The sequence below is a fragment of the Leucopleurus acutus genome (genome assembly GCF_964270905.1).
Source record: "Leucopleurus acutus genome assembly, chromosome: 3".
NCBI classification, from domain to species: Eukaryota; Metazoa; Chordata; class Mammalia; order Artiodactyla; family Delphinidae; genus Leucopleurus; species Leucopleurus acutus.
This window is the reverse complement of record NC_139145.1, coordinates 46,374,751-46,446,839: the sequence shown is the minus strand read 5'-3', so window position 1 is coordinate 46,446,839 and position 72,089 is coordinate 46,374,751. Positions and strand designations below refer to the sequence as shown.

General features: G+C 44.5%; 1 long non-coding RNA gene across 1 annotated transcript; it reads left to right on the top strand.

Moving 5' to 3' along the window:
• The first annotated feature begins 61,790 nt into the window (after positions 1 to 61,790).
• On the top strand, positions 61,791 to 68,395 carry LOC309960191. The gene is made up of 3 exons (XR_014326125.1): positions 61,791 to 62,061; positions 62,743 to 62,844; positions 68,303 to 68,395. It is a non-coding gene; the product is annotated as an uncharacterized lncRNA (long non-coding RNA).
• The last annotated feature ends 3,694 nt before the right edge of the window (positions 68,396 to 72,089 follow it).

The following is a 72,089-nucleotide window of genomic DNA, read 5'->3' as shown; positions in this document are numbered from 1 at the left end:
CCGTGTGCCACAACTACTGAGCCTGCGGTCTAGAGCCCATGCTCTGCAACAAGAGAAGCCACCGCAATGAGATGCCTGCGCCCCGTAGAAGAGCAGCCCCTACTCGCCGCAACAAGAGAAAGCCTGCGCACAGCAGTGAAGACCCAACGCAGCCAAAATATACATTAATTAATTTTAAATTAATTAAATTAATTTTAATTTAATTAATTTTTTTAAAAGACTTGCATGAGCATTTCTTTTTAAAAAAGAGCATATGCTAGGACGGCATTTTTATGACTCAGCCTTAGAAGTCACAGACCATCACTTGCTCTGTATTCTATTTGTCTAGCAGTCACAAAGACCCATTTATGTTCAAGGGGAGGGGACATACACTCTACCCCTTGATAGAGAATTTTAAGATTCTAGAAAAACAGGTAACAATCTACCACACCTCCCAGTTGCCACTTCAGGGAAGACAGTTTTCCCTGATTCTCCGACAGAAGGAGATAGAGCCCCTCCCTTTGTGTCCAAATTTCTTGTGGCAACCACATTACCCTGAACCTCTCAGCACTTTTTGTTTGTTTGTTTGTTTTTATTTTTGGCTGCGTTGGGTCTTCATTGCTGCACGTGGGCTTTCTCTAGTTGCGGAGGCTACTCTTCCTTGTAGTGTGTGTGTTTCTCATTGCGCTGGCTTCTCTTGTTGCGGAGCACGGGCTCTAGGCGCACGGGCTCAGTAGTTGGGGCATTGTGGGCTCAGTAGTTGTGGCTCGTGGGCTCTAGAGTGCAGGCTCAGTAGTTGTGGCGCATGGGCTTAGTTGCTCCGCGGCATATGGGATCTTCCCGGACCAGGGCTTGAACCCGTGTCCCCTGCATTAGCAGGCAGGTTCTTAACCACTGTGCCACCAAGGAAGCCCTGGTTTTTTTTTTTAATATGCAGAATAAATAGCACAGATGATGACAGAAGGGATAAATAGAGATGCTTCACAATTTGATCCTGCTGTCACTATTTGAGCAGACAGCTCTGAAACATAACCTCATTCATTTAGTACTTTTCAAACCCTCAATTTCTTCATCTGTGAAATCGGGAGTAATAATAACTACACCTCAATGAATTTTTTGAGAAGATTAAATTAAACAAGTCTAACTTCATGAAGCACTTAACACATATTAGTAATCCTGGCTTCTAAGTGTTAGCACAAAAATGTTAGCTATTATAATGATGCCACAAAGTTGGAGTTTGCAACAATTCATAATGAAAATAGATTTAAGAATACACTTGTGGGCTTCCCTGGTGGCGCAGTGGTTGAGAGTCCGCCTGCCAATGCAGGTGACATGGGTTCATGCCCCGGTCCGGGAAGATCCCACATGCCGCAGAGTGGCTGGGCCCGTGAGCCATGGCTGCTGAGCCTGCGCGTCCGGAGCCTGTGCTCCACAATGGGAGAGGCCACAGCAGTGAGAGGCCCGCGTACCGCAAAAAAAAAAAAAAAAGAATACACTTGTATTATAACCAGGGAAAGTTAAAGGTAGAGAAAAAAGGGTGGAGTAGAAGAGGAAAGATATTTTAATTGTTTATGGCACAACGTTTTTAAGCCTTTGGCATAGCGGAGATGGGGGCTGTAAGGTAGCTCAAAAGTTGAGTCATTTGGGAGGGGTAGGGGGGAGGGGGTGGTTGTCACAGATGGTGGGGAAGGGCATAAGTGAGACTATAGTCTGCGGGCATGAAGGATCCTCTTAGGGCAGAGAAGGCCCTGCCAGGTTCAGCCAGGTCACACGGTGAGGCAGACGACATTCCAGGCCCCTTCCAGCTCTGAAAGTCTCTCCTCCTTCACTAGCAGAGGTTCTTTTGATTACCGACAACAGAATCTGACTTTGGCATCTTAAAACATAAAGGAAACTTAGTGAAAAGATATCGGAGTATCAAGAAAGGCGGCGGGGGTGGGGGGGGGCGGCTTCCCTGGGGGGCTTCCCTGATGGCGCAGTGGTTGAGAGTCCGCCTGCCGATGCAGGAGACACGGGTTCGTGCCCCGGTCCGGGAGGATCCCACGTGCCGCGGAGCGGCTGGGCCCGTGAGCCATGGCCGCTGGGCCTGCGCGTCCGGAGCCTGTGCGCCGCAATGGGAGAGGCCGCAACAGTGAGAGGCCCGCGTACCGCAAAAAAAGGAAAAAAAAAAGAAAGGCGGGGGCTCGGGTGGCCCTTCTTACCAGAGTGCTGTCATTATGGGAACTCAGCTCCAAGGGCCACCAGGTCTGTCTCCCCATTTCCAGCTTCCACTCCGCCGTGTCTTGCCCACGACTCGTTAGCTTCCGCTGGGGGAGCGGGGTCCCGTGCTGTGGGAGTGGCTGCTGTTAGCTCCGCCCACGTGAAGGGGCAGCTGTGGTGAGTCAGGCACCTGAACCACACAGGTACTCAATCCCAGCCTTGGGCCTGGCTCTGAATGTCTCCGTCTCCTCACCTGAGTACTGCGTGCCATGCTCAGCTAAGACCCACTCACGGAACTATAGGAAGCAGAGCCTTGGTGTGGGGCGAGCCTCAGCAGTTTTGGCCTTTGAATAAAAAGTGAATGAGGCGAAAAGCATCAGAAATGGGGGGCGAGGTCAAAGAAACTTACCACGACACAGAAGAGCTTTCTTCTCCTCCCTCTCCATTGTCACAAAAACTGCCCTGCACCGGGTGGGGAGCTGGGGGACCCGGAGGAGAATTTGATCACCAAGGTATGTTTCTTATTCGTCTACCACGTGCCAGAGAGTGTTTTGGTGCTGAAGATACAGAGATGAATAGACTTTGTTTCACAGCAGACAGTATGCTCAGTGGTTAAGACCCTAACTGGGAAAGATAGAGACCAGGGTTCAAATTCCAGTTCTACCCCTTTTGTACTCTGTAACCTTGGCTCTGCCTCCTCAAGCTGCAGTGAAATGTGGCCAATAATTGGGCCCACCTTATGGGTAATTTCAAGGCATAAATGAGAGCAGGTAAGTAGAGCCCCTGCGCACTGCCTTACACCTAGTGAGCCCTGGGTCTTCTGTTACTCTTACTGTAACAAAAGAAAAGAGGACCTCCTTGTCACTTTTACCTGTCAGTGCTAGAGGAGACCATAGAGACCACTATTCCAAGGTAAAGACCGATTTCCTGCCCAGTGTGTTCCAGAACCAGGAACATCAAAATCACCTGGGGAAACCTGTTAACGATGCAGCCCTGAGCCTTACTCCCAGATCATGTGATTCAGGAGATCATGAAAAAGGTCTGGGATCTACATTTTAAGCTGCATCTAAGTGATTTTGATGCACAATTAATATGTGTACCAGTGTTCTAGACTAGAAAATTCTCTTACTTAAAGGCAAGAAAAATGACAACCATAGAAAGGAAATAACTCAGGTTCAGATCTCACAATGAGAAAGGCTGGGCATATTTGCTGCATAACAAATTACCACAAACTTAGTGGCTTAAAACAACAAATGTATTCTCTCACAGATTCTGTAGGTAAAACGTCTAAGCACGCCATGGCTGAACTCTGTGCTCAAGATTTCATTAGCTTGAGATTAAGGAGTTGTCTGGGCTGGGCTTGGCTGCCATCCTTTCTATAGCCTGGGGTCCTCTTTCAAGCTCACATGGCAGTAGGCAGAATTCAGTTCCTTGAAGTTATAGGACTGTGGTCCCCATTTCTTTCTGGCCATTGTCCAGGGGTTACCCTCAGTTTCTAGAGGCAGTCTCCCATCCTTGCCACGTGGCCCTCTCCATCCCTGAAGCCAGCAATGGATAATCTAATCTTCCTCAGGCTTTGAATCTCTTACTTCCTCCATATCTAATCTCTATACCCAGATTTAAAGGATTCATATGGTTAGATGAGGCCCATCTTTTTATTAACTCAAATTCAACTAATTAGTAACCTTAATTACATCTGCAAAATCCCATTCGCCATGTAACAAAGCATAATCATGAGAGTGATAGCTTATCACCTTCACAAGTTTCACCCATACTCACAGGAAGAAAGCTGTGACAAAGCGAGAGAGAGGCATGGACATATATACGCTACCAAACGTAAGGTAGATAGCTAGTGGGAAGCAACCGCATAGCACAGGGAGATCAGCTCCGTGCTTTGTGACCGCCTGGAGGGGTGGGATAGGGAGGGTGGGAGGGAGGGAGACGCAAGAGGGAAGAGATATCGGAACATATGTATATATATAGCTGATTCATTTTGTTGTAAAGCAGAGACTAACACACCATTGTAAAGCAATTATACTCCAATAAAGATATTTTTTAAAAAATAATAATAAATAAAAGAGTGAGGGTCACTTTAGAACTCTGCCTACCACACTGGGATTATAATCCAAGATTCTGACAAAACAGAACCTCATCAGTCATGCTGAAGTCACTATCCCCTCAGTTTACAGCAATAGTTTCCTAACTAACTCCTCTCCCTAAATCAACATTTGTCCCTCCAAACCAAATAGTACAAGAAAAAGTTGTCAGTGTAAGAAGTAGTTTATAATAAACTTCTAATTCAAGCCGTTCTAAGCACACAGGTTGTTGATTCCTTGAACAAACACTTTCCTGGGTGTACTTATGTGACAAATTAACAACCTAGCCCATTCACCATTCCCAGCCTACATCCAGTAAGCACCCCTAAGATGGATCTTAAACTCACCATCCAAGCCAACTACACACAAAATCATGTGCTCAAACAGAATCAGGTGGGAAGACAAAGGAACCTGACCTATTGTCCCATCTACGTAAAATCTTCTATGTAAAATCTCAGGCCTTCTGTGAACATTATCCCATTTAAGAGTCAAAGCAACCTTATGAAATAAACATTCTTATTCCTATTTTATAAATAAAGAACTTGAGACTTTGGTTACGTAACTTACTCAAGAAAAACATATGTTTCAAGAGGCAGCACCAGGATTCAAACCTAGATCACTCCAATTTCAAACCACATATTCTATCCACAGATCCAATATCAATAAATGTTGGTTCTCACTCTGTGACTTCAGCCATACAATGTCATTTAAAAACGAAACAAAACAAAACTTCAATCAGCAAAACAGGGCAGTGTCCTTCATGCAGCCTTAAAAAAGAATAAAGTACTGCGTTTTGTTCTCACCCTAAGTAAAACTAAATCTCTCCAACAGTGTCAGGTGTATTACTAATTACACAATTACATTAGGCAGTCATGCTGGTAATAAAATTCTTGGAGTGCTTTCAGCAAATTCAAGTTTGCAGAAAATAATGGCTTGCTTTAAAATTATTTACTAAATTAAGCAATTCTTTACTCAACATTGTTTTTAATAATTCAAGAACAGGATGATTTATTATGAACGTTTCCCAAAAACAAGTTTAAAAATAATTTTATTCTTATTAGTATGCACATGGTTGCTCCAGTAAGGTATATTTTAAAAAATATTTAATATTCCTGCTTTGCCAGGCAGTGGAGAGTTTTTAACCCTTTTGATTCTTTCAACTGAGATTAAGTTGTGTCTCCCTCCTGCCCCGAGAACTGGCAGAGCTGGGAAGACAAGGCCACAATTTCATTTACTTCCCTCAGCGGGGACCACAGATGTTTGCAAATCCTTGGGTGGGAGGGAAAAAAAAAAGATGCCGTGGCAGAAATTTTGACTCCTTTTCAAAGATAACTGCAACATCTCCCATCCCACAGGCTCTCAGCAATGTGACTTTGCCACCCCATCGTCAAGAAGTGGAATCTTCTTGATCTCCGTGAATCTTCGTGGGCCTGTGACCGCATGGACCAGTAGAATATGGTGAAAGTGAAGTGGGCTCAGCCCTTAGCTGGCCTGGCGGCTTCTGCTTCCTTCCTCTTGAAACACTCCCTCTTGAGATGCTCCCTCTCAGGACCCAGCCGCCATGCTGTGAGACACCCAAGCCACCTGCAGAGACCAGGCGCAGGCACTCTAGTTGACAACCAGCCCTACCCGCCAACATGCGAGAGAGCCATCTTGGATATCCAGCCCACTCCAGCTTTCAGATGCCTGCAGCCTCAGCTGCCATCTGAGCGTGAGCAGCCCCAAGCAAGACCCACCCAGCTGAGCCCATTCAACCCGAAGAAACGTGAAAGATGATAAATGGTTGTTTTAAGCCATTGGACTTCGGGGAGGTTTGTTATGTGGCAATAGATAACCACATACCCCCCTCTTCCAAGTAGTCATATGTATGAACCAAAGTGAGATTTGGCCATTAAGTGAGTGTCTGGGTCTCCATGAAGGCGCAATTAGAAGTTTCTTTTTCTTCTTTGGGTCTCTGTTTTCCCATCTATGAAACACAGATGTAGGGCTAGATCAGGGTCATGGCCTAGAGGTCATCACTGGTAGTCACTGTTTAGAGACAATAATTCTAAAAACTTGATGCAAGCTGCACACTTACCTGTAATAAAGCCACACTAGATATAACCAAAAAACAAATTTCTCCTGTTTTTGGCTGACATGATACAACCTGGTGTGTCAACACTGTTCCCTTCTGCTAGCCAGAAGTTGGTTAGCAGTCACATATGGGCCTTGATAGCTAAAAATGAAATAAAGAATTAAATGCTGCTTAATTCAGACAGTTTGTTCAGCATAAAAAAAAAAATGTCAAAACGTGAGCTTCCGGGCTGAAAAGGAGTCCTCAAGGATGAAAGAAATGGTAATGACTAGGCAGTGCCACCTGTAATAATGCTAATAACTACCATGTACTGACCACTTACAATGGGCCAGGGCACACGGTATGCTACCTGTGTTATAAGTATTAGCTCATCTAATCCTTCACATAACATGTGAGGTGAGTCCCATGCCTTCTTTCAATCAAAAGATGCTATTTACTTTGAGCTTAAAATGCAAACAATCCTGAGATGGTTTGCATTTTAAAAGAAGAGCCTAATAAGGGCTTTCAAGACCTGAAGACGGAACATTATGATGGTGGAATGATTCTCATTGGATCCTGCTAAATCTCTGCTCAAATCATATTCAGTCATTTTAGAAATATTTACTGAGCACCTACTAAGTTCCAGGGATCAGAGGCTGCCACATTGCACATCTCCAGGGAAAGTGATGGGTGCCCCTGCACTCATGATCTGCAGGCCCTGGGCCCAAGATCTGAGGGATACTACAGTGACAAGGCATGAAAGGGGCATGCCTTACTCACACAGGTGACCACCCCAAATGGAGTAAGAGTATATTCAGTCATGGATGATCTCTGTTGTCCAACTGCTTCAATTTACCCAGTAGGGGAACAGAGGCCTATAGACAGAGCTGGAGTTGGACTTGAACTAGTCACTTTTTCTCCCTGAACTTCTATTCTTCATCTATAACAAAGTGGCTGTATAAAGAATGGAAGATCAGTTTTATATCATGAGCTTCCTCCACTCATTTGCTAATGGCTGTCTGCAAGTGCAATGCTAAGAAGGATTATGAGGCCAACTCTGAACTCAGTATAAAAGCCTGTCAAGATCGATTGGTGATGTCTGCCATGGGCATAAGAAGGGTGAGAGGCAACCCCCCTGCTATGTTGAGGCCATCCATGGACTAAATGAGACCTGAGGTTCTTCTGCTCTGACAGTTCATCATTTCTCTTCTTTTATATCCAAAGTATGAGGAGTACTTTCAGTCAAATTTTCTCAAATTTTTCCAACAAAGTATCCCAAATGTCAGAAGTGAATTAACTAATACATACTTTCAGCAGACGAATAGAATGAAGATATAAACAAAAGTATAATGAAGGAGCCTTTACCAGGTCAGCCCCTGCAAAACCAGATGGATTATGTTTCCCATCTTTGGTTGCCTTGAGATTGCCTGCTATATTCTTCAATAAACCTTCCTTTATCTGAGTTAGACTGAGTTGATCGCTGTTGCTTGCAACCAGATTAACACTGCCCTTACCAAGAGCCTATCATAGTCACCACTTATTGAGCCCTTACATGTACAGGCATTGTGCTAAGAGCTAGACTTCATTTCATTTAGTCTCCATTGTCATCCTATGAAGTAGGTATTAATACCTCCATTCCACACATGGTGAAATTGAGATTCAGAGAGGTTAAGTCACTTGCTCAAGCTCACAAGTGCCAGAGCCAGGATTTGGTGCAGTTTTGCCTAAATACAAGGCCTGTGTTCCCAACCTCCACATTTGCAAAACAGCTTCCAAATTATATCCCTGTTAATTTTAACCTTTAAAGGAGGAGGGGGCGTTCCGAGACCAACCACTACCATAGAACATGCCATGTCTATTCTACGACCTCACATGCTTTTAGGGCACAGTGCCATAGACTCCTGAGGATGCCCTGGTGCCAGGTGGAAACACAGAATATCAAATAGATCAATCAAAACTTATTCATGAAGGGCTATACTGACATCCTTTCAGAGAGCAATTGGGTACTTTTCTGAAATTGCCAGCTCCCCCAGGCTGGTGACCTCACTCACCTACTCCATCTCAGGAGTCCACACGCAGCTACGGCAACCTGACTGCACTCGCTGCAGAAGCAACCTCTGGCTTCAAGTCCTCTACTCCTGTCCTCTTTCTCAGAAAACCTTTCATCTTCCAAAAAGGCGTCCAAAAGTATTTCATAGCTTATTTACTGGGGAGTGATTTAGAAGTAAAAATATTTAATTCCCTTGACCATTTTTTTTTTTTAAGGGAACGCTATTTATTTATTTGACTGTGTTGGGGCTTCGTTTCTGTGCGAGGGCTTTCTCTAGTTGCGGCGAGCAGGGGCCACTCTTCATCGCGGTGCGCGGGCCTCTCACTATTGCGGCCTCTCTTGTTGCAGAGCACAAGCTCCAGATGCGCAGGCTCAGTAGTTGTGGCTCACGGGCCCAGGTGCTCCACAGCATGTGGGATCTTCCCAGACCAGGGCTCGAACCCGTGTCCCCTGCATTGGCAGGCAGATTCTCAACCACTGCGCCACCAGGGAAGCCCCCCCTCCCATTTTTAAATCAAGGGTTTGATTTTAAGATATCAAGTTGGTGAGCTGAGCAATAATAACATGCCCAAGAGTGGAGAAATACTATCCTATTAATGAGTACCTTCAAATTAATCTGAGCATATTTCCAACATGGAAATACACTTCTTAACACCCTTATCTTTTTGGGCTCACGCACCTGGCTGTGGAAGAGATTTACACTAGCAAATTCTAAGCTCTAAGAGAGTAATAGTTCTGCTTCAAACAAGCTTCAAGCTGTTCTTAAAAAAAAAGAAAGAAAAAGAAAGAAAAGACTTTGTTGTACTTGGCATTGAGATTTATTTGGTGCAAGGAGGTGGTATTTGCAGGGATGAAGGAAGAAGGCATATTTAAGGACCGGCATAAAAAGCTGGAAGGGTTGATCTCTCAGGGGCTTTCAGAACAGACCCCCTGGGAAGAAAGACTTTTCTATTTCTGCAAATTTCATTCATTTTTATTATTTTGTTTGGTAAGGCTGTGTTTGGGTTTGACCAAAGAAGTCTGCTGGTTCCCTCCAGGTAAAAGTAGGGAAGCAAATAAGAACTACAGAACAATTACAGATGTTTATTAAAGATGCACCATATGTCGGGCACTGTGTTAAACTGTCTACTCTGTATTATTTCATTTAGCTCTAATCCTCTCAGCAACCCAGGAGGAAAGTCCTATTATTACCACTATTTTACAACTGATGCAAATGAGAGACGGATAGACTCAAAAACTTACCCAAAGTCACGCAGGGAGTAAGTGGCAGAGCTGGGGCATTCTGAGCCCAGAGGCTGCCCTCCCGGTCACCGCATAATGTGCCATTATGGAAAGGTCCCCCAGACGCCAGAAGCTACAGTCCTGACCAAGGTCACCTTTGCCAGCCCTGGAAAGGAGCCTCTGGACTCCAGGGTGAGGACGCCAGCTCTGCAGTATTCTCTATCCCCCAAGGACCCCACAAACTTGGGGTCCTTTATGGCTCAAAGAGATCTGAAAGATAACCGAGTCCCTTTCCCCACTCCATTTTACCATGAGGTCACTGAGGTCCAGGAAGTCAAAAATAGCTTATCCAATGTCAAAAGCAAGAACAGTGCCTCCAGGACCATTCTTTCCTCACTGCCACATCTCTACTGCCACCCCCACCACCCTCTTCCACCTGGGACTGCCAATCACAGCCCATCTTCATTGAATGGTACTTCTCCTACACCCACCTCTGTCATCAAATCATCCATCCAGCATCCCAACACCACAGGTTTCTGCTAGTTGAATCCCATTATGTTGAAAAATTGAAAGAATCCTAGAGTGTCCAAGTAGAAAAACCTCAAACATGTTATCTTGTCCATTTCCCTCATTTAAACATGGGAAACAGTGTCCTGGAGAAGAGAAGGTACTTCACAGTGTCCATGAACCTCAAGAAGCATGCAGGCTTGGAGTACAGGAAGAAAACAAATCAGAACCTCTTCTTATATTCATTTTTATGTTGAAATTGAGAAGGAAATCAAGCTTTGCTACTACGTAATGTGCAGGCTGGCACTAGTTCCCTCTGTCTGAGGTCAGGAGGTCACTTATTATCCAAAGTATGTAACAGATCCAGAAAGAAGGATGGAATTACATGGCCCAGAGGAGTCAAAAGTGGACCCCTTCTTGCTTACGTGGTTTTAGAGTATTTCAGTGTATTTAAATTTGCATGCTCCAGAATGTCACTAAGGTTGTTAATTTATAAAAGAAATAAGACTGCTAAATAGTGGAATATTTATACAACTTTCTAAAGAGGTACGAAGTAATCATGAAAATCTTGAGTGCCCAACTAAGATTAGCTGATTATTTTATGGGAAAATAAGAGCTGTTGAAATTAAAGTTAAGCTACTCATTTTTTTACTTAAAAAATTAGAAATTTGCAAGTTTGCTTTAAAAAACAACTTTTTTAAAAAATAAATTTATTTATATATTTTTGGCTGCGTTGAGTCTTCATTGCTGTGCGTGGGCTTTCTCTAGTTGCAGCAAGTGGGGGCCACTCTTCGCCGCAGTGCGCGGGCTTTGCTCTGCGGTGGGCTCTCTTGTGGTGGAGCACGAGCTCCAGGTGCGCAGGCTTCAGTAGTAACAACAATTTTTGCTATGGAGAGATCATTTTGGAAACAGATGCTGGAAATGTTTCCCCACTGTATATTCTAAAATGGTGTCCTATATAAAAACTCTACTTCGTAACCTGTTTGGAAGTCTTTCAAATGAAGAATTTCAGTGGTTTTAACCCAGCTTTAAAAATAAACCAACTAACTGACATCTAAGGAGATAGACATTTACTGGCTGAATTTCAACCAAAACCTTTACATAAAGGGATGGATAGAATTTTAAAATGAACATCATGATTTACAAACTGCATCCAATTATACCCTTCTTCTATGTGGATCAACATATCTCTGAGCAGTATCTTTGTGATTTTGATAGTCAGTAAAAATTAAGTATCAAAATAAACTGAACTTGGACAAGAATTCATAAATATCAAAGTCTTAAAACAATTTTTTTAAAAAGCCTAGTGAAGCATATTCAACCACATTGATCTCCCTAAAATATTAATAATACACAACTATTTTACATGCTGTATGAATTATAATATTTAACTGAGAGAAAAATGGATTTTTTTATTTTTAAATATTTTATTTCCACTTATACTTTTAAATTTTCTATTTGTTGTATGTCTTATAATGTACCGAATATCTAGTACAGTAGAGTTTGAATGTAATTTTAAAGTAAATGTAACAATATTTTACTGAGAAGGGAACTGATCCAGAAAGTTTGATGGCTTCTGGTCTTAAAGCTGACAGCTAGAAGTTTGGAAACCCAGGGCCCAGCAGCACTCCTGGCCTCCAGTCTTTCTTGCCAGAGTCAGAGCTGCTCAGATTCAGGTGCCAAGTTCTTGCCGCGGCAGCAGACAGATAAGAACAACTAAGACATGTGAGTTCCCTGAATCCAGAGAAAACCCCAAGGGTCACCCTCCAGCCCTATCTCAAGCCTAACAGGCTACAAGCTATTCGAAAAGCTTCACAGGGTTTGAAATTTTGTGCCAAGCTGGTATCTATTCATGTTAATCCTCTCCTTGAAAACCTTCAAAATTTCCCCTTGTCCAAAGTTTACAGATCAGGGACTTTTCCCTCATTTTCCACTAGGTCTCCCCTACAAAATATGGAATAAATCTTACAAGAGGAAATTGGTTCAAGACTTTGGTGTACCTCAACCCAATAGAAGTATAGGTAACCATTAAAATAATTAGGGAGATATATAATTATTGATATGATGTAGAATTATGTCCATGATCTATCATAAAGCAAAAAAGCATATGTACAGGATATGTACAAGGCATATATGCCGAACAGCTCCCCTATACACACATGTACACACACACACCCACACAATTCATCTACAGTTATCTCTGAGTGATGGGTTTAGGGGTAATTTATTTTTCTTATTACTCATCTGTATATTTTTTCTATTGCAAACTTGCATCATTTGTGTAAAAAAAAAGTTGCTTTTTTTAATTGAATTGATCCAAATAGACATTTCCACTACACAGCCCCTAGTCAGGGTTTTACTTACAACAATGAGATTGACAGCAACTACCCCTTACCATAGGAGAGCAGTTTTGTTTCAAAAGCCCTTAAAAAATATTATACATAGTACTTCACTCTTTATGTTAAAGAAAAAAGCCATTTTTAGTCCATATCTCCTTCAACCTTTACAACACAGTGATATTCTCAAAGCACCGTCTGAAATTCTCTCTCCCCTCCTCAAAACACTTTCTAAGCCTATCCACTATTTCAGGAAAAAATTCCAAAATCACTTGTATGACATTTAGACCTTTTGTAATCGGGCCTCATCCAACCACCACAGCTTCATTTCCTGATACTTCTCACCACCACACACAACACTCTGTTCCTGAATTCACCACGTACTTTCCTGCCTCTTATATGTTTTTCTCTCTAGAATGCCCTTTCTGTATGTTCTTATTTCTAAACTCCTGTCAGCTCTTTAAAACACAGATCAAATGTTTCTCTACTGAGAAATCATGACTTAGGCATTTTATACTCTCTATCCTCATAGCCCGTTCTTTCATTTTTCTTTTAAAACATGCTTTCCTGACTGGACAGCAAACCCCTCAAGTGTAAAGGCCCTGCTTATTTAATTCTGAATTCCCCAAAACAAGCACAATTCCTGGCACAGAGGAGGCACTCAATAACTAGCAGCTGCCTTAAGGAAAAGAAAGGCACCCCCTGCATAAGACATAAAGAAAAATTGGATTAAGGTAGTCTTCCTAAGAGACCTAGCCAGACTTTTTTTATTAATTCACTTTTTTATACAGCAGCTTCTTATTAGTTATCCATTTTATATATATTAGTGTATTTATGTCAATCCCAACCTCCCAATTCATTACACCACCACCGCCCCCTTCCGCCACTTTCCCCCACTGGTGTCTATACATTTGTTCTCTACATCTGTGTCTCTATTTCTGCCCTGCAAACTGGTTCATCTGTACCATTTTTCTAGGTTCCACATATATGCATTAATATACGATATTTGTTTTTCTCTTTCTGACTTACTTCACTCTGTATGACAGGCCCTATCTAGATCCATCCACATCTCTACAAATGACCTAGTTTCGTTCCTTTTTATAGCTGAGTAATATTTGATTGTATATATGTACCACATCTTATTTATCCATTCATCTGTCAATGGGCATTTAGGTTGCTTCCATGACCTGGCTATTGTAAATAATGCTGCAATGAACACTGTGGCACATGACTCTCTGAATTATGGTTTTCTCTGGGTATATGCCCAGTAATGGGATTGCTGGGTCATATGGTAATTCTATTTTTAGTTTTTTAAGGAAACTCAATACTGTTCTGCATAGTGGCTGTATCAATTTACATTCCCACCAACAGTGCAAGAGGGTTCCCTTTTCTCTACACCTTCTCCAGCATTTGTTGTTTGTAGATTTTCTGATGGTGCCCATTCTAACTGGTGTGAGGTGATACCTCATTGTAGTTTTGATTTGCATTTCTCTAACAATTAGTGATGTTGAGCAGCTTTTCATGTGCTTCTTGGCCATGTGTATGTCTTCTTTGGAGAAATGTCTATTTAGGTCTTCTGCCCAGTTTTGGATTGGGTTCTTTGTTTCTTTAATATTGAGCTGCATGAGCTGTTTATATATTTTGGAGATTAATCCTTTGTCCATTGATTCGTTTGCAAATATTTTCTCCCATTCTGAGGGTTGTCTTTTCGTCTTGTTTATGGTTTCCTAGTTTCATTAGGTCCCATTTATTTATTTTTATTTCCATTATTCTAGAAGGTGTATCAAAAAAGATCTTGCTGTGATATATGTCAAAGAATGTTCTTCCTATGTTTTCCTCTAAGAGTTTTATAGTGTCCAGTCTTACATTTAAGTCTCTAATCCATTTTGAGTTTATTTTTGTGTATGGTGTTAGGGAGTGTTCTAATTTCATTCTTCTACATGTAGCTGTCCAGTTTTCCCAGCACCACTTATTGAAGAGACTGTCTTTTCTCCATTGTATATCCTTGCCTCCTTTGTCATAGATTAGTTGACCATAAGTGCATGGGTTTATCTCTGGGCTTTCAATCCTGTTCCATTGATCTATATTTCTGTTTTCGTGCCAGTACCATATTGTCTTGATTACTGTAGCTTTGTAGTATAGTCTGGAGTCAGGGAGTCTAATTCCTCCAGCTCCATTTTTTTCCCTCAAGACTGCTTTGGCTATATGGGGTCTTTTGTGTCTCCATACAAATTTTAAGATTTTTTTGCTCTAGCTCTGTAAAATATGCCATTGGTAATTTGATAGGGATTGCATTGAAGCTGTAGATTGCTTTGGGTAGTATAGTCATTTTCACAGTATTGATTTTTCCCATCCAAAAACATGGTATATCTCGGCATCTATTTGTATCATCTTTAATTTCTTTCAGCAGTCTCTTATAGTTTTCTGCATAAAGGTCTTTTGTCTCCCTAGGTAAGGTTATTCCTACGTATTTTATTCTTTTTGTTGCAGTGGTAAATGGGAGTATTTCCATAATTTCTCTTTCAGATTTTCTATCATTTGTGTATAGGAATGCAAGAGATTTTGTGCATTAATTTTGTATCCTGCAACTTTACCAAATTCATTGATTAGCTCTAGTAGTTTTCTGATGGCATCTTCAGGATTCTCTATGTATAGTATCATGTCATCTGCAAACAGTGACAATTTTACTTCTTCTTTTCCAATTTGTATTCCTTTTATTTCTTTTTCTTCTCTGATTGCCATGGCTAGGACTTCCAAAACTATGTTGAATAATAGTGGCGAGAGTGGACATCCTTGTCTTGTTCCTGATCGTAGAGGAAATGCTTCCAGCTCTTCACCATTGAGAATGATGTTTGCTGCAGGTTTGTCATATATGGCCTTTATTATGTTGAGGTAGATTCCCTCTATGCCCACTTTCTGGAGAGTTTTTATCATAAATGGGTGTTGAATTTTGTCAAAAGATTTTTCTGCATCTATTGAGATGACCATGTGGCTTTTATTTTTCAATTTGTTAATATGGTGTGTCACACCGATTGATTTGCATATATTGAAGAATACTTGCAGCCCTGGGATAAATCCCACTTGATCATGCTGTATGATCCTTTTAATGTGCTGTTGGATTCTGTTTGCTAGTATTTTGTTGAGGATTTTTGCATCTATATCCATCAGTGATATTGGTCTGTAATTTCCTTGTTTTGTAGTATCTTTGTCTGGTTTTGGTATCAGGGTGATGGTGGCCTCATAGAATGAGTTTGGGAGTGTTCCTTCCTCTGCAAACTTTTCGAAGACTTTGAGAAGGATGGGTGTTATCTCTTCTCTAAATGTTTGATAGAATTCACCTGTGAAGCCATCTGGTCCTGGACTTTTGTTTTTTGGAAGATTTTTAATCACAGTTTCAATTTCATTACTTGTGATTGGTCTGTTCATATTTTCTACTTCCTCCTGGTTCAGTCTTGGAAGGTTATACCTTTCTAAGAAGTTGTCCATTTCTTCCAGGTTGTCTATTTTATTGGCATAGAGCTGCTTGTAGTAGTCTCTTAGGGTGCTTTGTATTTCTGCGGTGTCTGTTGTAACTTCTCCTTTTTCATTTCTAAGTTTATTGATTTGAGTCCTGTCCTTATTTTTCTTGATGAGTCTGGCAAGTGTTTATCAATTTTGTTTATCTTCTCAAAGAACCGGCTTTTAGTTTTATTGATCTTTGTTATTGTTTTTTTGTTTCTATTTCATTTCTTTCTGCTCTGATCTTTATGATTTCTTTCCTTCTGCTAACTTTGGGTTTTGTTCGTTCTTCTTTCTCTAGTTCCTTTAGGTGTAAGGTTAGATTTTTTATTTGAGATGTTTCTTGTTTCTTGAGGTAGGCTACTATTGCTATAAACTTCCCTCTTAGAACTGCTTTTGGTGCATCCCATAGGTTTTGGACTGTCGTGTTTTCGTTGTAATTTGTCTCTCTATATTTTTTGATTTCACCTTTGATTTCTCCAGTGATCTCTTGGTTATTTAGTAACGTATTGTTTAGCCTACATATGTTTGTGTTTTTTATGGTTTTTTCCCTGTAATTGATTTCTAATCTCATAGCATTGTGGTCAGAAAAGATGCTTGATATGGTTTCAATTTTCTTAGATTTATGGAGGCTTCATTTGTGACCCAAGATGTAATCTATCCTGGAGAATGTGCCGTGTGCACTTGAGAAGAAAGTGTAATCTGCTGTGTTTGGATGGAATGTCCTACAAATATCAATTAAATCTATCTGGTCTATTGTGTCATTTAAAGCTTCTGTTTCCTTATTAATTTTCCATTTGATGATCTGTCCATTGGTGTAAGTGAGGTGTCAAAGTACCCCACTGTTGTTGTGTAACTGTCAATTTCCTCTTTTATAGCTGTTAGCAGCTGCCTTATGTATTGAGGTGTTCCTGTGTTGGGTGCATATATATTTATAATTGTTATATCTTCTTCTTGGATTGACCCCTTGATCATTATGTAGTGTCCTTCCTTGTCTCTTGTAACATTCTTTATTTTAAAGTCTATTTTATCCGATAAGAGAATTGCTACTCCAGCTTTCTTTTGATTTCCATTTGCATGGAATATCTTTTTCCATCCCCTCACTTTCAGTCTGTATGTGTCCCTAGGTCTGAAATGGGTCTCTTGTAGACAGCATATAGATCGGTCTTGTTTTTGTATCCATTTAGTGAGCCTGTGTCTTTTGGTTGGAGCATTTAATCCATTCACATTTAAGGTAATTATCGATATGTATGTCCCTATTTCCATTTCCTTAATTGTTTTGGGTTTGTTTTTGTAGGTCCTTTTCTTCTCTTGCGTTTCCCACTTAGAGAAGTTCCTTTAGCATTTGTTGCAGAGCTGGTTTGGTGGTGCTGAATTCTCTTAGCTTTTGCTTGTCTGTAAAGCTTTTGATTTCTCCATCAAATCTGAATGAGATCTTTGCCGGGTAGAGTAATCTTGGTTGTAGGTTCTTCCCTTTCATCACTTTCAATATCTCATGCCACTCCCTTCTGGCTTGTAGAGTTTCTGCTGAGAAATCAGCTGTTAACCTTATGGGAGTTCCTTGTATGTTATTTGTCATTTTTCCCTTGTTGCTTTCCATAATTTTTCTTTGTCTTTAATTTTTGTCAATTTGATTACTATGTGTCTCAGCATGTTTCTCCTTGGGTTTATCCTGTCTAGGACTCTCTGTGTTTCCTGGACTTGGGTGGCTATTTCCTTTCCCATGTTAGGGAAGTTTTCAACTATAATTTCTTCAAATATTTTCTCAGGTCCTTTCTCTCTGTCTTCTCCTTCTTGGATCCCTATAGTGCGAATGTTGTTATGTTTAATATTATCCCAGAGGTCTCTTAGGCTATCTCCATTTCTTTTCATTCTTTTTTCTTTATTCTGTTCTGCAGCAGTGAATTCTACCATTCTGTCTTCCAGGTCACTTATCCGTTCTTCTGCCTCAGTTATTCTGGTATTGATTCCTTATAATGTATTTTTCATTTCTGTTATTGTATTGTTCATCTCTGTTTGTTTGTTCTTTAATTCTTCTAGGTGTTTAATTCTTCTAGGTCTTTGCTAAACTTTTCTTGCATCTTCTCAATCTTTGCCTCCATTCTTTTTCTGAGGTCCTGGATCATCTTCACTATCACTATTCTGAATTCTTTTTCTGGAAGGTTGCCTATCTCCACTTCATTTAGTTGTTTTTCTGTGGTTTTATCTTGTTCCTTCATCTGGTACATAGCCCTCTGCCTTTTCAACTTGTCTATCTTTCTTTGACTGTGGTTTTTGTTCCACAGGCTGCAGGATTGTAATTCTTCTTGCTTCTGCTGTCTACCCTCTGGTGAATCAGTGCTTTTTTTTTTTTAACCTCTTTATTAGAGTATAATTACTTTACAATGGTGTGTTCGTTTCTGCTATATAACAAAGTGAATCAGCTATACATATACATATGGGAGACTAGCCAGACTTGATACTGCAAACAAAAACTAACGAGACAGACTCAAGAATGGGGAAAAAAAAAATCTGACAGCTGCTATGTCTGAACCATCTCATGCAATCAGGCTACCTAAAGGTCTCAGCTTCTCAGATGGTCTCTGACCTCTGATGACAGTCAAGAATTCGATCCTTTTCAGGAAAGTTTGGTAAGCCAATACTTGGTAGGAGCTTTCCACAGTCCCGAACCTGTTAAACTCTCATCTACCCATTTCCCTGCACTCACCCAATAAGGAATTATTGCTTTTCTTCTGTAATAGAATTGTTCTAGGCTCTAGATTAGAAGCACTGTGGTCAACAAGATAAATAAGAGTTCTGCCTTAATGGAACTTACATTCTAGTTGTAGACAAAGACATGAAGACACAGAAAGGAAAAATATATACCCAATTCTGATAAAGGCTATGCAGAGAATTAGAATAAGTTGACATGGTAGATGAAAAAGTGGCTACTTTAGATTGGATAGTCAGGAAGGGCCTCTCTGAGAAAGTAATATTTGAGATGGGGTCTGGATATAAGAATCTGTCAGACAACCTAAGAGCAGTTCCATGCAGATAAAACACCTTGGGAAGAATGAGGTTGGTATGTTCAAAGAACAGAAACAAAGCCTGTGTAGCTGCAGCTTGATGAGGGAGGGAAACAAGATCAGGGAGAAAAGAAGAGGCATAATCAAAATAGGACTTTTTACGCTAGGGTAAGACATTTCAATTCTTTCCAAATGTACTGAGATAACCCTGCTAACAAGGACTTTCTAGGCAGGGCCTACAGATGGATGGAGGGCTTTGATCCTCCTCTGGCCTAACTCTGGACCTTAATCCTTGGGAATAGCCAAACTTGTGATCTCTCTAGTTATAGTCTGATCCCTAAGACCAGACTATCTGAAACTGGGTTTAGCAATGAAGCCAGAGAGAATATATGTAAGGAGTACACAGAGGTGAGAATAGGTAATTTATATGGTTATGAGAGACAAACGTAAAACCCAGAAGAGTCCAATGGAAAGTTGATCATTAGACCACTAGAATGTAAGCTTCACACAGTCAGGGACCTTTTCGGTCACATTTATTACTATATCTCCTGTATCCATCATGGTGCCTGACCATATTAGGTACACAATATAAACCTACTGAATAAACAAGTGGGAAAAAATGAACAAAAGATGTGTTTGCCATGCAAATGTACCTCACACATCTTCAACTATAGGGAACATAATTCATCAAGGGCCCCTGCTAATGAAATCCACCAAATTTCTCCACCACTGCTCCCAACCAACAACTGTGTGTGGCAGGAATACTATGGCCACCCACTCCTGGAGATAGCCTTGCTGAGCTCACCTCTGAGTACCCATCAGTCTATGATGCTTCCAGTAAGCCTCCCTTCCCTCTCTTCTGCATTAGGAATCAGATTTGTGCCCCAGTCTGACAGTTCTCCCAGACTCTCTTGCCTCCCTCCCCATTTTTTTATCCCAGTTGTTTCCCCTAATGAAATCCTTGGACATTTAATCCCATCTTGGTTTCTGCTTCTTGGAAGACCCAGACTAATGTGAAAGATGTAGGGTACCACCAACCAAGCTAGATACAAACAGCATCTGTTGCTCCTGTGGGGTTAGCTACTTATGTACTTCCTTCCAAGGCAGGAATTAAGCAACACTGAACCCAAAGGAGAGGACAGGCAAATGACTGCTTCTAAACAGAAAGGGAAATTAAGGGGGAGAAGTTGGAGGAAGATTCTGGAAAAATCTTCCTTCAATTTCCTTCTGTTTCTTACTGTACTGGAGCTACTTTATATCCCGTGTTTAAAACTCTACTAAATTCTATTTTAAATGTTTTAAAAATTAGTTCCTCTATCACTATAATTTCTATAACTCAAAGTGTTTGAACAAGAAGCATTTTCTCTAGTCCCTTGAATTGCAATTGGTTGATAAAGGAATCAGTGACTGTGGATTATAAAATAATTGTGCTGTACTTTAACATATGCAAATCTCTTATGCATCTTTGAACAAAAGTTATTCTCCCCACAACCATGTAAATTAAATAGAGTAAGGGATATTATCCCATTCCACAAGTGAGGACACTGACATTTAAGAATACAAAGTAGTCCCTTAGTAATTTACAGAATACAGAGTACCCAGACCTCGATCCTTTAGCTAGGAGCACATCATGCTACCTGTCATAGCTAGTCCATGGAATAAACACTTTTTTTCCCTCCCGGCTACCATTCTGCTTTCTTCTGATAAGAGTATCTCTCCTCCATTTTCAGATCATGTGTTAATTATAGGATTAATTCTATCACAGCTCTGGAGGTGAACATGTGATCCAAAATAGGCCAATCATAACACTGAATCCCCCATGGTTAGGCATATAATTCAAACACTGAGAGCCACCCAAAATCCTTACTGAATCCATTGGGTAAAAGGTATTTTCACATGGGTTGCTAAGCTGGTAGGCTGTAAACTATATCACCATCACATGGAAAGTCCCTGCCTGGGTGAAGCAATAACAGTAAAAATCAGGGCTGAGAGGTAGAGAAACATGAATTCCCAGTGATCTCATTTGAGCACCTGGATCAAGGTATGCCTGAAGCCTTGTACTCTAGACTTGACAGTTGTGAGAGCCAATAAATGCCCCTTAAAAATAGATAGCTTGAGTTGTGTTTCAGTCAATTAACAAAAGCTTAACAAAATGAATCAATATTATACATTCAAAAAGATATATTCACCCCAATGTTCACTGCAGCACAATTTACAATAGCCAGGTCAGGTCATGGAAGCAACCTAAATGTCCATCAACAGAGGAATGGATAAAGAAGATGTGGTACATATATACAACGAAGTATTACTCAGCAATAAAAAAGAACAAAATAATGCCATTTGCAGCAATGTGGATGGACCTAGAGATTATCATACTGAGTGAAGTAAGTCAGACACAGAAAGACAAATATCATAAGATATCACTTATACATGGAATCTTAAAAAAAGTGGGGGGGTAAAAATGAACTTATTTACAAAACAGAAGTAGATTCATGTAGAAAACAAACTTATGGTTACCATGGGTTAAGGGTGGGGGAAGGATAAAATGGGAGATTGGGACTGACATATACACAGTACTATATATAAACTAGATAACTAATAATAACCTGCTGTATAGTACAGGGAACTCAACTCAATATTCTGTAATGGTCTACATGGGAAAAGAATCTTAAAAAAAAAAGAGTGGATATATGTATATGTATAACTAATTCACTTTGCTGTACACCTGAAACTAACACAACATTGTAAATCAACTATACTCCAATAAAACTGTTTTTAAAAAAATAATTACAAGGATATATTATGTAACACAAGGGATATAGCCAACATTTTACAATAACTGTAAATGGAGTATAATCTTTAAAAAATGTGAATCACTATATTGTACACCTGTAACTTATACAATATTGTACATCAACTATACTTCAATAAATAATTAAAATTTAAATTTTAAAAAAAGTAGTAATAGGAGAAAAGTTACCTCAGAAAGGAAAAAATTGGTAACAGCAAACAATTTTCATGATTTAGATATAGAATGTCGGTGGCTTCATGCAAACTAATGCCCTCATAATTCATTTTTATTTCCTGTTTTCACCAATGAGCAGAGAATATGACTGAAATCAAGCATTTTTCCTTGAACTTCAGAAAGCCAGCTGGATAATTCTCTGGACATGTGAATGGCTGTAGCAGAAAGAAAAAACACAGTATCTTTAATTCTATGAGCTTTAGATTTGGGGGTGAGGGGTAGTTGGTCACTGAAGTAAAGAAATGAAAAGTGGGAATAAGTGTCTCTCTATAAGGTTCTCAGAGGAAAAAGAGGAAAGACTTTGGATCACTACTGGATAATGTGAAAATTTAAATTTACAAGTCCCATTTATGTGACTTGCTCTGTTTTTCTCTGAGCACTTGTCATGTGACACACAATATGTTTGCTTGTTTACTTATTCCCTACCTCCCCCTATCAAGAACATGGTTTCCATGTGGGCAGTGGCTATGCCTGTTTTTTTCATTGCTCCATACCTAGTTCCTGGAACAATGTTGGTGCATAAGGGGTACTAACAGATAATGGTTAAATATTTGTTGAAAGGTGTTTGCATTTGTACTACTCTTGTTCTAAATTATGTATTGGAACAACATTAAAATATTCTAGCAATACCATTGATGGTCATGTTCAACTATTTAAATAGGGAGTTCTATATTCATACAAAAAGCAGAAATGTATATGTCACATCTCCATTTACCATACAAATTGGGACCATGGTTGATTGAATAGTGAATCATGGCAGCATCGCATTGTGCACCAAAGAAACTAAGAAGGAGCAAATAGGCTGTAGAATTGTGCTAACACACTAACCACCAGCCACATGTGGCTATTGAAATGTTGCAAGTCTGAACTGAGATGTGCTGTAAGTATAAAAAGCTACACAGGAGTTCACAACCTGAGTTAAAAAGAAAAAAAAAACATCTCATTAAGAATTTTTACTTGGATTGTATATTGAAATTATAATATTTTTTATATATTTGGGTCAGATAAAACACATTTTTAATTAATTTCTCCTGCTCCTTTCCTTTTCCTTTCTTTAATGTGTCTACCAGAAAATTGAAAATTTGCATCTCACATTTCTGGCTTATGGTTCACATGCCAGAAAAGCTGTGGATTGAATTTGTGGCTCATCTCCTACTTCTGATGGCGAGATCACTATGGCGTGAAAGCTTTGCAAACTCGGGCCTGGAAAGTTGAATAGTGGACCCTTGAAGTCCCTTTCTCTTCTCTCTCTTGATCATTCCAGGAAGCATCAAGAGTCATTGTTATAATAAAAACTTTCTCTTGGCTACATTCTTTTTTTTCTTGAGCCAACTGTTTAAAGTCTTCACAAAATAATACAGTTTTTTATGCCAAGGATTTTCAGTAGTGGAATTCTTGACAAAGCAAAGGCCACAGAGGGTAGCCACAATATGCCCTGTGTACATGACATTTGTGACTCATTCATTTTTATGCCAGAGACAGTGTGATACCTCTCTCTTAAATAAATAAATAAATAAATGATAAATTCCACCTCAGATCAGCAGCCTTGAAAACACCGGCTTCTCTCAATCCTTACTCTCTTGCTACAAGGCAGTTCATAATGTTCTCTTCCTGGGATTCCTATTTCATTTTTTATGAGCTTCACATGTTTTCTCTTCTAGTCATATTAACAGAGAGCCTTTATATGTTGCTTAACTCCTTTTGGTGTCCGTTTGTTTCATGCCTCATGTCCTGGAGTGGGATTACATTAGGGTTCACATTGCCTTTCTCTCTAACCCAGTCATCGTCTCAGAGACAAGGCCTTCTAATTCTTTGCTTCAGTCCTGGTTCTCAGTAGGTAACAGCTGAAATGCATGAATGAATCCATCTAAACCCCCAGGAATACTATCATCATTATTCACCTGATTCTCAAAACCAAAAGAAACCCAGAGAAACTGCCCTGATTTCCCACAATTCAAGGTTTAGATGCTACCATGACCCTTCCCTGTTTTCTCATGCCAAGTCCACTGGCTAGATTTGATTATAAAAAGACGGGGAGGCAGGGAGATCAGATAGTGTGGCCCTCATACCAGGCACTTCACAATCACCCAGGGTCTTGTTAAAAACCCAGATCACCCTGTAGTTTGAGAACCAGGGTAATAAAGTGTAACCAAAGGTCTGGAAGGGAAAACATAGGGAGAATACTGTATGGGAGCAAAACCTGCCACCCCAAAATATATCTTTGGCATGTGGATTACTTCAAGCTGGAAACAATCAAGGCCCAAAAGACTCAGAAAGAATCTGTGACCTTCCCCAACTGCCTAAAAGACTGTAGATAGAGGCCCTGTTCCAGGAAGGGAGCCATCACCACAGATAATTATAGCATGAACTAGGTGTGTAGACAGGGAGGAACCTAGCAAACTCTGTTAAAATTCCTCTCTGTGTCCCACTGCCTCTGCGCGGCCCAGCAAACATTTGTATACCAAATGTTTGCTTTTCCATCTTTATGTAAACTGCCTCCCTCCCCTATGAAGTCCCAAACCACTACCCCCAACATCCTCTTCAGTCTTTCGCTGAAGATGGTATTTAAGGTAAGGTCTTCGGCCCTTTGCGAGACTTGTTCAGTTTTCCTGGGTCTCTCCCATATAGACATGTTATTAAACTTTTGTTTGATTTTCTTCTGTTAATCTGTCTCATGTCAGTTTGACTCTTAGACCAGCCAGAAGAACATAGAAGGGTAGAGAAAATTTCTTCCTCCCCAACAAGATTAAGGGAGAAGCAGAGAAAGGCAGGCATGAGCTTTCCCAGAGGGTGGTATAACGTGTGAACTGGACCCCTATTTCCATATCACTATGTAAATTTCCCACTTCCAGTGTTTTTCTTTAGAACACATTGCACATTGTACCACACTCACGTGCACACTGTCTCCTAATGTGTCTGTGCCAAAGATAACTGGAGCTTTGTGCCAACACTTGTGGAGAATAAATAAGGGTGGACCACAGCTACAGTAAAGGGGCTATGGGTTCTTGTTGAAAGAAGAGGAAAGTAATAATGGGAAATAGTAAGAACCAGGAATCACAATCTTGGGCATAAAGACACTTGGGAACCGCAGCCAAGGGGAAACTCATAAATATAGATATGAATCCAAAGAGAGGAAATAAAATAGAAGAGAAACAAGCTTTAAGGAAGAAGATAGAGGCAGAGTAAAAAAAAAGAAAAGAAAAAACGCTCAGCTTACTTGTAAGAAATTGATCTGTATTCTGGGGTCTGGAGTGGGAACAACAGCTGTGGCTGAGAATTTGGAGTCATGAACAGATTTAATTTTGGAGGCCCTCATGCTTCTGTGGACAGATTCCCTCTGAACCTTGCAAAGACAGTGATCACACCTCCTGCAGGCTTGTTCCTCTCAACACCTGGTGCAAGAAGCTTTAGCTTGGGGACCATATTAGGGTTCTCCAGAGAAAATAACTAATAGAAGACAGATAGATAGATGAGACTTATTGCAAGGAATTTCTTCACATGATTGTAGAGATTGAAAAGCCCCAAGATATGCAGAGTGAGTGGGTATAGTGCAGACCCAGGAAAGCCATTGGTGTCAATTCCAGTCCAAAGAGGAGCAGCCTCAGGAAGCAGGAAGAGCCAGTGTTTCAGTTCACGTCTAAAGGTGGGATAAGACTGATGTCCTGGCTCAAGGCAGTCAAGCAGTCAGGGGCAGCCTTTTGTTCCATTCAGACCCTCAACTGATAGGATGAAGCCCACCCACATCAGGGAGGCCAATCTGCTTTACTCAGTCTACCAATTCAAATGCTGATCTCACCCAGAAATACCCTCAAACACCCTCAAGGATACATCCAGAATGTCTAACCAAATATCTGGGCATCCCAAGGCCCAGTCAAATTGACACGTAAAATGAACCATCACCAGGGCTCTCATCCAACCGACTGCAAATGTACTCACACTACATCTCCAGCTACCAACTGCAGCTCCAGCTACAACCACAGGATTTCACTTGAGAACACTGGCATCATCAACTCCTGCCCAGGAGGAGCTGGTGGGTTTTGTAGAAATTCATCACAAAAGTTAAACAAGGGGATCTGAACACCTCACTAATGTAAATCACACCTCAATAAAAAAAAAGAAGTGTAATGAGGGCAATGCTGTTGCCACACTGGCTACAGTGAGACCTCGTACTTCTACAACTGTTAGAAAAACTGCAGGCCCTGGATGGATGCCCAGCTGGAGAGTCTAGAGCCCCAAGCTGAGGAGCAGTATGTCAGGGAGGTGGGATCCCCGAGACCACCCCCAGGTTTTGATCATTCACTAGAATGACTCATAGGATTCAGCATGTAGTTGTACTCACAGCTAGAATTTATGACAGTGAAATTTATTATAAGAAACAAAGCAACATGAGTGAAGGGAAAAAGCATGTGGGGTGAATTCCAGAGGAAACGAGGAGCAGGCTTCCGAGAGTGCCCTCCCAGGGGCGTCACAGAGGACGTGCTCAATTCCTCTGGATCCAGTTGTGACAACAAGTATGAAGTGTTGGCTTCCAGGGAAGCTCTTTAGAGACTTAGCACCCAAGGGTTTTATTGGTGACTGTTCATGTTGGTATCCTCTGCCACCACATACCAAAATTCTAGACTCCCAGAAGGAAAACAAGTGTAGGGGAGGAAGAAATTGTCCTCTCTCCTTCTAGGTTCTTCTGGCTGGTCTAAGAGTTAAATTAGATATGAAACAGATTAACAGGAGAAAATCAAACAGAAGTTTAACAATATGTGTACATGACAGAGACCCAGAAAAGCTGAGTAACTCACCAACATGGCCATAGCCCTCACCTTAACTACCGTCTTCAGCTAAACACAAAAGAGGTTGTTGGGGGGTAGTGGTTTGGGACTTCAAAGGGAGAGGAAGGCAATTCACACTGTGATGGAAAACAAATGTTTGGTAAATAAATATTTGCTGAGTCATGCAGAGACAATGGGACACAGAGTGGACTCTGATCTGTAGGCCCTGCTTAGTTTCCCCCAGCACATTTAGCCCACATTCTTTGCAGATGGGCCTCTTCTGCAGAATACAGCTTCTATCTAAATTCTTTTAGGCAGTTAGGGGGAAGGTCAAAGTTTCTTCCTGAGTCTTTTGGGCCTTGTTTGTTTTCAGCTCGAAATAATCTGAATGCCAAAGAGATATTTTGGGGTGGCAAGTTTTGCTCCCCTACACAAGTGTGCAGCATAACCTACATCACTTGTACAAACAGTTTAGGCACAGTGAGAGAATCAGTTAGGGAATGATGGGAACCTCCCCAAATCCAAGTTCTCAGGCACCAGCCAAGGGTCAACCTTGTCAGCAGGCCTCTCTAAGGGAAGCATTCCCAAGCCTACTATTTAACCTTTATTTCTGCACAAGCAGCAAAGACTTCCCACACCCAACCACTGGGTGCATGATGAAAATGAGGATGGAGAAAAGGCAGCCACTTCAGAAAGGATGTAGGGAAAATGAAACTCAGCCACAGAAGGCTGCACTAAGCACCGGACTTTCTTCTGCCACAATATAAGGAGTTTGGAGACAGGCTGCCGCCAGCGCAGAACTTTGTGGAGGGTCAGAGTGTGGCCAGTCATGTCAGTGGTCACATAAGGAAGGTAACAGACCTTACCAACTCTCAGAGAGTGTAGCTGCTTAGCCAGAACATATGGACAAGAGATCACAAGGTCCTCCCTGAGCAACTCGGTACATCCAGAGGTCCTACCCATACTAGTGATCTGTTCCAGCAGAAATGCCAAGTCCTAAAGGTGTGTGTGGACAGCCCACAGTGGGTTGAGCAGAACTGAGCCTCCCAGCACGAGTCAAGGAGACGGACAAAGGTTGCAGGGTTATAGCAAGGACAAGGAACACAGCTACCAAACACCTGCAATTGAATGAACTGATCTTCAGGATGTGACTATTGAATTATTCATTGCACACAAGTCCTAATGATGCTAGAGTAGAATTTGCTGCTACTAGAGCTTCTTTGGTTGCAGTAAAATATTCTTTTTTTTGTCATTCAGAAAATAAAATTTAAAACTCACCTGTAATTCCAGCAACATTTGCAGAAATAGCTTTGCTTTGTTTGGTCATGAGGTTAGAACTGCAAATAAGTATCATATGTTAGCAGAAAACTGCCCTTAAATCCAGATACAAGGACACTGTAGAGCATAGATCTTGGGCAGGAATGAGAGGGTAGGTAATCTCTGGTGCTATGCAACCCCTCTTGCTTTAGGGTTGAGGGTGCGTGTATTTAAAAGGTGATTGTTTTTATTTTTAAAAGCAATTGCCTGAAAATTCTTGCCATCATCTGAGAATAACCTCAGGGACAAAAAGAAAATCTAAATGCAAAAATGCCTTGGATGGAAAAAAAAAAAAAAAAAGCCTTGGATGGCACTGATAGCTCTTTATCTCGGACTGAAGAGCTTTGCTACGCTTATGCCCCAGTGGTCTTTGCATTTTAGCTAAAAGGATGTTCCCTTTAAAGGTGTAAATATCTTTTATAATCAGAAAATTCCTTCAGATACCAACCCAGGGGAAGATTGAAAAGCAAGATGGGTCCATCTGTTAGCTTGATAGCAAAAGCTTGGAGCCTGGGAGGGTATACATAATGTCTCTGAAGAGCATCTTACTCCCTGTCTCTGATTCTGTTATACTGATAATCATCTATTAGCAATTTGCTTTTGAAAAGACTAAAAACTTGAATGTCTGAAGTCAAGGGGAGACACCATCTTTGTTAGGTTAGACAGGAACTAGGGAATTGCCAAGAAGAGATTTCTGCCTCAGTCTATGAATGATAAAGGAGTCTGTCCAGAGATGTAATCATCCAATACATAGTTCTGTGTCCTGTACTCACTCACAGGAAAGATGCTCTCAAAGCTTTTATCATTGCAGGTGTCTTGTGTCTTCCTCCATCTTCCTAATCACTAACAAGTAGTAGAAATAGTTTTACTTGGTATTTACCTTTGGGGGGAAATCTTGGTATGTTAAAATGCACTTCATGATTCTATCTACCATAAATCTGATTGTAAAAACACGAAACACGGAGGAAGGAAACTAGATTGTGTTTCTGCTGAAAAGCAGTGGGTGGGTGCAGAGACATTGATCAAGTTATCTTCATCCTTCAACTAGGCTGGGGGATGACAGTTTTTCCCATCACCCTCTTGGTTCCCAAACCATATTAGGCATCTTCCTGGCTGTCTGTAATTTCTCCCCCGCACCAGTTTTCTGAGTTGCTTCAGAGACAAACCGAAGCGAGCCTAGCATACTCTCACATTCTAGAATGACTATGGCCAGAAATCTATTAGATTTCTTGTGGAAAAAGAACTTTCAGGGACAGAGTTAGAATGCAATGTCAGATAGTGTAGTGGTTATCCAAGTGGGCCCCCCTCCGCAATACCCCATGGTCTTTGGATGTGCTCCAAAGGAGACTAAAGGAAAATCAGAATGGTAGAGCTGGCCATTACCCTTACTTTAATCAGAGTCACTCCATCCTTATCTGTATGTGTGTGCACGCATGTATATGTGTATGTGTGTATGTATATGCACATATATATACGTATCCCTCAAATGATTGATTTGAAAAAAAGACTCTTTTGCAAAAAATAATTTTAAAGTTTATAAATCATTTATGGAGACGATGAAGTAGTGGACTGGGAATCAAAAGATTAATTGCCTGCCTCAGGCAGGTAACTTCACCCTGATCAGCTAAATAAAAGGGGTCGCCTTTCTGGTGTCCAAGGTTCCCTCTAGCTCTGGAAGTTTATAACGCTTTGATGGAGGAGGGAGCAGTCAGAGGGAAGGACTCAAACTGTCATGAGTGTAGAGAACTCTCCCCAGAAATCAGAGCAGCCATGAACACCTTCAGAAAAAGTGAACTGCGTTTTCCTATAGTATATCAAATGTAATACTTGGCAAAATGCCACTCCAAGCCATGTCTGAGTTGCCAATTTCTGAGACAGCTGCTGGGCTAGGGGAAACAGTAGTCCAAGCCTTGCATTAAATGTAATGGCTTCTCCTCCCTGGAGACTTACCTTCATTTCCATGCCCCTCCCCGCATTGTTGTGCCCAGCACCAGTACACCTGTGAGCAAGAAAATCCCACATCACCCTGGAACATTCAGAGGGACTATGCACGGAGATTAGAGATTGACTGGCAGCCAACCCTCTAGAAAGGGTCAGCCTATCAGCAAATCATGAATGGGGCCGCAGTATCTTCAGCCCATTTAGCCTCACTTTCTGGAACTTCTCTCTCTTGAACTCTTCAAGCACCAAGCATCAATCTGACCACTGCGTGATGCTATGCTAGAAGCCAAGTTTGCAGAGGTGAGTAAATCATGGTCCCCACTTTGAGGAGCCCCTGGTCTATAGGTACTCATGTACAGTGCTGAGAACTCTGATAGGTGAGGGCAGGGATGTCTTGGGCATCACTCTCTACCCAGTGTCTAGCAAAATACCTGATACTCAATAAATAGTAAGTAAATAGTAGGTACTCAATAAAGTTTTGTAGAATGAATAAATGAACCTAAAAGAATGTAGAAGGGAGAGTAATTAATTTTGACTGGTTGTAGGTGGACGAGAAAGCACCTGGAACTATATTACTTATTCATTGAAAGACTCTGATAAGGTATGAAATGCCTGATGAGACTTGTTGCTATTCTCTCTAAGTAGATATTCATCTTTTCAGGATGCAGGTGGGAAACTTTAAGCCAAAGGAATAAATATCTAATGGTAAAAAATACAGATACAACTGAGTGGGGTTTCTGAATGTTGGTTTGTTTAGTTTTTAGGGTAGACAACGGAACACCAAAATGTTTAGCCCAGGTTCTAATATTTACCCCATGGATATACCCTTTTTTTGCATTGTCTCCAGCCCAGCCTTCCAGGAATATGTACCCACGGTAATAAATGATTTATAACTTAATAGCCCCACACACTCATTTATTGAGAGGTGCTAAAACACCAGAAGCTCAAAAATATGATTAATCAATTTCAATTTACTCAAACCTTCCTCTCCAAGTATAATTAAGGGTGTTGGGATTAGGATTGCCAGATAAAATAGTGGATATCCAGTTAAATAATAATTTCAAACAGTGAATACTCTTTTGTACAAGTATGTCCTAAATATTGCATACGACATACATAACCTCACAAAACAGCTAGGTATGTCAACCTTAGTTGGAGGGAGAATAATTAAAAATGTGGAGAGCTGTGTCCTTAATTAAAGTTACCATCGGGCTTCCCTGGTGGCACAGTGGTTGAGAGTCTGCCTGCTAATGCAGGGGACACGGGTTCGAGCCCTGGTCTGGGAGGATCCCACATGCCAAGGAGCGACTAGGCCCGTGAGCCACAACTACTGAGCCTGTGCGTCTGGAGCCTGTGCTCCGCAACAAGAGAGGCCGCCATAGTGAGAGGCCCGCGCACCACGATGAAGAGTGGCCCCCGCCTGCCACAACTAGAGAAAGCCCTCGCATAGAAAAGAAGATGCAACACAGCAAAAATAAATTAATTAATTAATAAACTCCTACCCCTAACATCTTCTTTAAAAAAAAAAAAAGTTACCATTAATGCCAAAGCTCATATGTAAATTTTCCCACACATTCCCATATAGTCCCATATCCTTGGAATTTCATTAGTCCTACAAACATTTTCCCTTTTGGGGATACTCTTGTGAAATCCTTGACCAAAATGGAGTGAGTCCAGATAGAAGGTTCTAAGAGGGAAAGCTCAGTAGAGTTTGGCTGATAAAAACAGTCTGTTCAGGACTTCCCTGGTGGTACAGTGGTTAAGAATCCATCTGCCAATGAAGGGGACACGGGTTCGATCCCTGATCCAGGAAGATCCTACATGCCACAGGGCAACTAAGTCTGTGTGTCACAACTACTGAAGTCCGCGTGCCTAGAGCCCGTGCTCCACAACAAGAGAAGCCACAGCAATGAGAAGTCCGCGCACTGCAACGAAGAGTAGCCCCTGGTCGGCACAACTAGAGAAAGCCTGCACACAGCAACGAAGACCCAATGCAGCCAAAAATAAATAAATAAACAAATTTATTTAAAAATAAAAAAAGCCTGTTCTCATGGCCTGGCTCAGTCTTTTGTAACCTAATCATTAAAGTGACACCCCATCACTTTTGCCATAATCTCTTTGTTATCAACAAGTAACTAGGGCTTCCCTGGTGGTGCAGTGGTTGAGAATCTTCCTGCCAATGCAGGGGACACGGGTTTGAGCCATGGTCTGGGAAGATCCCACATGCCAAGGAGCAACCAAGCCCGTGAGCCACAACTACTGAGCCTGCGCGTCTGGAGCCTGTGCACACAAGAGAGGCCGCGACAGTGAGAGGCCCGCGCACCGCGATGAAGAGTGGCCCCCACTTGCCGCAACTAGAGAAGGCCCTCGCACAGAAACGAAGACCCAACACAGCCAAAAATAAAAATAAATTAAAAAAAAAAAAAGATTCCACATCTTCCCCCAATGTTGGCTTTCCTTTAAAACAAAAACAAAAAACAAGTAACTAGGTCCAGACCACACTCAAGGGGAGGAGATTGCACAAGGGTAACCACTGGGGGCCATTTTTGAAAGCCAGCTACCAGACAATACTAGTATAAATCTAGATACAGAGGCTCTTCTTATAAACATATTAGATTCCAAGAGCCTGCTTCTTCAGCCCATTTGTCTTAAAAGATGGAAGGAGTAAAAGAGATGTAAGCTTTCAGTCCTGACATATACTTACACCAATGAGAGCAGGTTATTCCAACATGGGCTTATCCATGAAGTCCTTGCTGAAATAAATTCTGTCAGGCATCCTTCATCAAAATTGGCTGGTTTCAACTCCAGTGAAGATCTGTGGAGGCAAGAAACCTTTTCTGTTCAGCAAATGCTGAAGAGAATTTTTTAGAAGCTGGAGCAACCTCACTTGATCCATTGTCATTCATTTTGATGCCATGATGATTCCACAAGGGCCTGAATCCCTGGGACCATTAGTGGCTTATGACCAAAATTTTATCAGCAACACTTTCCACCATGCTTAGCCTCTAAGCTTTCAAACTGCCAGCCTTCTGTGTGAGTCTTAAAGTAGAAAATATCTTGCAATGCTGCTTATTTCCTGGCCATACAGTCAGAAGTTTGTCCATGTCAACTTCATCATTAGGCTTTTCTGTTCAGTTCTCTTCACTTAGGCACAATATTCCTTGTTTATATGATTCATTCTTTTTTTATCCTCCTGGCAGCCAGCTCTCTTCGCCTTTTTTTTTTTTTTTTAGTGGCACCTCCATTCTCCTGGACAAAGACATGAAAATAATCTTTTCATCTGTGTTTCTTCATTCAATATATTCAGTGGGTCAACTTCTTCAGTTTCTTCTTTTGAGTCATATCTTGGATTTGAACTTGGCTCTCCTTTTTCCAACATCATCTGGGTCTGGATTACTGCCACCTTGTGCCTGTGTGTGTACATGTGGAAGCACACGTGTGTTTTTATGTATGCATGTGCACGTGTGTGTGTGCATACGTGTGTATGTGTGTACACAAACAGTTTTAAGAGGGCAGATCTTAGGTCACTGCTGTATCCCTGCACTTAAAACAGACTCAAATCCAAGTAGGTGGTCAGTTGATATATTTTGAAGTGAAGAGATGGATTAGGGGAAGAGGATGGGTGGTTTAGCTGCTTTGCCCATTGGGGACAGACAGAAATCAGTCTGTCTACCCTCTATTCACCTGACCATCCTTTCTTTATTCATGGTTGCCTGAAATCCCTTGTGAAAAGATTCAGGTTAAAAAAAGGAATTAATTGCAGTTTTAGCTAGAACTCTGTCCTAATAGAAACTGACTTGAACTAGATCAAATAAAAGTGTGAAACTTATTGTAAGGCTGTGGGTTGTTTTCATGGAAATCACAGAGATGTAGCTGGATTTTGGAAGGGGAATGAAGATGATGAGACTCTTTGGTCTCTGGACACTTTTTCCCTTTCTGAATGTCTGATTTTGTCTACTATTTTTTATTAACCCTGAAGAACAGTTTCCTCTCCTTCTTGGACCACAGGAATGCCAGATTATAGCCACAGTACAGCTCCTGAACTTGTATCTCCTCTATTCAAGAGACTAGTCTAGACTGAATTAGAATCTCTCAGTCTCATTTCCAAATTTTCAAAAAAAAAGGGCCAAGCAACTGTGACTTGGGGGCAGGACCATGTTGTAGAAGCTCAGCTTATGGGGGCCCATGGCCTGAGGAGTACTTACGGGGACCTCAGGGAGTTTGCAGACACCATGAAGGGGTCCACAGTTACTATCATGAGCCAGTCCATGGGAACAGGCTTTATATATATATATATAACCATTTGTTTGTTTGTTTGTTTGTTTATTTTTGGCTGCATTGGGCCTTCGTTGCTGTACACAGGCTTTCTCTAGTTGTGCCGAGCGGGGGCTACTCTTTGTTGCGATGTGCGGACTTCTCATTGCCGTGGCTCCTCTTGTTGCAGAGCACAGGCTCTAAGCACGTGGGCTTCAGTAGTTGTGGTGCACGGGCTTAGTTGCCCTGTGGCAAGTGGGATCTTCCTGGATCAGGGATCGAACCCGTGTCCCCTTTATTGGCAGAAGGATTCTTCACCACTGTGCCACCAGGGAAGTCCCAAACAGGCTGTTTTTATTAGCCAAACTGGCTCATCCAGCTGGACTCTCTTTTGCCTTCAGGGTGCACATTTTGATGAAGCAAGCTACCATGTAAGAGAGGCCCGTGTGGCAAGGAACTGAGGGTAGCTTCTTGTTAATGCCAGCAAGGGACTAAAGCCCTCAATCCAACAGCTGCAAGGAACTTAGTTCTGCCAGCAAACATGTTAATAACAATGAAAGTAGATCCTTCCATAATCAAGCCTGCAGATGAGACCACAGCCTTGGCCAACACTTTGATTGCAGCCTTGTAATTCCAGCTAAGCCATACCTGACTCCCACAGTCAGGGAGGCCTCAACTGAATGGCCTCTCACCCATCAACTCTGCTTCTCCAAGAACTATCACTCTCCGTAAGATTTAGACAAAGTCCCACTCCTTCAGGGAGCTTGTCCTAATCTTACCCTTCTCTAACTGACTTGTCTATACTGCTATACTATACTTGTAAGTCTATACTGCTTACAAGTCACTTTGGCCCCTACCTTATACTGCCCTCTCTAGCTAATTGGGACAGCATTTTTCAGGTGGGCTGTGTATTGGCAGGAAGAGACTCCACACACTGACACCCACTGAAAATTTCTGGGTATTTGCTAAAACAAATCTGAAACGTTCAAAGCAAAGTGATCATGCAAAACAAAAACCAATGCAGCATGTCTCAGATGTGCCTCAAATCTCCTAGTGGGGGACCCTCAGCTAACTATGACTTCCTCCACCAAAGCTAGGGTCTTCCCTGACCTGAAAAACTTAATTTTAACTGTATTCAAGTCTTTTTTACTACAGCCCCACATCTCTATTCAGGAAGAATTTACCCAAATAATCTGTGCATGTAATGATTCCATGTGAGAAAATGTTTCTAGATATCAGGCTCTCCTTGATCCTTGAAATAATCTCAGTATCAGTGAGACCCTATCTTCCCTCAGGAGGGACAAAAGTAGTTTCCATGCCAAGAAAGCAAGCTCTTTCAAGCACCCCAGGTAGCTATTGCCCTTTCCTTGGTTATTGGATAATTTATAAGCATAAGGTTTCACCCCCAGTGAGACTGTAAGGGTAGGGGAATGAGAACCAGTGCTCACTGATCACTCATCGTAATCATCAGGACCATCATCATATTAAGCACCACAAATTTGCCTCACATGGACCAAGAACGTGGCATAAACTCAATATTAAAAAAAACATACAACCCAATCCAAAAATGGGCAGAAGACCTAAATAGACATTTCTCCAAAGAAGACATATACAGATGGCCAAGAGGCACATGAAAAGCTGCTCAACATCACTAATTATTAGAGAAATGCAAATCAAAACTACAATGAGGTATCACCTCACACCAGTTAGAATGGGCATCAGCAGAAAATCTACAAACAACAAATGCTGGAGAGGGTGTGGAGAAAGGGAACCCTCTTGCACTGTTGATGGGAATGTAAACTGATACAGCCACTATGGAGAACAGTATGGAGGCTCCTTAAAAAACTAAAAATAGAATTACCATATTACCCAGCAATCTCGTTACTGGGCATATACCCAGAGAAAACCATAATTCAAAAAGACACATGCGCCCCAATGTTTACTGCAGCACTATTTACAATAGCCAGGACATGGAAGCAACCTAAATGTCCATCGACAGACAAACGAATAAAGAAGATGTGGTACATATATACAGTGTAATATTACTCAGCCATAAAAAGGAACAAAATTGGGTCATTTGTAGAGACGTGGATGGATCTAGAGACTGTCATACAGAGTGAAGTAAGTCAGAAAGAGAAAATCAAATATTGTATATTAAAAAAAATTTTTTAAAAATATTGTATATTAACACATATATGTGGAACCTAGAAAAATGGTACAGATGAACCGGTTTGCAGGGCAGAAATAGAGACATAGATGTAGAGAACAAACATATGGACACCAAGGGGGGAAAGAGGTGAGCGGGGTGGGGGGTGATGAATTGGGAGATTGGGATTGACATATATACACTAATATGTATAAAATGGATAACTAATAAGAACCTGCTGTATAAAAAATAAATAAAATAAAATAAACTATTTTCCACTTCAAAAGAAAAAAACAAGGTGGTGGCATATATTATCCTATTTCCTGACAATGCTGTGAGGTAGATATATGACTTCTGCTTTTCCAGGTACAGACACAGGGTCTCAAGGTCAACATCTTACCCAGGTTTGCATATCTCACAAGTTGCATGACCAGACATAGAATCAGCCTTCAAAGCCTGTGATCTTTCCAGTACCCGGTGGGCCTCTCTGTAAATTCCCCATATCCACTCTAATGTGTGAAAGACCATCTCAGTCAAGAAATCCTCCCATCTGTCTAACCGAATTCCTTCAAGCTGCAGCTTCAGGCCCTCCCTGCCTCTTCTGTTTTTGGAGGAACTGGTACCCAGACTTTAATTGCTCTTCCGCTAAGATTGTTAAATCACCCCTTGACCATCTTTTAGGCAGAACCATCCTGTCTTGCCAGGCCTGATTTGGGGGGCCATTAATCATTTCCATTCTCTTGACCCAAACACTTTTGATTCTCTGTAGCCCTCTGATGTACTGTCTCCATTTTGAAAGGTTCTTAAAATTGTCCAGGTTTCAGGGGTGGGGCATGACATTTGGGGGTAGGGAATCTTTCCATTTCTCCAAATAGAATGCCTTGTTCCTGAGGGAAGAGAGATCAGAAGAAAGCTCAGAGGGCTGGGGCCAGGGAAACAACGTAGAGAATGAAAATAGATGAGTTCAAATGAAGATGAATCAGAAACACGGGATTAAATTTCCCTGAGGCCTTCAATCTTACCAGGAAATGTGCTGGATAAAATAGATTTGGATTTGATTTGTCAAATGCAAAATGATTTCTTCCTTTAAAAAACAATTAGGCAGGGCTTCCCTGGTGGCGCAGTGGTTGAGAGTCCACCTGCTGATGTAGGGGACACGGGTTCGTGCCCCGGTCTGGGAAGATCCCACATACCACGGAGTGGCTGGGCCCATGAGCCATGGCCGCTGGGCCTGCACGTCCGGAGCCGGTGCTCCGCAACGGGAGAGGCCACAACAGTGAGAGGCCCGTGTACCACAAAAAAAAAAAGAAAAAAAAAAATTTTGTGTACCACAAAAAAAAAAGAAAAAAAAAAATTAGGCAAGATGCAGTGAGTACCCTTCCAGACCACGCACGGTTGGAATTAAGCACGGTTGGAATTAAGCACCACAAAGCCAGCACTGCCCCTGAGTAGGAGTCAGGCTACACAAGGCTATACAAGGCTGTATGCCTGCCTGTGTCTCCCTGGAGCCAGCAGTTTCCAGCAGGGTGCCTCCCATGTTAATCAGCACAGGAGGCAGCAGGGGTGTGGAAATAAGAGTGCCACACTGGGGACTTCCCTGGTGGCGCAGAGGTTAAGAATCTGCCTGCCAATGCAGGGGACACAGGTTTGAGCCCTGGTCCCAGAAGATCCCACATGCCGCGGAGCAACTAAGTCCCTGTGCCACAACTACTGAGCCTGCGCTCTAGAGCCCACGAGCCACAACTACTGAGCCCGTGCGCCACAACTACTGAAGCCCGCGCGCCTAGAACTCGTGCTCCGCAACAAGAGAAGCCACCTCAATGAGAAGCCCACACACCGCCACGAAGAGTAGCCCCCGCTCACCACAACTAAAGAAAGCCCACGTGCAGCAACAAAGACCCAAGACAGCCAAAAATAATTAATTAATTAATTTTAAAAAAAGAATGCCACGCTGGGAATCAGGAGACCTGGGTTCTAGCCCCGGCTCTTCCAGTAACAAGTGGATGATGCTGGCAAGTCCCTTCACCTCCCTGTGCCTCAATTTCCCCAAATTTAAAACCAAGGGCTTCAGACTAGCTAATCCCAAGCATCTTTTCCTGGTCTCACACTTCATAATTCTCCATTGAATATCAGCAGTTGCCAAAATGGGGTCCACCAAACACTGAATCTACAAGATGCTCAGTGAAAAGACAGCTAAGTGGTCCCCTAGGTTTGGGAAATGCTGTCTATGAATTCCCCTTTAGAGATTCAGAGTGGATATCAGCACATTAAAGATTCTGTGACTACTATATACCAAATAGATAACTTATCAGAACCTGCTGCTTAGCACAGGGAACTCACTCAATACTCTGTAATGGCTTATATGGGAAAAGAAACTAAAAAAAAAAAAAAAAAGAGTGGATATATGTATATGTATAACTAATTCACTTTGCTGTACACCTGAAACTAACAACACTGTAAATCAACTATACTCCACTAAAAATAAAAAAAAAATTCTGTGAAAATCTAATGTAAAAGAAAAAACAAAATATGTTTAACTCAACCCAACAGTTCCCTAATCTTATATCACAGAACTTCTTTAGTTACTACCTATGACCCTATGGAATGTATTTTGGGAAACACTGACATGTAAAAATTCTATACCTCCTCACTCCTTGCCTTCAGGGTTTGATCCTCATGTGTGCCTATCTTACCCAGTCACAGCAGGACTTGGACAGCCCCATGGGGAGCTGGAGGCTCTGAGCACTTGTGTCCTGAAAGGAGCACATTGGTCAGCATGCAGTCAGCCCAGGATAGTCATGTGCTTGCAAACAGAACCAGGGCTAAAATGGCAGGAAAATGAATTCGCTGTGTATGTGTGTTTTAGGTGTCATATAGGTAAGATGCAGGTGCTTCCCTATCTCTGAACATCACCTCACAGGATGGACCCTTCCTCAGGGTCTTGGGTGTTTCTGGACAAACAGAGCTCGGAGGCCATCAGAAGAATGACTTCTATTTTGGAAAAGCCTAAATTCACTGAGGTGGTGCCTTAGTCTGCCAGGGTTGCCATAACAAAATATCACAGACTGGGTGGCTTAAACAACAGAAACTTATTTTCTCACAGTTCTGGAGGCTGGAAGTCGGAGATCAGGGTGCCCTCAGGGCTGGTTTCTGATGAGACCTCACTTCCAGGCTTGCAACCAGCTGCCTTCTCCCTGTGTCCTCACTTGGCCTCTTCTCTGGGCCCACAAATCCCTGGTGTCTCTTTCTCTTCTTATAATAAAGCCATTAATCCCCCACCCTAATGACCTCATTCAACCTTAATTACCTTCTTAAAGGCCCTATCTCCAAATACAGTCACTGATGTGAGAGGGGTGGGGAGTAGGGCTTCAACTTATGAATTTAAGGGTGGGACACAATTCAGTCGATAACAGGGGGATTCCTCTGGATTGTTACTCAGAGGGAGAGAGAAAGGTGAGTTTGGGAGTTTAAGAAACAGAGTCAGAAAAGGAAGCAACAGAAAATGTCCTCCAGGGCTGAGTGGATCAAGTGGTCTGTGGGTGCTCCCTGCCCCTTGCAGGGCTGGGAAGTACTAGGAAATCAAAGGGGATGTCTTGTGACACACCTTGGGAGGCTGTGCCCTGTGTGCCTCCCAGGGGCCAGCTTGGCCTGGAAGATGCAGAGCCCTTCAAGATCCTGTAGACTTGAAGGAAGGTATCAGCTGTGAGTGTGTGGACACAAGGTCCGAGCCACCGCCCAGTACACAAGACCTCAGGGCATTTCCCCACACGCCAGGGACAAGGGAGGGCCCCAGGGATGAGTGAAATGGAACTACCCACCACCCAGAATCATGAAATCTTGCAGCAGGTTCAACTTGTTTCAGAGACATAAAATAGCTATTGCACACACCTGTGTTTGGAGTGGATTTCACACCTGACACTGAGTACCCTTCCAGATCACTCACTGTTGGAATTAAGCACCACAAAGCCAGCACCGCCCCTGAGTAGGAGTCAGGTCTCAAAGGGCAGGTCCAGACCTAGGTGAAAGATTCCCAGCAAGGCTGGACCAGTCAAAACTCGTTATACAGCATTTGTATTAATAAGCAGTAGAGTAGATGCTGACCCCTTTGGGACAACCAGGCCCAGTAACTCACCCTGGCTTAGCCACTCTCTTTGACTTGGTGGAAGGAATATTAGTTTCCTGCTATAAAAAAAAATTATCACAAACTTGATGGCTGAAAACAACAGGAAAATGGGCTTCCCTGGTGGTGCAGTGGTTGGGACTCCGCCTGCCGATGCAGGGGACTCGGGTTCGTGCCCCGGTCTGGGAAGATCCCACGTGCCGCGGAGTGGCTGGGCCTGTGGGCCATGGCCGCTGAGCCTGCGCATCCGGAGCCTGTGCTCCGCAACGGGAGAGGCCACAACAGTGAGAGGCCCGCGTACCGCAAAAAAACAAAACAAAACAGGAATTCTTTCACAATTCTGGAGGCCAGAACTCCAAGAGCAAGGGTCACCTGATTTTGTTGACCTTCCCTCCAGAGGCTCCAGGGGAGAATCTGTTCTCTCTTCCAGCTCCTGGTGGCTGCAGGCGTTCCTTGGCTTGAGACCACATCACTCCATCACGGCCTCCATCCTCACATCACCTTCTCTTCTTCTGCGTGTGTCTCAAAATTCCCTCTGCCTCTCTCTTATAAGGATATATGTGATTGCATTGAGGGCCCACTGGATAGTCCAGGATAAATGCCCCTCTCAAGATCCTTAACTCAATCGCAGTGTCTGCAAAATGAGGTCCATTTACAAGTTCCAGAGATTTGACACAGATACCTCTTGAAAGGTAATTTTCAGCCTACTACAGGAGGGTCAAGATCTTGAGAAGCTTAGCCAAGTGTGACCCCTCCCGCAGCAGCCAGGCCCACCACCATAGCTCCTGGGACAAGGCCTGGCACACAGTGTGGTGGGCTCTTAAGATTTGCTGAATACCCAAAGCAATCTATAGATTCAATGCAATCCCTATCAAACTACCACTGGCATTTTTCACAGAACTAGAACAAAAAATTTCACAATTTGTATGGAAACACAAAAGACCCCGAATAGCCAAAGCAATCTTGAGAACGAAAGAAGGAACTGGAGGAATCAGGCTCCCTGACTTCAGACTATACTACAAAGCTACAGTTATCAAGACGGTATGGTACTGGCACAAAAACAGAAAGATAGATCAATGGAACAGGATAGAAAGCCCAGAGATAAACCCATGCACATATGGACACCTTATCTTTGATAAAGGTGGCAGTAATGTACAATGGAGAAAGGACAGCCTCTTCAATAAGTGGTGCTGGGAAAACTGGACAGGTACATGTAAAAGTATGAGATTAGATCACTCCCTAACACCATACACAAAAATAAGCTCAAAATGGATTAAAGACCTAAATGTAAGGCCAGAAACTATCAAACTCTTAGAGGAAAACATAGGCAGAACACTCTATGACATAAATCACAGCAAGATCCTTTCTGACCCACCTCCTAGAGTAATGGAAATAAAAACAAAAATAAACAAATGGGACCTAATGAAACTTCAAAGCTTTTGCACAGCAAAGGAAACCATAAACAGGACCAAAAGACAACCCTCAGAATGGGAGAAAATATTTGCAAATGAAGCAACCGACAAAGGATTAATCTCCAAAATTTACAAGCAGCTCATGCAGCTCAATAACAAGAAAACAAACAACCCAATCCAAAAATGGGCAGAAGACCTAAATAGACATTTCTCCAAAGAAGATATACAGACTGCCAACAAACACATGAAAGAATGCTCAACATCATTAATCATTAGAGAAATGCAAATCAAAACTACAATGAGATATCATCTCACACCAGTCAGAATGGCCATCATCAAAAAATCTAGAAACAATAAATGCTGGAGAGGGTGTGGAGAAAAGGGAACACTCTTGCACTGCTGGTGGGAATGTGAATTGGTTCAGCCACTATGGAGAACAGTATGGAGGTTCCTTAAAAAACTACAAATAGAACTACCATATGACCCAGCAATCCCACTACTGGGCATATACCCTGAGAAAACCAAAATTCAAAAAGAGTCATGTACCAAAATGTTCATTGCAGCTCTATTTACAATAGCCCGGAGATGGAAACAACCTAAGTGCCCGTCATTGGATGAATGGATAAAGAAGATGTGGCACATATATACAATGGAATATTACTCAGCCATAAAAAGAAACGAAATTGAGCTATTTGTAATGAGGTGGATAGACCTAGAGTCTGTCATACAGAGTGAAGTAAGTCAGAAAGAAAAAGACAAATACCGTATGCTAACACATATATATGGAATTTAAGAAAAAAAATGTCATGAAGAACCTAGGGGTAAAGCAGGAATAAAGACGCAGACCTCCTAGAGAAGGGACTTGAGGTTATGGGGAGGGGGAAGGGTGAGCTGTGACAGGGCGAGAGAGAGTCATGGGCATATACACACTAACAAACGTAGTAAGGTAGATAGCTAGTGGGAAGCAGCCGCATGGCACAGGGATATTGGCTTGGTGCTTTGTGACAGCCTGGAGGGGTGGGATAGGGAGGGTGGGAGGGAGGGAGACGCAACAGGGAAGACATATGGGAACATATGTTTATGTATGACTGATTCACTTTGTTATAAAGCAGAAACTAACACACCATTGTAAAACAATTATACCCCAATAAAGATGTTAAAAAAAAAAAAAAAAGTCCTAGGAGAAACCTAAAAAAAAAAAAAAAAAGATTTGCTGAATGAAGAGTTTGTTGATAAAAGCCAATATGACGAGAAATAAAGCCATGGGCGAGGGTCACCCTGGAAAGGACTTATCTGTGGACTCTAGATTTTAATCGACTAGTTAAACCTACTCACAAACACAAAAGTTGGGAGGGGGGCATGCACGGAAAAGTCCCCACATAGAACTTCCAGCCTTTTAAATTGCAAAGTGGGGAGAGTAAAAGAAAACGCCATCTACTTTCATAATCATTTCATAAAAGAAAGAACATTTTAACAACAAAAGGAAGGTCATTGCCTCGAATAAAAGACAGTCCTTGAAATTAAATAAACCTAGCCTCATTAAAAATTCACTCCCAGTTCTTTTTTTTCTTTCTCAGTTTGCCACAGACAAATGAAAATTCCATCATAGACCCATTCCATTTGCAAATGGGCATCTGGAAGCAACTACAGAGAAAAAATGTTAGAAGGGAAAAAGTTAAACCCAAGCAGGATCCTGTGGGGCTCCTGTGCACAAAAGCCTTTCCGTGTCCCCTGTTTCTTGCTTGTAGGAAATAGACTTCATTCAGCCTCCATGACCTTCCCTGAGTTCCAAAGGGCAGGTTCAAACAGTTGCTAATCAGGGAAGGGAGGGGATGTGGAGACAAGGGAGGAGCAGTCCAGAAACAATAGTGCAGTCTTGGGGCAGGGTCCTGGTTCCCCCTCCAGGGATACACATAACAATATCTTTGAGCTGTTTTGCTGCTACTGAAACCCTCACCAGATGGAAGAAGTTAACCGCATACTTCCCACAAGCCCGCAAACCTCAGACCCTTTGGAACCAGAAGGTTGGTGATGCTGACTCCCATTTACCTCACCACCAACCAATCAGAAGAATGTCCACGAGCTAATCACGCCCTCTTTGAGCCATTACTATCAAACTCCTCACTACCCCCTCCAGGTCGGGACACACAGTTTTGAGGGCATTAAGCCCCCTGTGGTCCCCTTTGCCTGGCAAAACAATAAAGCTATTCTTTTCTACTTCACCCAAAACTCTGTCTCCGAGGTTCAATTCAGTACCGATGTACAGAGGCCGAGTTTCAGCTACAAAGCTACTCAATTCTAAGAATGAAGGAATGAGCATTTGTTGTTCAGGGAGCCTTCCCTCCCCACAATGTCCCAAACTGGCCATCAGAACTCCAGGCCATCAGCCTAACTGTGCCCTTTCCCTGACATGAAGCAGACGCGTGCATCCTTCAAGAGCTTCTCCCTCACCAGGGGCCACCCCAGGGTTATGCCAACAGCATCTGCTTCCTAAGGACCTAATGTGTTCTCTTCCCCATCACTAGGCCCAGGTGAGGTGAGCTCCAGGTGCTATTGTGGGGGAAGACAGCCAGGGACGGTGCTATTGACCAGGGGGATTTCACTGCTGGGCTCCATGAAGCTTTCAGTACACCTCAAAGAAAGAAGCCACTGCATCCCAAGAGTCAAGCCTGTGAAGTCCCTGGAGCTAGGCAAAAATTCCCCTCTGATACCTGAGAAGAACTTAGGACTCTTGTGTATTGCTGGCTGACCTGGAATTCACACAACTGTCTGGAGGACAAAAAAACCCAAAACACCAAATACCTAAAAACAAGCCAGATGAGGGGCTGAAGGCAGAAGGATATAGTGGGTGCCGTCCAGCAAGTGTAAAGCTTTGGTTATGCTCCCATAGATTGCCTATCTCCACAGCAGTTTAAAAAAAAAAGTTTCGGTTATGCAAGATGAGTAGGTTCTAGAGATCTGCTGTACAACCTGTACCTATAGTTTACTATACTGTATGTATACTTAAAAATTTGTTAAGAGGGTAGGTCTCATGTTATCTGTTCTAACCACAATTTTTTAAAATAAATAAATAAAATAATTTTTTTAAGATAGCTCTTTGACCCAGTAATCCTACTGCCAGGAATTATGAGAAAACATCAGAGATCCATCTGCATTTTAGGTATAAGAATGTTCATTCTAGTTACATGTAATAGGAAAGCATTGGGGAAACTGGAAATACCTACATATTGGAATATCTTGAAGCTAATAAAGGTTACCTTGTACAAAAGAATTCTTAATTACATTTAGAAAACAGTCACAGTAGAATAATAAATTGAGATATTCACTGGTGCTCATTGCCACTCTGAAGAAAAATCAGGAAGAAGAGGAACTATTGTAGCTTGTTCTCCCTACGTATCTTCCTCGCCCACACAGGCCAAGGCTGTGCTGCTCACTGGCGTCAGGGGAGATTGGTGATGCAACGCAGCCTCCCTTCCGGGTTTTTGTTCTAAATTCTAGAGTCACTGGGGCAATCTGCAGGGGAAAGGGAGAAGCTGTTGATAGGGAGAGAAAGAGGTGAGAGGAGAGAGGGCGAGAAAGGTTTGCGGGATCTCTGCCCCTCCTCCCTTTCCCTGTGTCCCATCCCCTGACTGCACCAGAGGCAGATGGTGGCCCCAGAGGCGTGGCAGCAGCCTGCCCCAGGGGGCTCTCCCCCAGTTCCAGCCCCAGCCCTGCCCCGTCTTGACCAAGGTCCCCTTGGCAAACCAAGCACAGAAACTGCAGCAGGCCCACCATCAAGGAACATCTGGCAATGAGCCCACAGTCCAGCACATGCAAAGAACCTGGGACAAGACTCACGATTTCCAGGCCAGTTCTAGGGAGACCCAAGGTACGGACATGGGGAGCCCACCAGTGGGGCAGGGTGGATAGGCAGAAGGAGAAAAGATTTGCCTTAAAGAGCTAATCTGCCTCTTCTTACATGCCTAGATTTATGGAATAAAATCCATATTGACTATAGTTGCAAAGTGAAAAAAACAAGTCATAAAATGGTGTGACCTGCATCATCCCATGAGGAAGGTGATGCCATTTTCCCCATTTCACAGATCAGGAAACTGAGGCACAAGGAAATCAAGCAGCTCCCTGAAGGCCATGCAACTACCAAGTGTCAGAACCAGGTTTTGAACCCAGGTTGTCCAACTCTAAAGTGCCCCTCACCGTCCACAGCTCGCACAGCCCATGTCACACCCGTGTGAGTGCACCCTGCAGAAACATATGGACTAAAAGGGTCTTAGTCTAACCTTGGTAGTAATTTTTCTCTGTTCTTGTCCATATTTTCTGTAATAAACATGCCTTTCTTTCATAATTAGAGAAAATTAAGTTATATTTAAAACAGGCGATGAAAAGGGCCTCTGTGTTCCCTGAGATCCCAGGAAGTACCCAAAACTCAGAACAGCCCCAAGGGAGGGCAAGTCCTCCCGCAGCACGCCCCATCCCCAACCCCTGCAGGCTCAGGACCCTGCTCCTTGCCCAGCAGGACTGGGTCTAGCTGCCTCTTTGGGGCCCAGGGGAGAAAGCCACAAAGACACAGAGGTCAGCTGAGTTGCCTTCTCCCCTCCCATTTAGAGAGTCCAAAAGGGACCCCAAAGGGCAGCTCCACTGCACCCTGACTCTGCTTCCCCCTACTCGCCAGACCCCATGCCCTGAATCCACTCGCACACTAGGTGGGCGGGCTCCTGGGGCCTGTCAGGCTGCAGAAGGCTTGGCTGTGCAGGAGCTGCCCTCCCAGACTCAGGGCTGGGGGGCAGCCCAGCTCTGGCCTTGACGTCGGATCCCACCAATGAGACCAGGACTGGTAAGGGAGGCTCAGATTCCACTGAGTGGGGATGGCTTACTAAAAGCCCCAGTGAGAGGGGAGGGCAGAAATTCCTCTGATGGTCAGAAATAGGTGTGGGCAGAACCCAGCAATTTTCACCCATCCCTGAGAACCAGGTCAGCCTCAGGGCAGAGACACTTTAGGAGCCCTTTGGCCACCCATCCCATTCAGCCTCTGACAGCTCTGTCCTCTTGTAGCATCCACAGTGGGCTTTTCTTGTTTGTCCTATCTTATCCCATCTGGGATAGCTTTCTAACTTGTTCCAGGAGGTTCTCTCTTCTCCTCCTGATGTGTAGTCTGTCTTATTTTTATTTTTATTATTTTTTTTGCGGTATGCGGGCCTCTCACTGCCGTGGCCTCTCCCGCCGCAGAGCACAGGCTCCGGACGCGCAGGCTCAGCAGCCATGGCCCACGGGCCCAGCCACTCCACGGCATGCGGGATCCTCCCAGAACGGGGCACGAACCCATACCCCCTGCACCGGCAGGTGGACTCTCAACCACTGCACCACCAGGGAAGCCCATGTAGTCTGTCTTGAGCACTCCACTTCAGGAGTTCCAGGAGCACAGAAAGCCTTTTCCTGCCTCAGGGCCTTTGCACTTGCTGTACCTTCTGCCTGGAGCACTCACCTTAGGACAGGCTGGATCTTCAGGTCTCAGCTTGGAGTCATCGCCTCCAGAGCCCCCTGAGCTCCCTAAGTTGGGATCCAGGTCCTCAGCACAGCATCCTCAGGCCAAAGGTCACCAACTCAAAAAGATGAAACTGGTCCAGTGCAGGTGGATGAATGGCTATGGCACTGGGCTTCTGGGCTGGACGAAGATGGGGAATAATGGGGATGGTAGCAGACCGGAGAGTGGATACCTTGTCCAAAAGGGGCAGCCAGCACACAGCCTCAGTCGGGGGTGCTGCCTTGCAGAAATGTAGGCTGTGCTGCTGAATTTCTAGTTTTCCAAGAAGATTCAGAAACCTGTATTTCCATGGGAACTCTTTAGATTGTTTCTGTCCGTTTCACGCGCTGCCGCAGGCACCAGCAGGTTCTCCTCTGAGTCCCTGGGGTTGAGCTCCACCACTGCAGCCCGAGCTTTCCCCGGGGCTCAGGCCCCTTGCCAATCTCCTGGTTCCTCACCTCTTCTGGCCACTGTCCTCAGCTCCATGCCCCACCCCCAGGGTATACCTGGTGTCCTGCTCTGGCGTCGCTGACCCTACTGCCCAGAGGGCAAAGCTGGTGACCTCACCTCTGACCCAACTGAAGGAAAGGGCCCTACAGGGTTTTTCCAAGGCTGCCAACCCCATATGAGTGCCCAGCAGCGTCGGTGCCAAATCATCGGGGAACACAGACAAATGCCATCCCCACATCTCAAGTTGGTGAGCTGTTTCCTACCACATCCTGCCCTCCCATCCACAATCTGCAAACCAGCATGTGTGCCTCTGTTTCACTAATTGCAGGCAGACGGATGGTGCTAGAACAGTATTCTGGCTCCTGCATACCAGCAAGCAGAAGCCTCAGGAAGGTACTGCCTGGACTCAAGTGGGCCAGGGCAGGGAGCTGACCCCTTCCCAACCCCATGAGCCCTGGGGTCTGTCTCCCTCATAATTTGGAGCAGATCCCAACACTTTTCCCAGCTCTGGAGCTCAGTTCCTAAACTCCCCAGGAAGGGATTTCCAGCTGGAATTAGTTTGTCCATTTCCCAACCTCTTCAGGCCATTCCTCCACTAATCCACAGAGAGACAGCTGAGATTCCAGCTGTGGAGGAGGCAGCGTGACCTTCTCTGGCTGGTCAGTGGAGTAAGGAGATACCCCATCCCCAACGCCAGCTTCCAGGCTGAAATCGATGTGCAAAAGCAGGGGTTCACTCATTAGTTCAAAAACTGCAGCAAACACGCTGGCAGGGTCTGAGCCGTGCCTGGTACCACGTGGGCTGTATTAGCTCATTCAGTCCTCATGGCAGCTGGATGAAGTCAGCCAACACTACTATCTCCTTTTACAAACTAGGAAACTGAGGCACAAAGATTTTAAGTAACTTTCCCAAAGTCATATGGCTAATAAGTGGCAGAATTGGTATTGAACCCCAGCCACTGGAGGCTCCAAAGCCTTAACACTGCCCCGTACTTGCCAAGAATCTACTGGGGCACTTGTAAATGTATGCTTATTCACATGGAAACATGCTCACAACCTATTATTAAGTGAAAAAGAAAGTGGCAAAACAATACATAGAGATCAACCCTTTGGGAGAAATAAATATATATGAACATGCAGTTGCGCAGGCTAGAACGTGAAAAGTCATGTCCCAATGACAAGGTGTTGGAAGATGGTGGGCCAGACAGACCTCAGCTGAGTCCTGGCTACTCCACTCTCTCCTCCAGTGGTGACTTCCAACAAGTCACTTACCCTCTCCAGACCTCAGTTTCCTCATCTATAAATGAAAGGCTGCATCTAACATCATCCGTATATGGATGAAACACAAAAGACCACCCAGTGCATTGTTCCATTTATATGAAATGTCCAGAAAAGGCAAAACTATGGAACCAGCAAATAGATTAGTGGTTGCCTGGGGCTGAGGGTTGGCAATGGGGATTAAGTGTGACCGGGCCTGAGGGATTTTATTGGGGCAATGAAAGTATTCTAAAACTGGACTATGCTGATGGCTGCACAACTCTGCAAATTTACTTAAAAGTCTCTTCATTAAGATGACTCATTAATTAAAATGGGTGGATTTTATGATTTTATATAAATCATACCTCAATAAAGTTCTTAAAAATTATATGAAGTGGCTAGTACACAGCAGACCCTCAGCATATAGAGGTGGTTATTGCCATTATGATTGTTAATAGAATTCTTGACAAGCTTATGAAGTGGTATTTCAAGTGAATTAAAATATTTGTTTCTGCTTATCTGTATTTTTTGTGTTTGTACAATAAATATGTATTTCTTGCGTAATAAAAAGAGAAAGAGAAAAACAGTTCCACTAAAATACCATTGAAAAGAAGGACTCTGTTATCGTGCGGGTGATTTTAATTTTCTTCCTTTGGCTTATTTTCTCTTTGGCAACAGTGAATATGTACTGCTTGGATAAAACAGAGACTGTTGTTTTCATATACAGCTAATTTTATATTCAACCTTGGGCTAGACACTGCGAAGCATACACACAGGAATATGAGAGACTGTTCCCTAGGGTCTTTCCATCTGGAGTGGAGGCAGGGCAGATAAAGGACTGATCTGGAAAGTTGAAGAACAAGGAGACAGTCTGTGCTAAGAAACAAAATGCACACCCCCTGCAGGGCTAGAGGACCCCATGGAGGAGGAACACCTGTGGGCTGAGAGCTGAGCAGCCAGGGAAGACGGCCTGAGAAGACAAAGAGGGAGAATGTCCATTCCCTCCATAAATATTAATTGAGCACCGACTGTATGCCAGACCATGCTAGGAGTGGAGGACACATGGTGACAGGACTGACAAAGTCGCTGCCCCACAATGCCATGCTCCCGGCCACCCCAGCCCGGCTCTGAACACAGCACCAGCCTAGCATCCTGTGCCTGAAGAGGGTAGGGGTGGGGAGTCCCCGCTGTCCAGGCCCTCACCCACAGCTATGGGAGCACAAGAGTAAGAGGAGGCCCGGAATTATGAGATGGCCCGGACTCTCGTGCCAGCACTGCCACTAATTCCCAGGAACAGGTCTCTTCCTTCTCCACAGGTCAGTTTCCCCATCAGTACAAATGAGAGCGTAATGATTATGGGCACAGCTCTGAAGACAGAAACTTGCAGGTCCAAGCCTGGCTCTGTCACTGAACCAGCATCTTTACCTCCACCAGGTGGCTTAGCTTCTCGGAGCTCCAGTTTCCTCCTCTGAACAAACGGGTGACGTGATAGCACCTAACTCGAGAGGGTTTGGGGGGTAGCGAGTATTAAACAAGGTAATGCATAGAAAGGGCGCCAAACGTATACTGGGCAAATGTAAACCACAGCTGCAGCTTGGTTTCTTCCAGCGGCTCGGGGAGATTCGGAATTCCTGGGGCAGCCCAGCCACGAAGATCAGACCTGAGGTAACAAACAGCACCAGCTCAGCAAATGCAAACCGGATAGCCTAGAATGTGGGAGGGAAAGAGGCTGCAAAACCACTTGAAGAAAACAATCGAGGATAGTCCTCCAATTAGCTTCTCCGGCTCCTTACCCACATACTCAGTCCAGCACTGCCACCTGCTGGAGTTTTGCAGGAAAAGACACCTTTCCCACTGGCTGGGTATCTTTAATCCCAGCTGGAAAAGACGGAGTGGGAACACTAGAAATGGGATGGGGCAGCATGCAGCTAACTCCATTGGAAAGTTGTGGGTGGAAGAGATTTGAGCTCTGGAGCTATAAGACTCAAGTCCAAAGCCTGGATTTTCTATTTATCAGCTGTCAGACTTTGGGTAAACTATTTAACCTCCCCACGCCTAAATTTTCTCATCTGTGAAATGGGAATAACAAGGTCTCCTTCTAGGGGGATAATACATGCAAACTACCTGACACGGTGAGAACTCAATAAAGGGTTTTTCCCTCTGGACCTCTCCTCTCACCACACTGCACCTCTAGGGTTTAGAAGGTGAGGTACAGTGCAGGGGTCAAGTTCTGGGATGTACCATCATCCCTGAGTGCTTGTCAAAAATAAAGATGCTGTGCTAATTATTAGAGAAATGCAAATCAAAACTACAGTGAGGTACCACCTCACACCACTCAGAATGGCCATCATTAAAAAGTCTACAAATAACAAATGCTGGAGAGGGTGTGAGAAAAAGGAACCCTGCCACACTGTCGGTGGGAATGTAAGTTGGTGCAGTCACTGTAGAAAACAGTGTGGAGGTTCCTCAGAAAACTAAAAATAGAACTACCATATGATCCAGCAATCCCACTCCTGAGCATATATCCAGACAAAGCTATAATTCAAAAAGATACGTGCACCCCTATGTTCATAACAGCACTATTCACAATAGTCAAGACATGGAAAAAACCTAAATGTCCATCAACAGATGAATGGATAAAGAAGATGTGGCACATATACACAATGGAGTACTTACACTCAGCCATAAAAAAGAATGAAATAATGCCATTTGCCGCAACATGGATGAAACTAGAGATGATCATACTAAGTGAAGTAAGTCAGAAGGAGAAAGACAAATACCATAAGACATCCTTAAATGTGGAATCTAAAATATGATACAAATGAACCTATCTGTGAAAGAGAAACAGAATCACGGACATAGAGAACAGACTGGTGCTTGCCAAGGGGGAGGGGCTTGGGGGAGGGATGGAGTGGGAGGTTGGAGTTAGCAGATATAGGCTTTTATATGGAATGGATAAGCAGCAAGGTCCTACTGTATGGAACAGAGAACTATGTTCAATATCCTATGATAAACCATAATGGAAAAGAATATTTAAAAAAAGAACATATATGTATGTATAACTGAATCACTTTGTTATACAACAGTAATTAACACAACATTGTAAATCGACTCTACTTCAATTTAAAAAAAAAATACAGATGCTCAGGCACCACTGAAGTTGCTCCAGATCTGCTCTCCAGGGATGATGGTCTAGGAGTCTGCATTTTAGCTAAGTCCCATGTGATTCTTTTTTTTTCTTTTTCTTTTTTTTTTTTTTTTTTTGAGGTATGTGGGCCTCTCACTGTTGTGGCCTCTCCCATTGCGGAGCACAGGCTCCGGATGCGCAGGCTCAGAGGCCATGGCTCACGGGCCCAGCCGCTCTGCGGCACATGGGATCTTCCCAGACCGGGGCACAAACCCGTGTCCCCTGCATCGGCAGGCGGACTCTCAACCACTGCGCCACAGGGAAGCCCCCATGTGATTCTTATACTCATACTTTTAGAGTCACCAGCACAGTGCAAAGAACACCAAGGTAGGAGTTCTAGTTCTACCAGAAGGGCATGTCCTTTGGCCTTGCTCAGTTTCTGTGTCCCTGCCCATGAAATGTGGCCAAGAGTCCTGGCCGGTGTGCCTCACAGTGGGGGGGCGGGGAGGATGCACTCTAGAAACTGTTGTGCCAGTGCTAACAGAAGAAGTAGGGGTGGTCAGAACAGCAGGGTATGGAGAGGTGATGGGGGAGAGGAGGAACAGGCACGGCTCCCCAGCCCTTCCTTCCGGGAAGGGCCAGGATGCCCAGGGGCTAGGTGTGCAGGGCAGATGAGCCTGATTCTCAACCCTCACAGAGCTTGTCACCTGCAAGCTATGTAACCCATGCCACGGGGAGGAGACAGAATTCCAGCTTTGGGACCCACAGCAGCCACCCAAATAGGCTGGTCCTTTCTGAGAAGAGGGTGGGAAAAAAGGGAAGAACCCGGGTTATTTCTAGAGCAGCAGCCCCTCCACTCCCCCATGCCCTCCCAGGTCACCTTCCTCTCCCCTCTGGGGTGCTGATCTCCTGGCTGGACTCACAGCCTTCTGGCACCCTGGAGGCAGACGGGGTCTTCATTTTGCAAACAGTAAAATCAAGGCCCACAGAGGAGATGAGCGCCGCTTGCCCAGCATCTCTTAGTAAATCCTTAGCCCAAGGCTCACGAAACCCTCCTAACAATTACAGAGTAGGCAGGGCAAGGATTAGTATTGATATTTCCATCACAAAGAGGAGAAATCCAGATCAGAGATGTAGATATGTAATTTATCCAAGAACCCACAGCAGAGCTGAGCCTCAGACCAGGCTCTCTTCTTACTACCAAGTCACCTGTTTGTATTCCCACTGCAGGTAAGACACTGGGCCAGGTGACCTCCAGGCCTCCTCCAGTTCTACCTTTTATGATCCCAGGGCTATACCCTGTTCCTTCAGGTTTATCTCCCTCTAGTTCTCTCAACAAACCAACAACTCAGGCCTCCTCTCTGTCCTCTGAGCAAACCTCAAAACTTTCCGCTTGTTTTTCTCTATTCCAAACCTCCCTCCACCTCATCCAATCTCATGCCCACTCTTGCATATTTTTGGAAACTCTCCGGTCCTTCAAAGCCCAGCTCAAGTCCCACCTGCTCCAGGAAGCCTCCTCTGATCCCCCTGGTGAGGAATTTTATCAATTTGGTGTGGACCAGGGCAATGGGATCCGAAACGCCAGCCATTCAATTAATGAGCACATGAGCCAGGCCCTGTGCTCGGAAATGCATGTACCTGTATTATACATATTGTGTCCATGTGCATCGTACACTTGTATACACATTCCTTGACTAATCCCCGAAAGCTCTGACAATATGGCCATCTTACAGATGTGGGAACCAAGCCTCAAGTTGCTGACATGACGCACTTGAGGTTATTTGAGAAGCTGTCATCCCACAGAGAAAGGCTCAGGGGGAAATATTAAAACCCGGTGTAAAGAGGGGACAGTGTTACAGGGAAGCAGGTTTCAGAGCAACATAAAAAGAATGTGGAACTAAAACCCCATGAGGACCTGTGGTCACAGGGCCCAGGGTCCAGAAAGGCCTTAGGGTGGTCATTTTCCTTGGGTGACAGCAGCTGGTTAACTAGCACAGGACTTGGACAAGCCTGGTCTCACTCAGTACAATCATCTTTTTAGAAAGACAATCTCTTCATTCTACGTAGAAGGAGTTAAAGGTTGGATAAACAGGTTCACCCTGGCCATAGTGGCCTGGGACTTGAAGCAAGCTGGATTCCAGAACCTGTGTGCTTTCTGATACAGGAGTCCCTTCTTAACCCCGTGGGGTCCATTCCAAGACCCCCCGTGGATGCCTGAAACCACGGATAGTACCGAACCCTGTATATACTGTTTTTTCCTATACATACATACCTATGATAAAGTTTAACTTATAAATTAGGCACAGTAAAAGATTAACAACAATAAATAATAATAAAATACAATTATTATAACAATATACTGTAATAAAAGTTATGTCAATGTGGCCTCGCTCTTTCAAAACATCTTATTGGACAGATTTAGTGACTTTTCCATTTTAGCTAAGCACTTATCATGCACTGTGGTCATAACTTTCGCAATTTGAGGTGCACAGCAAAACTAGCATGAATTTCTTTTTCCTTCTTTACCATTGCACAGATAGAAGATTCATTCTTACCATAGATCTTAGCAACCTCAGCATACAATTTCATCTTTTCTTAATAAGTTGAGAACTTTCCCCTCTTCCCTTAAATGAAGCATTTTACAGCTTCACTTTGGCATATCCGAATTGCTAGCATCACTGCTCCAGCCATTAGTAAGTAAAATAAGGGTGACTTGAACACAAGCACCGTGATACCTCAACAAGTGATCTGATAACGAAGTTGGCTACTGAGTGACTAATGGACTAATAGCTAGACAGAGGGATGGTTCATGTCCTGGGTGGGGCGAAGTGGGACAACACAAGATTTCACCACACTGCTCAGAACAGCGTGCAATTTAAAACCTATGAGTTATTTACTTCTGGAATTTTCCTTCTAATATTTTTGGAGCTCAGTTGACCATGGGTAACGGAAACTGCTGAAAGCGAAACTGAGGATAAGGCGGGACTGCTGTCCACGATTGATATATTATTTACAAAGTTACTCAGAAATATTTACGTAGAAGGCCCCTCTGCTGATGGGCTGGCTCATGGCCACAGTCCTGACCTGCTGCCATCCTGGCTACCCGGACACCCTCCTGATGCTCAGTCGACTCTGACGCTCCAACACACTTGATCCTGTGTAAACGCACTTGTGAACCTTCAGGTCTTCATGAAAATGAGCGAGTTTCTGGAGGGGCTCGCTCCTCAGTAGATTCATGGCCCGGTGCCAGAACAAGTCCCTGGACAAACAGAAAGCACCACAGGGAGAAAAAGACTGGAGAAAGGGTGTGCGTCCATTCACCCAGCAAGGTCTGAGGGTCCCTCTGCTGGTGTGGGGGGTACAGTGAAAACAAGACAAACCTGGCCCCCCGAGTCCCAGACACAGAAGCTTCCTCCTTCTCAAGTTAGCCATGGAAGAGGAGAGCACAGGAGGGTACCTCCTACCCGGGGACCCTGGTGGTCCCACCCTCCTGGAGCCCCTTCTTAGCAGCTACTGTGGGCTCTACCACTCTCCACAGCCAGAGAGGGGGAGGGGTCAAGGTACCTGTCAAGATACCCCAAGAGTCCTGCCCGCTCTTGGCCACAAACTCTACCTCTTGTTGCCCTTCCAGGCCCAGCTCTGAGGGGACCTTCCCTGGGTAACTTCCCAGAATCCCAGCTTCCCCACCCCACCCCCCAGCTGGAAGTGAGCTCTCCCTCCATCCTGTGTCCCTCCCCCTTCCCTGTGTGTCCATCTGATCCACCCAAACAGAGCCCAGGCCAGAAGCAGGCTCTGATCCCCTCAGGGACCTCTCCAGGGTCTTGGAGGTGCTAAAACCATTTTCTAAAAGAGTGAGTGAGTGCATGCGGTCAGGCAAGAACAGAAGGGGCCAGCTGTTCCACAGTCCTGACCCTGTGAAGGAACCTGATTGATGACAGGGAATCCAGGCAGAAGAATGCGAGTAGTTTGGGTTAACCTTGTCTACCTGAGAAGCCACCTGGCAGGCAGCACCACCAAATGCAAACGAAGGGCAGCCAGGTAGGTGTCCACAGGAAGCATTAAAAAACTAGAAACTGTGGTCAGTGGTGACTGGGTTATCCAGTGAGTTCAGGCAGCATTTCTACAAAAAGGGTCCATGGAAGCTTAATTTGAGAGGTGATCTGTAACAACAGAGGTCACGGTCAAATTTGTTTAGTGAATATAGCACATTTCTCCCCTTCTTACAGACCTGCAGTGCCCCCCGCCCCCACCGCAACACACTAAGGCACTGAGCAGTCGTGCTGCAAAGACAGCAGTTTAATCTGGTGCTTCCCACACTGAATTGCCTTTGTCTTTTTTAAAATTTTTTTTTAGTAAAACCTACTTAACATCCCAAGGAACTAGCATTGCATAGGACACACTCAGAAAACAGGAGGGTGCTGGTTATTCAGATATCTGTCTCTCAAGGAGGCAATTTTTGATGGTCTGGAAATGTTTTCTTCCTCTGTTTAAAAAAAAAAAAAATCTGTATTTGACAGGCATTACAGCTTTAAAACAAAAGGACAAAATCCCAGTGGTGGACTGTTAGGTGGCGGCTAGCCAAGTGGGAAGGGGGAGGAATCTGTCATGAAATCTCCTTTGCCCTCTGTCCTTGACTATAGACATGACCTTTTAACAAGTGACTTTTCTGTACCCCCAGTTCCTGTTTTGTAAACAGTCGTGAGGATCAAATGAGTTACTCAGTAACAAGTGCTAGAAGATTCACAGCATCCAAATAACCTTCTATATTATGAATAGCTCTTATTGTCCCAAACATACAAATTCAATGATTTCCTTTTCCACTCACGTGGTAAGTTTGATGGGCTTATAACTTAGCGTAATAGCCCTTTATGTGACATAATTTTGGAGCGATACGCACTAAAGAACAAGAGAGAGAGAAGAGGTACAGTGAACATTTAGAAAAGGAAGGATTCGTGTGTGCCACAAGATGGGCTGTTAGGAAGGCTTCCTGGAGGAGTGGAAAGGTGAATGGGGCATGGCCTGGGCTGAGAGGACAGTCCTGGGAAGGGAAGGATGCCAAGTGAACATGGGCCTGGAGGTGACAATGAGCACAGCGTGGGCCTCGTTAACTCGGCTGTGGACAGGCAGGGAGTCTGCTCCCAGGAAGACTGCTGCTGATGGGAGACCAGCCCACCATGGGAGCCGGTGGCTCTGCTGCATCTGCTAAGGAGTAGAGTCATGCCCAGGTCCTGGAGGTAAGGAGAAATGACAGCTGGTCTGATGAGCAGAACGTAGCCTTTGCTTCTTATGAGCCCCACCCCTCCCCAGAAACCCCTCCAGGGCCCGGTTGGTTGGGAATTGCATCATGGCCAGAGGCAGAAACCCACTGAAGCTCGCTCAAGTGTAAAGGTGGTTGGAGAGAGATTCCGGGGCATCTCACGGAAGGCAAGCAAGGGCAGGGGGGCAGCTGGACCTTGGGAAAAAAACAGAAAAATACCGAGTGCCAGGGGCTCTGTCTTTGTCTCTTTGACTTTTTCTCTTTCATTGTCTCTGTCTCTCTAAGTCAATATCTCTCTCCCTCCCTCCCTCCCTCCCTCCCTCTCTCTCTCTCTCTCTCTCTCTCACACACACACACACACACACACGCACACGCGCACACGCGCACACACACACGCACACATCTCTATTCCAGTCTCTCCCTCTGTGTCTCTCTCTCTGTCTCTCTCCATCTGTATGTGTGTCTCTGTCTGATGTTTATTGCAATCTCTTTCGCCCTCTAAGGGCCCCCCTCTCCCTCTCCCTCTCTCGCATTGCACCGTCTCCCATCTCTGGTCCGTCTCTCTCCGCAGGCCCTCTTTATCTACCTGCTCCTCAGCATGCGTGGCACACAAATTGCCACCCCAGCCCCCAACACTGGACTCTGCTTGGCCTCTGAGCCCCAGGGCTCAATAGCATCTGTGACCCTCAGCAACAACTCTATTTCAAGAGAAAATCTGACTGGCCCAGCTCAGAGTTCAGATGACCACTCCCAGTCCAGTCAGTTTTGGCCAGGGAGAGTCCTGTGATGACACCACGATGGCTTCATCTAAGAAGGAGTCTGGGATGGGCATCGCCCTACAACGCAGCTTTTACAGCAGGACAGAACTGCACAGTAGGAAGGGCACTCACTAGGAGTCATGGGATTGTGTCTCCTATTAGCTCCCATGGAACAGCTGTGTGACCTGGGGCAAGACTCTGCCCTCTCTGGGTCTCAAATACCCCATCTATAAAATGAGGAGTTGGATAAGGTGTTCTGTTAAGAACACTTCTAGCCCCCAAATTCTATGATGTTCTATTTACGAAACAGGCATGGAGACCAGGAAAAAGAGAGAAGAACCTAAGAAGTGACAGAGCAGAATGCTGAGAAAAGAGAAAATCATGTCCTGTCAGAAAGGGTTGGCAGAACTGTGTCCAGGGCAGGTGCTGAGAGTGGGGGGCTGTCATTCCCGGGGCAACAGAGGTGGACCAATGGCTCCTGGAGCTCACAGATGCAGATTCCAGGCCTGTCCCAGATGGTTTAATTCAGCAAGTCACTCCAGGGGACTGTGGTACAGGTGGTCTCAGAACTTCCCTCTAGCATTATTGAGCGGGACTTTTCAAAGGGTTAGAGCTGCCTTAGGAGGAACTGGGCTTCCTAGGAAAGGTAGTGATCCCCCCACCTTTGGGAGTATGCAAGAAAGGCAGGGCTGCTCTGGATGACCTCAACCATCCCTTCTTGCCTCCAGTTTCTCCATTACTCTGAAGTTCAAACGAAATCAAGACTGCAGTGGGAGCTCAAGACTCAAGCGGGGAAAGGTTTCCCCTCTTCCTCAGCTGCTTCTCTGGCCCTCACTCATCTAAACTAGAGGCCATGGACCTTATGTCCAGACAAGGGAAAGGAAGACACCGGGCAAACTGATCCTCCTCTGCCTCTCCCATTACAGCTCCTGGGCTTTCAAAGGCTAGCTTCTGGGTCAGTGGGAGTGCCTCTAAGAAACTCTCTTAGACTGGGACTCACTCATCTTCCAGAAATAAGCAGAATCTGGGTGGGAGGGGGGAGTTCAACCCTAGACTCTGCAAGGAAGCCCCAGATCCTGAAGCCATGAGATTAGAAGAACGGCTCATCTCCCTCCTCTGAGGAGGGTCCCATAGCCTGTGGGCTAATTGGGTTCCAATTAGCACCTGGGGTCCTGTGTGGCTTAGGGAGGACTCATAGGTCTGGAAATTTAATACTTTCTTAGAGGGCTCAAGAATTCACAAAGCACCTTCACACCAACTATCCACTTAATCTTCTCAGGAATCTGGTGTAGTGGTTGGTTGTGTGTCAGATGGGGAAACTGAGGTTGAGAGAGGCTGGGCTGGAAGTGGAGGAGAGGCAAAGCTGGAGGAGAAGCAGGTCTCTGCCTCCCTCTTCCTTCCATGCCCCCACCTCCTCCAGGAAAGCCCTGGCTTGGAGAGGTGGAAGGACGCCCCACCCAGTCAGGGCTGGAGCTGGGACCAGGAGAGGGTGGGCTGTCATGGGAGCAAGTGGATGGAGCAGCGCGCTTATCAAGCAGATGGTCCTGTCTCAGGAGGATGAGAAGAAGTGACCAGCTGGGATGGAATCCTTGGAGAAGGGGGCTGCTAGGGAGCTAGGCAGACAGCAGGCTAGTGGATTTGGGTAGCAGGAGACCTATGTGTGTAGCCTGGAGTGAGGCCCTACTTCTCCCCAGGCCTCAGTGTCCCTGCCTGTCCTTTGGTGGGGCTAGACTCCGTGGCCTCCAGTGTCCCTCCTACTCTGGCACTGGGGCTTCTCCCTCCCTGAATTTCTGCCCAGCCCCTAGCAGCAGAGGGCCAGTGTGACCCAGAGGCCACAGAAATTCTCTGGACTTTCAGGTCAGCTCTGGTTCTGCCCCAGGCACCCCTAATCCCCACAGTGACCAGAAGTTTCCCAGAAGACTCAACATTACCAGATGTCCACAGTGGATGACCACACTGCAAAAGTTGCAGTGATTGGTACTGTCCAGAAGATGGAGCCAAATATCCTGGAAACCTAAGTTTTACTTCCTGGTGAGTTTTTATTTCTAGAGCTACAGTTGCAGAAACTAAACCATAAACACAGTAAGAGAGGTACTCAAGGTACCCCACCTGCTCAGTGGCAGGGCTGGAAACAAAGCCCCTCTCTCCTGCCCCTGGGGCCAGCAAGGATCCTTCTACCCTCCCCTCCTCTCTGCTTATGCCACAGGATTCTGGTCCAGCCAAGTTCATTCCAAGATGCCCTGACATAATTGTAGCTCATTTGTGTTAGGTTGATGGGACTGGGGAGATCCTGAGGGAGAGACAGTGAACCTTTAAGTGGATGGGGTCGGGCTTTCACGTTTCATGTGTGGATAGGCAATATGGTCAAACACAGTCATATGTGAAGCTATCCTCCCCACACCCACCCACCCCACAGCTGTGTTAACTTTGGGCAAGTCTCTTGAGCTCCTTAAACCTGTTTTCTCATCTGTAATTTAGAATGATACTACAGACCTACTGCGTTGTTTGGAGGATGACATTAAAAAATTGAGAACAGCTCTAAGCACTATGCCCGTGGCATAGTAGGGGGAAAAAAGACATCCTGGGGCAGTAAAGACCAGGGGAGGGAACACACAACAGAGAGATATAGATGTTAGTCCAAATTCTGACACTAGCTTCTCAAAGTCTCTGACCTTAAACTATGAATGGCTGCTATCAGATTCTTTCCAGACAGTATGGTAAAGGTGTAAGGAAGGAGAACCTCCACTCCCACCCCTACCACCACCACCACCCCATCACTGAGAGGCTTCACGGGGAGGAAAGAGGAGGAAGAAGCAACCAGAGAAAAATGATGGGGCAGCATCAAACTGTTCCTACTTTAAAACTTTTCCAGGAGCTGCCCAAGGCAGAAGGCAGCTGCATCCATTAATCTGCTTCTACACAGGCTTCAAAGGTAAATTGCCAGAGGAGAAGGAGAATGTTATTTGGGAATGCTGTTCCTTGGACACGGGACTTAGACAAATGACCCTTAGATGCAGCTGGGGCCATTCCCCTGACCAGCCAAGGTGAGGCTGGAGAGGAATCAGGAGCAGAGTTCCTCAGTCTAGGCACAGCGCCAGCATCCTCTAAGCATGCCCTATGAAGCCCACAGCCCCTTTTCCCCAGCCTCTCAGCCCTACTCAGTAATTTGTATGAGGTCTTTGAATCCATGTTTACAGCCATGTGACATTGATCGGTCCATTCACCAAGTGCTGAAGTCACTTTCCAGTTGGCCAACAGCTTCCTTCCTGGGTCCTCTATGCCTGAGCAGAACCAGCCTCCCTCATCCCAGGATATCTGCCTGCCAGGAGCAGCTCAAACCGGGACAGCACAGTCACCCCAGAGAGGCTCCACATGAGCTGTGACCCTGGCAAATCTCATTTCCTAACTGTTCTGACACTGAGAGGGCACAGGAGCCTCACCACCTGCTCAGCCTTCTGCTGCTCCTCACAGGGTGTACGCTTCAGCTTCCCCTTCTCTTTTTTTTTTTTTTTTTGTGGTACGTAGGCTTCTCACTGCTGTGGCCTCTCCCATTGCAGAGCACAGGCTATGGACGCGCAGGCTCAGCGGCCATGGCTCACGGGCCCAGCCGCTCTACAGCATGTGGGATCTTCCCAGACCGGGGCACGAACCCGCGTCCCCTGCATCGGCAGGCGGACTCTCAACCACTGCGCCACCAGGAAAGCCCTGCTCCTTCTCCTTGTCATCATCTCTGCCAAACCCTGGAGAGGGTGGTGAAGAGAAAACATGCTCAGGTGAGAGGCTGGCTTGACGGTGTGACCTGAAATCATCAGGGTCTGTTCCTCCCTTGCCCACCTCTCCCCCTCCCCTCCTCCTTGCATGTGCACAGGTTTTTCAGCTTTCTCAAAGCACTTTCATATTGAATATTCCATTTGAGCCCTACTGCCATTTTCAGAAGGGATTGTGGACCCATTTCACAGAGAAGTTAACTGAGATCTAGAGAAGGTAAGTGGCATCTCTAAAAACATGTAAGGAAATTGGTGCCATGGGTGAACTAGAATCTCGGATTTCTCCCTCCCGGTCCAGGGGTTCTTCCCCGACCAAGTAGAACATGACAGTTGAGGGAAACAGCCCAGCTCCCCCCATCAGCGTTGACTGGTGGCCCTAGTCAAGTGCCTCCCCAGGAATGACCTGTAGCCTCTGCCTTTGGGGGACCCTTTGGGGTCAGCCTTTGGGTCTGTGTGGGCTGTGGGAAGGGATACTAGGCACCTGGTGTATGTAATGACAAGTGAGTGTCCACGGATGATATGTGTGCACGTAGCGCGCCTGAGCTCGGCCATTCACGCTTTAACAACCTACACATGCATGTTCCCCAGCGGCCGTTTCTGCTCATGGCTGCCATGGCCTCTCACCCCAGAGTTGTTGGTCTGGGGCTCCAGATTTCTTGATAGCCATTGTTTTTCTCTAAATCCTAGTCAGACCTCGGCAGCTCTGGGGAGAGTTTCCTGTTGAGATGGCCCCTTCTCCCACCAGCTCCCCGGAAGATCATGCCCAGGATACAGAGAAAAAAATCCCAGGTGAACAGGACAAAATCCATCTTAAGTGAGATTTCTTGCTTTTGTGCACACCAAGCTGAGAACAAATAGACTGACAGCAGCTGGCATCTTCCTGGCATGTACCAGTTTACAGAGGGGGTTTATGGATGTTGTCTTCTATGACGGGCAGCCCTATGAGGTCAGCACTGCTAGCCCATTGGACAGATGAGGAAACAGAGGCCCAGGGAGGTGAGAGGAACTTCCCAAGAACCCACGGAGAGTCAGTGCTCCCACAGAGTTCTCTTTGCCTAAAACCTCAGGTTATCTCCCAACAAAGGAAGGAGGTAGGTCAAGCGGAGAGGTAGGGTGGGGTGTAGAATAAGGACCCTTTGACCCTCCTTCTTTTCCTATTCTCTGTCTCCCCGAGCCAGCCTCCAGCAGCCCAGAAGCCTGGAGGGCTCCCCTCCTCAGACAGAGCCCCACAGGGAGGGGGCCTCTAGACCTGGGAGCACAGGCTCCAGAGACAATGGCCACTAAGGTCCACTCCTCCGTTTTTCATGACTCATCCCCACCCTGCACCCACAAGAGCCACTCTGCTGGATGGCGACTGTGCCCCTTCTCAGACTTGGTCTCGAGATTCTCTCCTGAGAACGCTGACACCTCCCTTCCTGACACCCTCACCAGACAACCTGCCAGAGTAGCAAAGACAAGGCCAGATCAGAGAGCACCGGGCTTTAAAGATGGGATTTCAGACTGCAGAGGACTGGAAAGGATGGTTGTGTAGATGTGAAAACTGAGGCACAAGGGGGCAGGGACTTGCTGAGAATCTGTTGGGGGCTTAGAGGCAGAGCTGGGCTGGAACCCAGGTCGTGGAACTCCCCACGAGTGCACCTGGCTAGGCATGCGCCCCACCTCCACCATCCCCTGAGATCACAGGAACTGATTTTTGCAGCCCCTGAGCTGCCCAAGGTCACCTTTCCTTCTTCCCAGGGAGTCTGCCCTCTGATTTGGGGACACCTCCACCTGGGTTTGGAAGGAGACATCCACCCCAGTGAGAAGGGGAAATGAGTTTCTCAAAGCCCAGCCAGCTTAGAGACCTAGGGGCTCCCTTACAATGCACCTTTGACTCACAAGCTCTTATGGGTGCATATTTCTCAAGTCCCCCTGCCCATAGAAGGCTAGAGGAATTGGAGTTTTTCTGCATGGCTCTAATGGACAGAATTAGGACCCGTGCGTGGAATTTACACAGAGGCAGATTCCAGCTCCACATAAGACAGAACTTTCTATGGTCAGAACTGTTCTAAAATGGAATAGTCTGTCTTCTGAGGTGGTGAGCTCCCCAACACTAGAGGCAACCAACCTGCTAGGGATATTATAGAATAGAGTTCCTCAGAGTGTAGCCCACCTGTATCAGCATGAATTATCTGGGGTTATTCTTAAAGGGGAAAATTCCTGGGACCCACTCAACACCCACTGAATCAGACTCTTGAGTGTGGGCCCAGGAATCTACCTTTTTAACAAGCTCCCAGGTAATTCTGAGGTAGGATTCTGACAACTGAATGTTTGAGAATTCCTGCTCTAGAAGAATACCAGATGGAATTTGCTCCCTTTCACCTCTGAAATTCTATGATTCTATCCTTCTATGAAATACATAACTCCCCTGGTTATTTGTGTTGTATAAGGGACATCCTAAAGACAAATTTATTTTATTTATTTATTTTTTTGTGGTACGCGGGCCTCTCACTGTTGTGGCCTCTCCTGTTGTGGAGCACAGGCTCCGGACGCGCAGGCTCAGCGGCCATGGCTCACGGGCGCAGCTGCTCCGCGGCATGTGGGATCTTCCCAGACCGGGGCACGAACCCGTGTCCCCTGCATCAGCAGGCGGACTCTCAACTACTGTGCCACCAGGGAAGCCCAAGACAAATTATTTTTAAGTTACAAAGTCACAGCTCCATGATGTAAGACAGCAAGCAGAGGAGGTGCATGGGGGCAGGCTAACCACAAAGGCAGCTCTTAATTCCCTGCTCCTCTACCCAGTGCTGACCTGAAGTGACAGCCTAATATTGCAGATCTTTGGCTATCTAAGACTCAATGGTCCCACCCAATTTTATCTCAACGCCTTTGTATCCAAGGCCCAAATTCACTAGTCATAGCAGGAGCCAAGAGAACAGAGGAAATATCCACTTACCAATCCGGAGCTGGAGGGCAAACTGGTCTCTGGGCAGGGCTAACAGATACTTCCTGGAGCTTCTCAAAAGTCTTCACACTTTCTACGCTTCCTCTTTTCAGCCCTGAGGTGAACAAACTCATCCAAACATCCTAAGGCATCACAGTCAGATCGTGACAGATGTTTCCAGCCAAAGCCTGGGGCTCAATCCCACCCCACCTCTTGCCCCCCTTGATCTCCCTTGTCAGTGGCAAGGCACACCCTCCATAAATTGTGGACATATTTTATGCCAGCCTTCACAATTCTCTCCCCTCTGACCCAGGAAATAGTCACTTTTGTGTTTAAAGGTATGTATAAAATGGTAGCAACTACAGTATTATCAAAATAATAGACCTAACAGAATAACCTTAGCTAACACATATACAATACTTATTTGTTTCATTTCCTAAATGCTATTCCTATATTAATTTATTTAATCAGCACAATGAACCACGAACCAGTACTGTGATTATCCCCAGTTTAGAACTTGTACATCCCCTCAGTAATTGAAAAATAATTTGAAACAATCTGAGTGTCTAACAATAGGGGATTTATCAAATAAATTATGGAGTTTCCCTAAAATAGAATATTATGAAGCTATTATAAATAAGGTTAAAAATATTTAATAAGCCACAAATATGCTCGTTTGGTAATATAAAAAGCACAGGAAATAAAACTACATATAACTGAATTTGGGGTGAATGTGCATAGGAAAAAAAAACATACCATGGTTAGGTCCTTGGCAGGGAAATCTTTCTGGAGTGGGCTGGCATTGAGCTAGGGTTTGTGCAGAAAGCTAGTAGGAGCTGGGGCAGGGGTTGTGCTCCTGAAGGAAGCTGCATGAGCTGTTGCCACTCACAATCCCAGGTAAGAGGCCAGAGGGGGAGCTGAACCTGAGAGGCTCAACACTGACTGACAATTTGGAGATCACCATTCACTTCTGATTCTGTTACCACCTGCATGGTGAACATGGCCAAGTCCTATCCTTTCTCTGGGCCTCAGTTTCCCCATTTGTACAAAGGTGGTAATAACACCTTCCCTGACTCTCCCATGAACCAGGAAATGCAAAGCTCAAGTGAGGGCTTAAGTTCAGGGATTCCTAAGGTAAGCTGTGGACAAAGCTGGGCTCTCTCTCCTGACCACTTACTGAGGCCTTACTAAAGACCAGAGACCAGGCTAAAGCACATACAGGGCCAGCTTCACGGGTGTGTAACCAGTACAATCACACAAGGCCTACACTCACAAGGGCCTATGCTTGGGGGTTTAATGCTCTGGGGTTACCATCGTGAAATGCTTAATAATTTTATATTTGAATTCAGCTCTTGTTAACAAAGTTAGATAGACAGTGGAACGTGTGCTGGGGGCTTGGAGCCTCGGCCAACGCATGGCCCAGCTCGCTTTTTCTCGGGGTCGGGCCCCGGGCTCCTGTGAGGGTCTGCGCTAGCCTGCCAAGTATCCTTGTGCCTGAGAGAGCACAACATTCAACAGCAAATAAAAAACTCCATGGCAGGTGGACAGAGAAACCACGGAAGAAGGTGAAAAGCTCATTCTTGCTTTTTGAACAAGGAACCCTGCATTTTCATTTTGCACTGGAGCCCACAAATTAAGTTACCCTGGGCAAATCTAAACATAAGGAATGTGCTCATTTTATTTCATTTCACAGGCAAGGAAGTTGTGGTTAGTTTATGATGCCTAAGGAAACATAGCTGGAAGTAGCTTAGACAGAATTTGAACCCAGGTCAATTTGAGCCCAGAGCCTGTAGTCTAACCACTGCGCTGCAGGCAGTCAGGTGACTGCACTGGTGGGGAGTCCCTCCAGAGCAGTAGCCCCTGATGCCCTCCAACCACAATCAAGGCTGTCACGATTCACACCAGGGGCAGCGTCTTCACCTGGACGGAGAAGGCAGAGCCCACTTGAGGGTTGTGAGAGGATTAGGAAAGCCTTCACACCTCAGAATAATCTTCATCAGCTGAGATAGTCTGGCCTGATCTCATCTGGCTGTATGAGATTCTTCTCTCTCCTGGGGAAGCTGAGTGGGCCCCAGAAAAAACCCACAGGGAGCACATTTTCTGGCTGTCTGGTTCCAGAGCTCACCCTGGCTCTTAAACATCTTGCTGTTCTGCCTCCGCAGGGGAAGTGAGCGGCGTAAGGATTGCAAGCCGAAGTGGATTTTAAATGGCCGCTGACAGCTGATGGGTCCGCCCACTCTAGGTAGCAGTGTTCTCTCACCCCAATTCCATTTGAGCGGCCCCCTTTTTAAGCCATGCCAACCCTGAAGATATAGGAGAACCAAAAACCACCCAAAGGTGGTCTCCTTAAACCCCAAGGAACTTCAAGATGCAGAAGAAAACCCCTCAGCTTGTTTGCGCCATTGTATATTGTCTCTTCTCTCCCATTGGATCTTGGTATCTCTCTTTCACCTTGGCCGACAGCCATCCTGTCCTGATTCCCTTCCTACAGTGTATTAACAGCAGCAGTTGCTTTTCTGGGAGGGCGTAATGTGAACTTGAATGAGCCAGCACACAGATATTTTATCTTCCCATTGCCTGTCTTTTAGGTAATCAAAGGAGACAGGCTATAATATGCATTCAACCATCAGGACTCTTTAGAGACCCTAAGTCTATTGGAGAGAAAGGGCTTATTTTTCACATTCAATTGGGATATAACAGGAAGTCCTAAGGAAGTCTCATCCCTTTGAAGGATGAAAAATCCTGTTACCCTCTCTGTCCCTCAACCTGCCCAGGCTTATCTTCTTCCCTGTAAGGCAAGATTGGCACTTCTTAAATTATGTCTTTACTGCCCCCCGATAAGTTCAGGTCAGAATTAGCTAATTGGCTCAGCATCCACTGGAGGCATGGAGAATCCAGACCCAATGGTCCAATCTCCTCTTTCCACAGCTGAGAACCAAGCAGTAATCAGTGCAGTGGCTATGAAGGCAGGCCGAGGGTGGTGGTGAGTCTGCTCTCCCACCACACACCGTGTGACCTCAGGCTAATGTCTTAACCTCTGCAGGCCATCAGAACAGTTCCAGCTTTGTTAAGCTGTTGTGAAAATAAATGGGATGATGTACTTAAAACCTTCAGCACACTGGCCTGGCACATAGTAACCACTCAGTTAACAGTAGCTATTATCATTAGCAAGATTAATGCATTGAAAGTGTCTCCGTATAAATCCTGTGAGTTAGAGACTAAACCAGCATTAGAACCCAGTTGTCCTGGGTAGGTCCTGTCAAAACCTTTATTTATAAATGGCTTTTATTTAATTATAATGCTTCTTTCACCTGTTTGATGCAGAATTTGGCTTTAATGATGCTGGAAAAAGAATTCCATAAACATCTTTTCCATTGAGCTGGTGGATTTCAGTGAACAACAATGGATTAGAATCACCCAAGAGAGGGCTTCCCTGGTGGCGCAGTGGTTGAGAGTCCGCCTGCCGATGCAGGGGACACGGGTTCGTGCCCCGGCCCGGGAAGATCCCACATACCGCGGAGCGGCTGAGCCCGTGAGCCGTGGCCGCGGAGCCTGCGCGTCCGGAGCTTGTGTTCCGCAATGGGAAAGGCCACAGTAGTGACAGGCCCGCGTAGAGCAAAAAGAATAAAAAAAAAAAAAAAGAAAAAAAAAAAGAATCACCCAAGAAAATTTCTCAAACCCCTTCCACTTTGGAACCTGCTCCCCAAGTACCTGTTTATGAAGAGGAGCCAGACGGAGCTGCACTTGCCACCATTTCTGCTTCCGAACACCTGTGATAGGGACGGTCACCTGAAAGAGAGGCCCCTTAGGCCTTTGTTAAACCCAGGAAGTGGGCAACATTTCTTGACTCTTCGGCTCCCTTGGCCCAAAGCCCTCCTCCTTGCTTTTTTTAATTTTTAACTTAAATAGGTATTGAGATAATTATAGATTCACATGCAATTATAAGAAACAGAGATTCTGTGTTCCCTTTACCCGTTTCCCCCAATGGTAACGTCTTACAAAACTAAAATAAAATTTCACAAGGATATTGACATTGATACAATCCACCTGTCATTCAGTCCTCAGTTTTCCTTGTACTCATTGTGTGTGTGTGTGTGTGTGTGTGTGTGTGTGTGTGTGTGTGTGTATGAGTGCATTTAGTTCTATACACTTTATCACATGAGTAGGTCTTTGTGGCCACCAGCGCAGCCAAATTACTCCATCACCACAAGGATGATGTGCTGTTCTTTTAAAACCACACCTACCAGACTTCCCTGGTGGTGCAGTGGTTAAGAATACGCCTGCCAATGCAGGGGACACAGGTTGGATCCCACATGCAGTGGAGCAACTAAGCCCATGTGCCACACTACTGAACCTGTGCCCTAGAGCCCTCGAGCCACAACTAATGAGCCCATGTGCCACAACTACTGAGTCCATGTGCCACAACCCGCATGCCTAGAGTCTGTGCTCCGCAACAAGAGAAGCCACTGCAATGAGAAGCCTGCACACTGCAATGAAGAGTAGCCCCGGCTCGCCACACCGAGAGAAAGCCTGCATGCAGCAAAGAAGACCCAATGCAGCCAAAAATAATTTTAAAATAATAATAATAAAAGCTTAAAAAAAAACCCACACCTACCTAGCTACCTCCTCTCCCATCCCCACTCCTAACCCCTGGCAACTATTCATCTGTTCTCCATTTCTGTAATTTTGTCATTTCCATGTTATATAAATGGAATTATATACCTTATGCAGTTTTGGGGGATTGGATTTTTTCACTCAGCATGATTCCTTTGAGATTCATCCAAGTTTTTACATGTATCAACAGTTTGTTCCTTTTAATTGCTGAGTAGTAACCCATGGTGTGGATGCATTCACCCACTGAAGGACATCTTCGTAGTTTCCAGTTTGGGGATGTTACAAATAAAGATGCTGTGAACATTCATATACTCCTCTTTCCTCTTTGATCACTAATTGATGTAGATTCACCAAGATCTTTGTTCCTCCTGCTGCAAACATGACTTGTCACTACACCATCCTTTCTATGCCAACTCCTAGTAGCTTTGGATAATCTGCCCAGATGCTCCCCTACAGACACATCACTAGACAGGCGCCTTCAAGCCTTTCTCCTAAAAAATAAAATAGAACAAATGTGAGTTTGGGAGCCAGACAACGTGAGCTCACACTGCAGGGGCTCTGCCTTTTACAGTGGTGAAGTCTCATGCGAGTTACTTAACTCTGAATCTGTTTCATAATCATAATAAAACAGCTGATAGTTAAGGTTTCTTTATCAACAACCTGTGGTGGCAGTGTAATGTAATGGTTAAAAACAGGAAGTCTGGTACCAAGCTGCCTGGGTTTGAATCCTGACTCTACCACTTGTTGGGTATGTGACCTCGGGCAAGTTATTTGTGACCTTCCTGTGCCTCAGGTTTTCCATCTGTAGATAGGCATACTAATAGTTCCTATCTCGTGAGGATTAAATGAATACACACAAAATGTTCAGAACAGCACCTGGCACACAGTATTTACTAAGCATTAGTTCCCACTGCTATGTGGCAGGCACTATTCTAAGCACTTTACACAGATTATTTTACTTAATCCTATCAATGACTTTATAATATACGAGTGCTATTATGAGATCAATTTTACAGATTACCAAACTACAATTTAAGGGATTAAGTCACTTGCTCATGATCACAGGTCTGGAAAATGAGGGAAGTCAGATTCAATTTTGAGTCTGTCTTTGCTTCTCACTTCTACACCATCCTGCAGGCCCATGAACTGGGGAAGGCAGTGCCCTGCCTGGCAGAGCAGTTATGAGGATTTACAAAGTTATGTGTCTTCCGTGGTGCCTGGTAGTCAGTGGGCTCCACATGTGTTAGTGTCCTCTTGTAACTATTGGTAGCTGATGAACAACAGATCGTTCTATAGTTCTATACAGAGCAGAAATTGGCCTCTCAAGACACAAAGCACCAAAACAGAAGTAGCAATTTGAGGGTTTTGAGGATGCATCTGCAAACATTTGCAATGTGACCTGCCCAACAATCACAATCAGATTTGGGACGAGTCCATCCAGCTCAGCCACAATCCATTACAAGAGAGCAGCTGCCTCACTTCCTTTCTCGGAGGGCTTTGCAGCTACCATACATAGATTGCTCAGACAGTGGCACCCACATGAGCTCCTACAGGACAGAGGCCACACATTCTGCAGTCTTCCCCCATCCCTTAACCCAGTGTCTGGCATAACCTCTCAGTAAATGTGTGCAGAACCCCAGGGAGGCTCTGGTGCAATGGAGAGACTAGGCCGGGATTCAAAGACCCAGATTCAGGTCTACCCTGAGCTTGCTATCAGCCATGTGACTTTGGGGGTCATTTTTTCCTATGAGGCCTCAATGTCCCCAGCTGTGAAATGAGGGTTTTTCACCTTACATGCTCGAAATCCCTTCCAGCTCCATATCCTCTACTAGCAGCAAAGCACTAAGCAAACTTTCCTCTTTTACTTTTCTTTTTCCCTCCCACTCCCCTCCTTTTTCTTCCTTCTTTCTTTCAGCCAGACAACAAATATTTCCTGCCATGTGCCAGACCCAGTGCCAAAAGCTGGGAACTCAATAGTGAGCAAGACAAATACAGAAAAAAGGTACTTAATATTTGCTGATTTACTGAATGCACTAAATGCCTAAGAATATTCAATTCTTACTTTGAAACTTTTGCTTCGCCATACATGCTAAACATGCAGTTCTCATTACTCTCAATGATATGCTTGGAAGAAGGAAAGGAAGATCAGGTTGTACTAAACACTTAAGAGAAGGCCTTCAGTTCTGACATAAACAGCTACAATTACTATGTAGACAATTCAGGCTTAAAACAGGTTTGGCTGAAATTGCCGAGTCAGTGCACCAGTTACCCAACTGAGACTGGCTGGTAGACACTGTGAAAAACTACTCCCATTCCAACTTTAAAAACATGTTCTAAAATATTAAGCATACTGGTGCATGCACAGTTGTGATGGGGAAAATGACTTCCTCTTTAGAACTGGCTTAAGAGCGTAGCAATGGCACGTGTGCACAGAAGGAAAAAAATGTGGGGCTGACAAGAAGACACAGATGATGATTCAGTGCTATTTGTAGTCTCT